This window comes from Microtus oregoni, unplaced genomic scaffold (assembly GCF_018167655.1).
Source record: "Microtus oregoni isolate MIOR12 unplaced genomic scaffold, Mior012 000002F_ref0000024, whole genome shotgun sequence".
Classification (NCBI taxonomy): domain Eukaryota; kingdom Metazoa; phylum Chordata; class Mammalia; order Rodentia; family Cricetidae; genus Microtus; species Microtus oregoni.
The window spans coordinates 10567628-10639716 of NW_024543061.1; the positions used below are offsets into that span (position 1 = coordinate 10567628).

General features: G+C 38.8%; 3 gene segments (V, D, J or C); all 3 read right to left on the reverse strand.

Moving 5' to 3' along the window:
- Positions 1-19679: 19679 nt before the first annotated feature.
- Positions 19680-20379, reverse strand: LOC121433262. The segment is given in 2 exon segments: positions 19680-20086; positions 20288-20379. Coding segments are annotated over 2 exon segments (456 nt in total).
- Positions 20380-36211: 15832 nt separating this feature from the next.
- Positions 36212-37421, reverse strand: LOC121443257. The segment is given in 3 exon segments: positions 36212-36242; positions 36841-37159; positions 37373-37421. Coding segments are annotated over 3 exon segments (399 nt in total).
- A 19572-nt stretch (positions 37422-56993) lies between these two features.
- On the reverse strand, positions 56994-58373 carry LOC121442869. The segment is given in 3 exon segments: positions 56994-57034; positions 57842-58135; positions 58322-58373. Coding segments are annotated over 3 exon segments (384 nt in total).
- Between the last annotated feature and the right edge of the window lie 13716 nt (positions 58374-72089).

The window sequence follows — 72089 nt, forward strand, 5'->3', positions numbered from 1 at the left end:
TGTGATCCTAGAGAAGCTAAGTAATAAGGTGAAGCCCACACAAACATATATAAATGCTCCTGGAAATTGGAAACAGACAAGATCACCAGGCAAAAGTTGGGAGCATGGGGGCTGAGGTAGGGATAGGGGGAGGGAGAGAGGGGGAGAGAGAGGAGAGAAGGGGAGGGTTGGACAGAGCTTGTGGGATTGGGATGGTTGAGATGCTGTAAGGATGGATATGGGAGCAGTGAAGGAGATACCTTAATTGAGGGAGCTATTTTGGGATTGGCAAGAGGCTTGGCTCTAGAGGGGTTCCCTGAAGTCCATGGTAATGACCCCAGCTAGGACTCTGGTAAGTGGAGGAGAGGGTACCTGAACTGGCCTTGCCTCGTAGTCAGACTCATGGCTATCTTGAATATCACCATAGAACCTCCATCTGGCAACAGATTGAGAAAGAGAAACAGATCCATATCGAAGCACTGGACTGAGCTCCCAAGGTCCATTTGAAAAGCAGAAGGAGGGAGAATATGAACAAGGAAGTCAGGACCATGAAGAGTTGGTTCACCCACTGAGACAGTGCGCCTTTGCTAATGGGAGCTTGCTAACTCCAGTTGGACTGGGAATGAATGAACATGGGATTAAACTGGACCCTCTGAATGTGGTTGACAATTGGGGCAGACTGAGGGGCCAATGATAATAGCACTGGGATTTGTCTCTACTGCATGTACTGGCATTTTGGGACTCTATTCTCTTTGGATGCATACATTTCTAAGCCTGGATGGTGGGCGGGGGAGCCTTGGACTTCCCACAGAGCAGTGTGACTTCCCCTCTCTTAGGATTGTAGGGGGTGGCAGGGAGGGTGTGTGAATCAGCAGGAGGTGAGAGGAGGGGAGAAAGTGGGAATTATGATTGGCATTATTTATAAAGTAATAAAAAAACAAAACAAACAATAAGACTGTATTTTATTTTTTGAAAAAAAAACATTTACTTCTTTTTGTAACTCTCTATACTCTTTTTCTTCGGTTTCCCAAGCCTATGTATAATTATCCAACCCTGTGACCAATTTAGAGATCTTTTATGCCTGAATCTGTCCTATTAAGAATCTGTAATTCTTTACTGTCCAGGAGTCCTTCTTAAAAAGCTAAGTGCTTCTTAAAAACTTAAGTGGCACCACTACTAAGGTATATATGGCCCTTACTGCTTGTTTGCCCAGTCTAAAACTTAAGCTGCACCATTAATATGATATATACAGAACTTCTTGCTTGCTCATCTAGTTCAGCATGGTGGAGCTGCTTGTGCCTCAGAGAGCTATTCACACATCCCCACTCTCAGGCACACAGCATGGTTATGTCACCATTAAGAAAGCTGCAGCAAAATTTAAGATGTTATTTTTATACTGCTGAGTAGTACTATAATTTGTATATGTGCCACACTCTCTTTCCTGAGTGAGATAACCCAGAACCCCAAAATATGAATATGGTATGTACTCACTCATTAGTGGAGTTTATCCATTAAAAAAAGGACATTGGATTCTAGAGAGTCTAAGTAATAAGGCCAACCCAAGAAAACATATATAGATACTCCTGAAAATTGGAAGTAGACAAGATCATCAGGCAAACCTTGGGAGCATGGGGACAAGGGAGTAGATGGAAGGGCAGAAGGGGAAAGAAAAGGGAGAAGAGGAGGCCTGGAGAGAACTTGTGGGAGTGGGATGGTTGAGATGGAGGAAGAATGGATATGGGAGCAGAAAAGGAGATATCTTAATTGAGGAAGACATTTTGGGGTTGGCAAAAGGTTTGGCTCTAGAGGGGTTCCCAGAAGTCCACAGGAATGACCCCAGCTAGAACCCTGGGCAGTGGAGGAGAGGGTGACTGAACTGGCCTTGCCCCGTAGTCAGACTCTTGACTATCTTGAATATCACCATAGAACCTTCATCCAGGGAAAGATGGAGACAGAAACAGAGACCCTTATCAGAGCACTAAACTGAGCTCTCAAGGTCCAGCTGAAGAGCAGAAGGAAGCAGAATATGAGCAAGGAAGTCATGACCATGAGACAGTACTTGACCTAATGGAAGCTCACTAACTCCAGCTGAACTGGGATTGAATGATTGAACGAGCATTGGATCAAACTGGATTCTCTGAATGTGGTTGACAATTGAGGCAGACTGAGGTGCCAATGATAATGGCACTGGGATTTGTCTCTACTGCATGTACTAGGTTTTTTGGGACCCTATTCTCTTTGGATGCAAACCTTCCTAAGCCAGGTTGTAGGGGGAAGGGCCTTAGGCTTCCCACAGGGCTGGGTGCCTTGCCCTTTCTTCGGACTGGAGGGTTGGGGGAAGGGTGTGTGGGTAGTGGTAGGGATGTGGGAGGAGAGGAGGAAGTGGGAATTTTGCTTGGTAATATTTATGAAGTAAATATATATATATATATATATATATATATATATATATATATATAGTCTGCTCACAAACCATGCTCAAATGCTCTGTAGCCAGACTTTCTGCCTGAAATAGTGAAAGTTTGTGCTAGCAATATGCTAGCTTTTTTTCCCGCTACAGCTGAATCAGAAAAACCTCTCTTAAAGGAACTGTGTGGCATTCCACCAGCAAACAGCAAGAAGCTGTGTTAAACTCTGCCTTTTTGTGTCTAGTATTAAGCTCTCTCAGGTTTTTATATGGATTTTAGTTAGCTACATCGGCACCAATTTGTTGGAAAAGAAAAGTTGTTGGTTCTTGGATGCCTGGCAAACTCAGACCCAAAATAATTACACAGATGTTGTATTAATTGAATCACTGCTTGGCCCATTAGCTCTAACTTCTTATTTGCTAACTCTGACATCTTAATTTAAACCATTTTAGCAACCTGTGTATCGCCATGAGGGTATGGCTTACCAGCAAAATTTCAGCATGTCTCACTCTGGCAGAAGCTCCATGGCTTCTCCGCCCTTCTTTCTCCCAGCTCATTCGTCCCTGCCTAGATCTGCTCTGCCCTGACCTGCTCTGCTGTAGGATAAAGCAGTTTTATATTCATCAACCAATAAAAACAACACATAGACAGATGAACATCCCACAACACAAAGTCCCTAGTCTGCTGACTGTAATAGCTTGCAGCAGCAGTAGCATCCAAAGGGAAGGATTGTGAGGTTGAAATCTGTTTCCGGCCCACTGCCACTGAACACGGTAAATACAACAAATTCAAGGTTGGATGCTAAAGAGATAAAGAGTTTGGGTGCTCTTCTTGTTTCTGCTGATACCACTGCACATAACTATAGCCAGATTAAGTGACACTCTTGATGATGCTGCAAGAGATGTTGTCCCTCTGCCCTAGAGACAATGGCAACAAAGCTGGAGAGTGGGTCAGCACAATGTCACCAGTGGAGTTTGAAATGATAAACACATCTTGCTGTCACAGATATACTGAAAACACGCAAGTGTGAAACCATCATGTATGTAGAATGGATAACAGCAGTCATGAACTATACTCTGAGAAGCCATAAAATATCTTGTAACCTTTTTTATTTTTTTTTTTTTTCGATACAGGGTTTCTCTGTGGTTTTGGAGCCTGTCCTGGAACTAGCTCGTGTAGACCAGGCTGGTCTCGAACTCACAGCGATCCTCCTGCCTCTGCCTCCCAAGTGCTGGGATTAAAGGCGTGAGCCACCACCGCCTGGCTAATAACTTGTAAACTTAACACTAATTAAATGCCATAATTTTGATGATCAGGACACTAAAACATGAAAAGTAACAGGGGCTATAAGAGATGTTTCCAACACTGTACCATCTCACTTGGAACCCAGAGCAGAAGTAGGAACAGGAGGAGAGTAGCTGAATCCATCTCTGAGACCTGAACTATAGCTTCCTTCTTGGGGACTAACAAGCTGCCTTGAAAGAATCTCTGAACTATCTGCACTGTGGCTAATGACTCAGTATGCAAATAAGCTCATAAAGGCTTGAGTTGGTGCTCAAAGGACACCTGCTCTTGTGTCATGCTATGACAGTTAGTATTAGCAAAGAATTCCTAAGAGTATTTTAGTGTATCCCAGGTGATTTGGTGGTTGGCCCTATGGAATCAACATGTACTTTTATTTTGAGATTCCCTCTGGGAAGTGAACTGTCATTACTCTGCTTGTTCTAAACAGCATGGGTTGTAGGAGCACTGTGATCCCTCACAATTAAACTTCTCAAAGGGAAGTTTTTATTTCTATTTTATGTGTATATGTCTTTTCTCTGCATGTATCTCTTTGAACCAAATATGTGCCTATTGCCCTTGGATTCCAGAAGATAAAATGGATCCCCTGGAACTAGTGTGCCAGTTAGGTATGAACTCTCATAAGAATGCTGGGAAGAAAGTAAACCTATATCCTCTGCAACACTAGGAAGGGCTCTAAACCACTGAGCCATCATTCAAGCTTCATTGTGATATGTCTCACCAATACAAAACAATCAGGCTTAAAAAGAACAAGGGGTCATGGTCAGATGAGAAGAGGATGTGGACTCCAATAGGAGGCTTTACTTTAACTGTCATCAGGAGCAAAAGAGGGAGTGGGCTGTGATCATGGGATGAAAAAGAGTGGAAACCTAAGCTTAAAGTGAACAGGCATCATTGAGGATAAGGCAGGTCTCTACATCTTCTCACTATGAAGCCGATGCTTATTCCACATAAAGTCTTCAAAAATAGAGGAACATTTTACCTTGTAAAAAGTAGCATTACCTCAGAATCTACAGTAGCTCTCAATCAGCATAAGACTTAGGGGACGCAGCTTGGTCTGTGGACAGAATGGCAGATATCCGTCTATGTCCCCATTCTGAAACAGAAGAGGGATAATGATGCACCATTTTGTGTCCCTCTGGACACTCACCATCAATTCCACAATGAACCATAGCCTTTAAGACAAACCCCAGGTTAACTAAATAGTGAGGATCTTTCATAAAGAGCATTTCTCTTCTCAGTGGCACCTGAAATGGTGACAATGAAAATGGAAGAATATTGTATCCAAAGAAAGAAAACAGTCAAAGAGTTTCAGCTTCCTGGTATTTACAATGAGAAACATCTAAGACATTGACATCCTCACATAGTATCACTTTATTCAAGGAACTACAAGCGCACTAGTGGTGCTGGAGAATTGACTGTATTCTGTCAATCATGTTTTAAATAAATGCTGACTGGCCAGGCAGGAAATATAGGCAGGAAAACCAGACAGGAAGTAAAAATGATGTAATGAGAACAGGAGAATTCTCGAAAGGAGGAAATTGATTCCTCCCACTCCTCTTCAGACCGCCAAAGCAGCAGGATGTGATCTGCCCCACTGAAAAAAGGTACTGAGCCACATGGCTAACATAGATCAGAAAAATGGGTTAATCAAGTTGTGAGAGTTAGCCAGTAAGAGGCTAGAGCTAATGGGCCAATCAGCTTATAATTTATGGAGACTTATGTGTGATTTTCTTTGGGGCTAAACAGTTGTGGGGAACCAGGCAGGACAGAAACACAAACAAGCAGGCCCCCTTCCATGTTACATAATTGTTCATCGATTCCTTTCATGACAGTAACATTTTTTTCCTGGCATTTCATTATTGAAACACTTTCTCCTTTTTCTATGTGTATAGTGATTTTATAGTATCTTCTACAGTTCAGTCTTCATGGTCATGAAATGCCTTATTGTATTCTTGTTTTATAGTGTCTTTTGAATAACTTTATGAGTGTTTACATGTGGCTCTGCAGTGGATCCTTATTTTTTAAAATCTGTGCCTACAGTGTGATCTTTCTGCTGAGAGTTGCTGGCCTCAGTGACTTTACTAGAGGCCACTGAAAATATATAGCAGATGATGCAGAACACGTCAAATATAAGGAAAATGAGTAAAATAAAACCAAAATAAGTCCAAATAGAGTATTCTAAGGCTTTTCTTTATTAGAAGGGAACTCATAGATTACAGCAAGTAAATAAGAATTGACTTCTGCACATACTCTTAGCCTCAAGATTCAGGCAACTAATTGTTTATTGTTCAAGTCGGGTATTTTAATGGCACATTCTGTCTGCAAACACTTCTCACTCAGAAGTATGTGCTTAATTTATTCACCATTCTTAGTCAGCACAAACTCCCTAGACTAAGAGAAACTGTATAAATGATATGGATCTGTTTCATATTGTTACTCAATAAGAGCTTTGTGACCCTGAAAATGTGATTCATAATTGTACAAAGGATTTGTTAGGGACAGAGAGAAATATAATATGTACAAATGATTTGTTGGGGACTGAGAGAAATATAATAGAAATGAGATGGGGGAGGGAGAGAGAGGAGAAGAGAGAGAGAATAAAAGCATCCGTACTGAAACAGAGATGTAGTTGTATGTACAGGGAGAGAGAGAGAGAGAGAGAGAGAGAGAGAGAGAGAGAGAGAGGTTTGAAGACATTTAGCTGAGTGGGTGGAGAGATATAGAGGATGTAGCTGTTTGGGAGAGAGATATGTGTAGGAGAGATGAATGTGAAAAAAAAATCATATGACTGTGTGAGAATGAAACTGTTTGGAAAGGGGTGTGGTTGAAGGTAAGTAGCTCCGAGGAGAATACAGGAGAATGTATTGAGGATGTAACTCTGAAAATAGATGTAACTAGAGGTGTATTCCTGTGTCTCAGAAAAATGCATGTAAGTAAAAAGAGATATGTATCTGTCTGTAAAGTACTGTAACCATGGAGAGACAGAGTGATTTTTAAAAAGAGATTTTTCAAGATGAAGGAAAAAAAAGCTATCACCATAAAACACTTATATTTGATTATATACTCTCAGAAATAAAAGTCTAGCCCTTAGATAGATAAGAACTTGTTCAAAGTCCCAGCTGTCTTGCAGGCAATCTTTTTGCTTATCCTGAGTACAGTCCTGGGAGCTGATATATCAGGTTACAGTACATTTTCATCTCCGTTTCAAAAAATTAATTAAGATCCAAGTTCCAACCAATATTCTTGTTGTATTTACTTCATCTGCAAGAGCAACTGGCACATCTACCCCTATTGGTGCAGTTCCCACAGAGTATCTACTATGGAGTATAATTCTATGCAGAACTTGTTCATCTCCCGATTCTTTAACTGAGGAACGTTGCTTCTATTTCTCAACTTCCTTGTTTTACTCAGTTTCTACTTTTGGTGTGTATGTTCTATGAGCTGCTGGAGTTTTTGCTCTCTCTGCATATATTGCATCTGCTTAATAATCCTTTCTAAGCACATGGAAAGATTTCATTCTGGTTTATGGTTTTCATGGACTTCTTTCAATTTTCCCAAGATTTTTATAATCTTTCTTGTAGGATTTCTTCTCCAATTTGAGAAATGCAAAAATTCTTGTTTACACAACAAATTAATTACTTGACCTTGGAAATGTTTTGTAAGTACTTCTTGAGTTCTGATTTGTGATTCAGATTGGCTACATCAGAAAAGGAATTTTCTAAGCCATTTTGGCAAAAGAGTTTCTCTATTTCTCTCTGATGAGATTCTTGAGTTCAATGTATGTGGCAATGTCATCTAATGTTTGATATATAAAAACTCAGAGACAGCAATTGTGCTTCAAACTGCAGAACCCAAAAGCAAAGCAGTAAGCCACTGTATCTTACTTCGAACTCAGTGTGAAAATGGCAATCCTGCCTCCAGGAATCTCAGAATGAAACTGTGTCTGAGAGATGTTTCTTTTTTTTTTTTTTTTTCGAAGCCCTCTCTTCCCTAAGTAGCTTTTGGTCATGGTGTTTAATCACAACGGTGGGAAAACTAACTAATAAGACAGTCTGAAACTATAACTCCATGAGACTAAAATCCAATTTTTTTTTTTTTTTAATTTATTTATTTATTAAGAATTTCTGCCTCGTCCCCACAACCGCTTCCCATTTCCCTCCCCCTCCCCCGATCAAGTCCCCCCCCCCCTCATCTGCTCGAAGAGCAATCAGAAAGCAGTGTTTCGGTTACTCTGAGAGATGTTTCTTGTGCTAGAACCCAGTTCACGGGCTTCGGGCAAGGGGTTGGAGGTTGAGAATACACATACAGAGACAGACCAACACAGGGTCCTCTCAAGATTGGTACCAAAAGCTCCCTTTAACAGCACCATTGAGGTTTAAATGCACTGCAGTCAATGGCCAACAGGTGAAATTCCCATCCTCTGATCCTCTAAGCTAGGCGCAGCTTCTAGTAACTTCAAGTAGAAGGCTCTAGACAGGGAAGAACAGCTGAAGGCCAGGACTTAATTGGTCCCAACAGGGATTAAAAGCAAGCACATCTGGGATTAAAGGCCTGTACCGCCTGGTTTCTATGGCAACTAACTTGTGTGGATACTGGGATTAAAGATGTGTGTTACCACTGCCTGGCTGTGAGACTGACCAGTGTGGCTGTTTCACTCTTCTGAACCCCAGGCAAGCTTTATTTATTAAACTACAATTGAAATGTCACAGTCTTCTGTGACTCTTTTCATGGAGTTTTTAAAATGCTTTTTTGAAGTTTCAGATTATATCTCAATTTATTTCTCTCAAATTAGTCTGTACAGCTCATTTCTCAATCTGCAGTTTTCTTATAGAGCCATTGAAATCCCAGAAACAGTAAAGAATTGTTGGTAGTATAGTTTGGCATTTAAGCATTCAGAGAAAGAGTTTGTATTTTTTCCTTTTTTATTGCAAAACGTTTTTGTAAGCCATTTCACAGAAGTTTCCTCTGTGTTCCTCTCTCGTTCTGAAGCCTCTCCAAGCCTCTCCAGTGCTTTCAAAAGGTCTTGTAATTCTTTCCTTTTTCTACCAATTCTTACAAAAGTGTTGCCAGCTTTGCTGTAGCAAGTGCCTACTCTACATTGACATCTACAGACTAGAGGTTCTGATCATCTTTGTCATTCTTTTATCTAACTTAGCATTTTGATGCTTAAGAATCTCTGTTTCAGATTTCATCTTCATTTTACATTTACATGATGAACTCCCTTTATGTCCTCATATTCTGTCTTAATTGCTTTTGATAAACATTGTATTTCCACTTCAATAGTGTTGCTTGTTTTGATTCTGTTGAAGTTCTTGATAGATTTTTGATTTAATTTTATCACAATTGTATGTAGAAGCATATCTATTTTTTGAGATATTCCTGTTTGGGTAGAAGTATAAGAATTCTAACTACATTGTAGTGATCATCTGAATTTCATTTGATTATGTTGCAAGCCTCACTCTTCAATCTCTGATTTTATTAAAGTAGATATCTTTCTTTTTCGCTGTTATTTTGCATGCTAATATTTATCTATTTATTCAAAGAAAAACTCTTTAAATAATTTTATGAATTACGATTTTAATCTCCATTTCATTAATTGCTACAGCAATATTTATCACCTTTTCTGATTTACCGCCTCTGAGATTGACTTGATCATTTCCTTATATTGTTATATCATTTCCTTATATATTATTAGGTGCTTATTTGAGATCTCTCTGAATTTGGTCATTTACTTGAGATCATTCTGTTTTTTTATTGTAGCCATTCAAAGCCATCAGCTTTCCTCTCAGTGTTACTTAGCTGTCTCTCAAAGATGCAGGGAAGCTATGCTAACACTTTAATTTGATTCTAAGTGTTGTTTGTTTTTCTCCCTAACTTCTCCAATAAATCAATGGTAATTCAAGTGGCTATAGGAAAGTTTCCAATTTATTATTTGGGCCCTGTAATTTTTCCTTGCAATAGCTCAGTTTTATTAAGATTTTCTTATTTTTTTTAAGACTTACATTGTGGCTTAAAATGATGTCTATATTTGGAAGGATGATGGGAAGCTTTGAATGACATATATTATATATGTATATATGATACATGGGATATATTTCATATGTCGTGGGGATCATTCATTTCGTGTGTAGTTTAATTCAAAAATTTCTCTGGTTGATTTAAGTTTGAATGGAAAAAACAAGCAGAGTGTTAAAATTATCCTCTACTATTGTAACAGGAAAATTCTTACTTTCTATATCCATTTTATATGTTGCTTGCCAGTTTCCTTGCTGTCCATTGGTCACAAGTCCATGAGGACAAAGGGGGCAGAAGCAGCAGCAAAGAGTGTGAATGGCCTGTGAACATGATGGAAACAGCTGTCTGGAAGAAAACTTCAGTGAGACGTGAGGAGAGATATAATGGATGTGGACAGTGGCAGGGCTATCACATAATTTTCAATAAACAAAATGATCCTATCATAAAGCTCCTAATACAAGTCTTAGTTTTCATGTGTGGAAACACAGCTTTATAATAAAGCACCTACCACAATATCTAAGAGGGAGAAGGTGAATGTAAACAGGGAACAGGAAAAGGAATATTTGTCCTTAAGGGTCACTGGACTGCATCTGTATAGCAGATGTAGCACATAGGAAACCGGCAGCTTATAAAGGTGGAAACCCAGTGTTAAGATGATTAGGTGTTTAATATTCCCTACTCCACAACTACATTTGAATTTCCTTTCTTAAAATGTTGGACATACTATATTCCTTACTTGATAGTCATTGTTCACCTATTCCTCTTATGACAGACACATTTTTCCAGTATTCTCATGACTGAAACTCTCTTTTTCTATGTGTATAGTATTTTATACTATCTTTTGTAGTGTTGTCTTCATGGTCATAAAATACCTTAGTTTTTTGATTTTCTTGTAATGTTCTAATTGCTCCTTCAATTGAAAATACAATTTTACTGGACATAGCTAATTTATTTAGCAGTTACATATCATCTGCTTCTGAAATATATTGTTAAAAGTTTTCTGGTCTTTAAAGTTTTGAATGAGAGCTCAGATATCATTCTGATGTGTTTGCCCTTGGAGTTGTAATAGTATTTTTCAATTGTATCTTTTGATACTGATTCTTTATTTTGTGTTATTTTTTTACATAGTAAGCACAATCTATGACATGAAAATGTTTATCTTTGGTGCTATATGTTTTGAAAAAGTAACTAAATGTCCTCTTATAATTGCCAATAATTTGTAAATTTTAATTTTTCTGTTCTTATTTCACTCAATATCTTTCCTAGATATTTATTTTTTATCAGATCTTCTATATGTTATGATTCTTTGTATTGTTCTCTTCATCATATGTTAGAATTCTTTGACATTGTAGTGATGACAAATTTATAACAAATGATGTTTCTTTGCTATAATTATTTATTATCAAACATGATTCAGCATATTCTTTCTTCTGCTTTATTTAGTCTTATGCTGATTTCTTTTTGTGTGTCAAAGAAAAAGTATAAGCTCAGAACTCTCAAGGCCAAGTTCTCAGCACAACGGAGATATCTTCAACCAAGAAGGACATAGATCAGGAAACAAGATAAAAGACAGGAGATAGAGGAAGGGGAGGAAGGGATATGGAACCAGGGAAAGGGGGATTAGTATTTGTACTAGAGAAAATAAAAGGACTTCATCTAGGTAGAGAGACAGACATAGAACATAGGAAACTGCAGATTATAAGAGTAGAAACCTGGTGGTAGGATGAGGGGGTTAATCTTAATTGGGCATGTTAATTAGGTGAGACAGTGGAAGGTGTTGATTGCTGGCTTTTGATACTCCTGTAGCTGTACCTTGGTAGTCAGTCTCAGTAGAAGGAATTGGGTAAATAAACAAATAGACCTTGGTGAATAGCTTCAGGAATGTAATCTAATGGTTTTCAGCAAGACAGAAAATTGGACACAGAAAACCATTCTCTAAATATAATACCAGTAGTACAGACACAGAGAGTAACAATTAATAAATGGTACTTCCTGAAATGGAAGCTTGTGTAATGAAAAGGACATGATCATTAAGAAAAAAAAAATCACAGTCAACAGAATGGGTTAAGATACTCACCAACCACACATCAGAAAGAGCACTGATCTCCAAAGTATAGCTCAAGAAATTAGACATCAAAATAGCAAAGAATCCAATTAGAAAATGGGGTAGATATCTAAATAGAAAATTTTCAGTAGAAGAATATCAAATGACAGAAAGACACTTAAGGAATTGCTCAATATTCTTAGCCATTAAAGAGTTGGAAATCAAAACAACTCTGAGATACCATCTTATACCAGTCAGAATAGCTAAGATCAAAAACACCAATGATCACTTATCGTGGAGAGGATTCAGAGGAAGGGGAACACTCCTCCATTGCAGGTTAAAGTAAAAACTTATGCAGCCCGTGGAAATCAGAATGGCTGTTTCTCAGATAATTGGGAACTGATCTACCTTAAGACCTAGCAATACCACTCTTAGGCATATTACCAAAGAAAGCACAATCATATCCCAAGGACATTTGCTCAACTGCTTTTATAGCCAGTGCCTGGAAACAACCTATATGATCCTCAACCAAAGATTGGACAAAGACAAACATGGTATGTACTCACTCATATGTGGACAATAGGTGTAAGGCAAAGGATAACCAGCCTATAGTCCATGAACACAGAGAAGCTAGGTAACAAGGAGAACTCTAAGAAAGAAATACATTGATCTGTCTGAAAAGGCAAAATAGAGAAGATCAGCTGCATAAATTGAGAGCATGGGGCATGGGTGAAGGGAGGTCTAAGGAGGAGGGGAGAAGAGAATGTAGGAGGAGAACATGTAGAATTGGTTGGTCAAGATGGGGAAAGGACAGAGAGGGAGAGCAAGGAAAAAGATATCTTGATTGTAGGAGCCATTAGGGGGCTAGCATGAAACCTGGCAGTAGGGAAATTCCCAGGAATCCACAAGAATAACTCCAGTTAAGACCCTAAGCAAGAGTTCAGAGATTGCCTAAACTGGTTTGCCCCTGCATCCAGATTAATGACTATTATCATTACCTTCACCTAGCAACTGAGAGAAGCAGATGCAGAGACACACAGCTAAGTACTGGACCAAGATTCCAGACACTTGTCAAAGAGAGAAAAATGATAATATCAGTAAAGGGGTCAAGAACATAATGGGGATACTAGCACAAATAACTGGCCTGAGCTAGTGGGAGCTCACTGACTCTGGACTGATAGAAGTGAAACCTGCATAGGACTGTTGTAGTAGGAGTGGCAAGGCTGCTTCCCCGGCACCCTGCTGCCTGCATGGCTAGCCTATGCCCCGAAACAATTACATGGAAACTGTATTCTTTTAAACATTGTCTGGCCCATTAGTTCCAGCCTCCTATTGGCTAGCTCTTACATATTGACCTAACCCATTTCTAATATCCCTGTAACACCACGAGGTGTCTTACCAGGGAAGATCTTAACCTGCATCTGTGTCCGGTAGGAGAATCATGGCAACTCCTCAATCTGCTTCTTTCTCCCAGAATTCTGTTCAGTCTACTCCGCCTACCTAATTTTCTGTCCTCTTAAAGGGCCAAGGGAGTCTCTTTATTTAACCAATGAAATCAACACAAAACAGCAGACTCCCACATCATTTCCCTTTTTTCTGTTTAAACAAAAAAAGGCTTTAAATTTAACATAGTAAGATTACATTTAACAAAACAGTTATCAAGCAAGAATTACAGTTACAATATTTATATCTACCTTATCTTTTATCATAACAATGGAAAATATAACTATAACTAACCATTCTTCAACTCCATCAAAGACTTCAGAAGGATATAACATTACCAAGCAAACACGAAGTCCAAAACTCTAGAAATGACAGAGACATCTCGCTGTCTGGACTGTCACCCAAAGTTCCTCTGTACCATTGGGGCATCCATCTTCGGCCTTCAGGCCCATGGTATCCAGCAGACACGTTGGGCGCCAGGTGAAGGCCTAAGTCGCAAACCATGCCACACCAGTTTGGAATTATGATTAATAGGGTGATATTTATTTAAAGGGGAAAAAACTTACAGATAAACATCCCAGACAACAGCCCTCTGTGCAATCAGGAAGGAGTCTAGTTGCCGGAAACGGAGCAGAAAGCGAAAAGGGGCAAGAAGAGAAGTAGCCGCTTTTTTAAAGGGAGAGAGACCACGCCCCAATGGGCTGGTATCTCAGCGACTATAGGCTGGAGGAGCGGAAGGACCTCCCGCAACATAGGACTAAGCTAGGCCCTCCAAATATTGGTGACCTTTGTGTGGCTTGGGCATTCTGTGAGGCCACTATCAGTGGAATGAGCGTTTAGCTCTATTATTTGAACTGACTTTTTAGAGCCCATTCTTTTTGGAGGGATCCTTTGCTCACTCTAAATATAGGGGGAGCCTTGGTTCTGTCACAAAATAATGTGTCAGAGTATGTTGACTCCCCATGGGAAGTCTTATCTTCTCTGAGAATTGGATGGAGGGGATTGAGGTGTGGGAGTTTCTGAGGAGCAGGAGGAGGGAGTCAGTGAGAACAAGGGTGGGTATGAAAAATGAGAAAAGATAGTTTTTTTTTAAAAAAAAGAAAATTGAGTACAATGAATTTACTTCAATTAAAGATTTTAAGCGGCAGAAAGGTGCTTCAGATGGCAAAGACAGTTGCAACCAATCCTAATGTCATACCTGACCTTGATTCCCAGACCCAAATGACAAAGAATCAATCATGTGCAAGTGTTCTCTGATGTCACAAATAAGCCATGTAAAATATGTAACTAGAAAAATGCTCACACATACACACAAACAAATGCACACTCACAAGGATATGGAAAAGATTACTAAATCAAGTAAAATGTAATAAAAAGAAAAATAATTTATAAAAAGCAAGAAAAAAACAGAAGCAATGGACATTGTTGTATGGAGACCACTTGTTTTTTCCTGCCTGCTCAGCTCTGAAATAACCCCACAGAAACTGTATTATTTAAAACACTGCTTGGCCAATTACTATAGCATATTCCTAGCAAGCACTTGCATATTAAATTAACACATTTCTATTATTTTATATTTTAGCATGAGGCTCATGGCAAGGTTCCAGCTGGCAGCTCACATTTTCTCTTCTGGGGGCTACATGGCATCTAACTGATTCCACGTTCTTACTTCTAGCATTCAGTTTAGAATTTTCTCACCTAGTCCTAGTCTCCTGAGCTACTAGCTGAAACAGCTTCTTTATTCATTAACTATTTAAAGCACCATCTATTTTTTTTTGTCTAAGTGAAAAGGAAGGTTTTAACTTTAACACAGTAAAATTACATATAACAAAACAGGTATCAAGCAAGAATTGCAGTTAAAATATTTATATCTACCTTATCTTCTATCATAACTAAGGAAAACTATGACTATATATATTCTTCAATTCCCTCAAAAACTCCAGAAGGATAGAATATTAGTTAAGTAAACAAGAAGTACATTGTAAACAACTTACAAAACTCTTCACAGACATCTTGCTGCCTGTACAATCACCCAAAGTTATTCTTTAATTTGGGGGCATCCATATTCAGCCTACAGGCCCATAGTATCCAGCATACTTTTCCATTAAACAGGAAATTTCAAAGATACTCCTGCTTGTCCTGGCAGTTTGTCAGTCACTTTCTTCTGTGTCCTGCAGAATCTCTGGCAGACCCTTTCATGAAGCAGGAATCCCAAAGGATTGCTTCACCTTTGGGCAAGTTCCACAGTCATTTCCTTGTGGTTATTGCATGTACAGTTCCTCAAGCAGTCCAGGCCAAAGCAGTTTCCTGACCAAATGGCTAAGCAACACCATAAAGAGCATCATTGGAGCCTATCATCCACTTGAAGTAGATCAGTGATGCATGCACCAGATGTGTCTCATTGTCATGAAAAGTCTTAAGGTATTAAAGCATTTTGAATGCCATATTCTCAAGTTCTCTGAAAGATTTGAAGAATACCTATCTAACTGATACACACACACACACACACACACAGACAAACACACACACATCCTAACTAAAAAGGCTACTCGCCTGACTATTATAGATGATTATCTATTAAACTATATTTCTTAATTATACATTGTATTTTTAAGTTATCTGTACAAACACAATACATTAATCAAGAGCAGAAATATACATATAACAAACTTGATCTTAAACTTGTATCAGTAAACCAAGATCCATACCAATGCAAATCTCTATGGCATATCCTTCTTTAAATATAAGCAAACTCATTTAGGGAATTTGGACATAGTTCTCTCCAAACTGCCTCATTCTTTACTTGGGCAAAATAATTTTGGGGTTATTTATGTCCACTTTTCATGGTCCATCAAACTACATTAGTCTGGAAGGATTCCACAGGTTCTCATACTCTGTGGAAACAAAAGAAGAACCTCTTTTCCAAAGCAATCTATTCTTTGATTCAAATTTTGAAAGCATGACACCTTCAAATATATAGTATTTGAAGAAAGAAATTTAAGCGGATACCAGAAAATGAAAGGATCTCCCTTGCCTTGGATTGGGAGGATCAACATAGTAAAATGGCAATTCTACCAAAAACAATCTATAGATTCAATGCAATCCCCATCAAAATCCCAATAAAATTCTTCACAGAACTTGATACAATAATAATCAACTTTATATGGAAAAACAAAAAACACAGGATAGCCAAAACAAACCTGTACAATAAAGGTACTTCCACTGGCATTACCATCCCTGACTTCAGACTCTATTACATAGCTACAGTAATGAAAACAGCTTGGTATTGGCAGAAAAACAGAGATGTTGACCAATGGAATCGAGTAGAAGACACAGATATTAACCCACAAACCTATGAACACCTCATTTTTGAAAAAGGAGCTAAAAGTATATAATGGAAGAAAGAAAGTATCTTCAACAAATGGTGCTAGCATAACTGGATGTCAAACTGTAGAAGAATAAAAATAGATCCATATCTATCACCATGCACAAAACTCAAGTCCGAATGGATTAAAGACCTCAATATCAATCTAAACACACTGAAACTGATAGAAGAGAAAGTTGGAAGTACTCTACAATACATGGGCACAGGAGACCACTTCCTACATATAACCCCAGTAGCACAGACAATAAGGACAACATTGAATAAATGGGACCTCCTGAGACTGAGAAGATTCTGTAAAGCAAAGGACACTGTCATTAGGACAAAAAGACAACCCACTGACTGGGAGATCTTCACCAACCCCACATCAGACAAAGGTCTGATTTCTAAAATATATAAAGACCTCAAGACACTAAACTTTAAAATGCTAATTAACCCAATTCTCCCTGAACAGAGAATTCTCAACAGAAGCTGTTTAAATGGGCAAAAGACACTTAAGGTCATGCTCAACCTCCTTAGCAATCAGGGAAATACAAATCAAAACAACTTTGAGATACCATTTTACACCTGTCAGAATGGCTAAAATCAAAAACATCAATGATAGCCTTTGCTGGAGAGGCTGTGGAGTAAGAGGAAAACTCATAATTGCTGGCAGGAATGCAAACTTGTACAACCACTTTGGAAATCAGTGTGGTAGTTTCTCAGGAAATTTGGGATCAACCTACTCCAGGATCCAGCAATACCACTCTTGGGAATGTACCCAAGAGATGATCTATCATACTACAAAAGCATTTGTTCAACTCCGTTCATAGCAGCATTATTTGTAATTGCCAGAACCTGGAAACAACCTAGTTGCTCCTCAATGGAAGAATGGATAAAGAAAGTGTGGAATATGTATGCATTAGAGTACTACTCAGTGGTAAAAAACATTGACATCTTGAATTTTGCATGCAAATGGATGGTAATAGAGCACACTATCCTGAGTGAGTTAACCCAGACCCAAAAAATGAATGTGGTATGTACTCACTGATAAGTGGATTCTAGCCATAAATAAAGGACATTGAGCCTATAATATGAGATCCTAGAGAAGCTAAATAAAGTGAACCCAAAGAAAAACATATAGTTATCCTCCTGATATTGGAAGGAGACAAGATTACCAGGCAAAAATTGGAAACTTGGTGGTGAGGATGGGATGGGGTTAAGGGGAAATGGGGAGAAAAGAGTGAGAAGGGGGATGGGGAGAACTTGGGGGAATGGGACTGTTGGAATGGAGGAAGGGTGGATATGGGAGTAGGGAAGTATATATCTTAATTAAGGGAGTCATTTTAGGGTCGGCGAGAGACATGACTCTAGAGGTGTTCCCAGATGTCCATGGAGATGTCCCCAGCTAGATCCTTGGGCAACTGAGTAGAGGGAGCCTGAAATGGCCCTATCCTATAGCGATACTGATGAATATCTTGCATTTCACCATAAAAACTTCATCTGACGATGGATAAAGCTAGAGACAGAGACCCACATTGGAATACTGGACTGAGTTCCTAAGGTCCAAATGAGGAGCAGAAGGAGGGAGAACATGAGCAAGGAAGTTAGGACCGCGAGGCTGCACCCACCCACTGAGACGGTGGGACTGATCTAATGGGAGTTCACCAAGGCCAGCTAGATGATGGAGCATATGATCAAACTGGACTCCCTGAACATGGCTGACAAGGAGGGCTAACTGAGAAGCCAAGGACAATGGCACTGGGTTTTGAACCTACTGCATGTAATGACTTTGTGGGAGCCTAGTCTGTTTGGATGCTCACCTTCCTAGTCCTGGATGGAAGGGGGAGGACCTTGTACTTCCCACAGGACAGGGAAACCTGACTTCTCTTTGGACTGGAGAGGAAAGGAATGGGGTTTTGGAGAGCAGGAGGGAAATGGGAGGAGGTGGAAATTTTTAATTAAATAATAAAATAAATAAAATATCTCTGCTGGTTTAGCTTAGAGCCCATACAATGAAATATCTTTCTGTACTTAGTCATTAACAGTCAAAACATTCAATGAAAACAAATAATAGACATAATCCGGACCCTCTGTAGGTATTACATCTATATGTGGCTTATTTTCTTAGTCTATTACTTTTTCTATGTGTTTAATATTTATTTTATTATCTTTACTCCTTTAATCTATGACTCTCTGTAATCTTTTATATTACATTTACTTTCTAGTTACTCGTTCTCCTTTTTCTTTCAAATCTACAAACAATTTTTAAACATACTGATACTTGTTTACAGATCTTCTATGTCTAAATCTGTCCTATTGTGTTTATGAAATTGTCTGTTCTAGAGAGCTTTTAAAATGCAAACCTGCAGCCTGACTATTACTACAGCTGCTTTGCCTTTTGGTTCTGCCCAGTGAGCATGACTGAGGCATGTTCATTGCCTCTGCAAGCCTTGTAACCTGCCCCAATTCCAAGTATGCAGTGGGTCTATGTCACACTATTATGCAGTTTGCAACATGTTGCTCATAAAGCCCATTTAAATGCTTGGTCTCCTGAAAGAACCAGAGTTATTAAATCACCCAGGAAGCTGCCCTTTTGGAGAACTGTGGTTGTTTGCTTTTATTATTGTTTTTTCTTCCACCTTCGAGCCAGAAAGAACTATCTTAATGGAGCTGCAACATGCTGCCAACAAGCAGAGCCCATTTGAAAAAAGAAATGTGACTAAACTATGTTTTCTAGTTTCTAGAAATACTTTCCAAGCCCTATCATGTTTTATGTACATTTAGCTAGGACATGCTGGAGTTCCAATTTGTAGTAAGGAAAAAGAAAGCATCACAGAATTCAGTAAAAGAGCAGTAACATTTTTCCTAGAGCTTCCAAACATTGCCATTACCTTTACTTCTGTGCATAGAGTCTTATGATGGACAATAAAATTCCAGAAGTATTAAAAAATTTCTTCATTTTTGTTAAAGTGTTACAGAAGGAATATAAAGATAATACTGAGTTCTTTTTTACATTTTCATTTAAAGGATTTTTTTCATAACTATAGACATAAGAGACATTGAACCCATTATTTTTTCTGGGATCCTCCAACTTTTGCACCACTGTTTGAACACACCAGCCTCAAGAAGCAGGGGGAAGTGTGCAGGTCCAGGGCTGTGTGGGGCAGACAGCTGCTGAGAATCTCAGAGAGGTTTTTGTTAGAGGCTGAAGCACTGTGGGAGGATCATCATAATGCTGCATACAGTAGTAATCTGCCAGGTCTTCAGCCTGGACACTGCTGATGGTGAGAGTGAAATCTGTCCCAGATCCACTGCCTGTGAAGCGATCAGGAACCCCAGTGTGCCGTGTGGATGCATAGTAGATCAGTAGTTTAGGAGCCTGCCCTGGTTTCTGCTGGTACCAAGCCAAGTAGTTAGTACTACCAGCTAAAAGACTCTGACTGGACTTGCAGCTGATGGTGACCTTCTCTCCTGCTGACACAGGCAGGAAGGATGGAGACTGGGTCATCACGATATCTGCACAGGCACCTGCAATCAGCAATAGAAAATGATGATGCATAATATAAAAAAAACAATATAGTAGCAGTAGAAATTTGTCATTTTATATCTTTGTAATATGGTATTGTCAGAGAAGCATTGAGTAAGACGTATTGTCTCATAGAACACATTATGAATGTCTTATATAGAAGAAGTGACTCTAATAGATGATAATACTTTAGAATTTCTCACCAGAAACCCAGAACAACAGGGCCATGAGAACCTGGGTTTGAGACACCATGTTGCTCCCTCTGCTTGTCTGATGTTCTCACTGAGAAGGTTTGGTTGATAAATTTTAGGTGGTTGGTCTGAGTTGATGGGGCCCATGCAAAGCAGTTAACAAATTCATAAGGAAATGAATGTGCAGTGTGTGTTTGTACTGGGTGTCCATCAATGGGTAAATATAACATCATTGAAAATGTGAGCAATCACTGAATGCTATCATCTTACAGTGCTCAAACAGAAATCAATTAGACACTCTAGTATCAGCTTTGTGTCAAAATCCACAACATTTTAAAATCAGTTGTAGAAACGTTAGGAAAGCTGTCTAAAATTAACATTACAGTTGAAATGTTAAAATATGTTCCAAATATAGCAAAATACACTTATAGTAAAAATTCAATAAAACAGAGAATTGGTGGAGAGAGGAAAATAAAAAAGATAGATAGACAATTGAGGTTTATTTTGTTCATTTCTTTCTATATAACCACACTTATATAGCGAACAATGAAGAATGCCACCGACATTGTAGTCTAATTTCTTTACAAAAAAAAAAACAGACCAAGTTTCACTCTGTGTAAATCCTGAAGGACATTAAGATTGAGGTCCCCAGTTAGTTCCTTGGGCAGTTGAGAATAGGGAACCTGAAATGACCCTATCCTTGAGCAATACTGACGAATATCTTGCATATCATCATAGAACCTTCATCTGGTGATGGATGGAGCTAGAGACAGAGACCCACACTGGAGCACTGGACTGAGCTCCCAAAGTCCCAATGAGGAGCAGAAGGAGGGAGAACATGAGCAAAGAAGTCGGGACCACGAGGGATGCACCCACCCACTGAGACAGTGGAGCTGATCTATTGAGAGCTCACCAAGACCGGCTGGACTGTGACTGAAAAAGCATGGGATAAAACTGGACTCTCTGAACATGGCGAACAATGAGGGCTGATGAGACGCAAAGGACAATGGCACGGGGGTTTGATCCTACGTAATGTGATGGCTTTGTGGGAGCCCAGCCAGTTTGGATGTTCACCTTCCTAGATATGGACGGAGGTGGGAGGTCCTAGGTCTTACCACAGGGCAGAAAACCCTGACTGCTCTTTGGACTGGAGAGGGAGGGGGAAAGGAGTCGGGGGAGGGGGAGAAGGGTGGGAGGAGGGGGCGTAGGGGGGGAGGAGGGGGAGGGAAATGGTAGGCTGGGAGGAGGTGGAAACTTGTTTTTTTTCTCCTTTTCTCAATAAAAAAAGAAAAAAAAAGATTGAGGTGAAAGAATATTAAATCTCAAGGCAAGGGTGCAACCTGCAGAAACAAACAAGTGTCATCTGCACATTTAAGGGAACTGAAACAAGACGATAAATTGTGGTAAATAAAGAGGAAGAAAACACACTTAATATTTTTTCAAAAAAAGTCATTTATGTAGACCAATACTTACCAAGAGTGTTTTTTCTATAATGCATTTTATAAGATAATTTACAAATTAGAGTATTGAAAGTGGCTGAAAATGTTCTTGCTGAAATAGTGAACACTAAAAAATTACCGCAGAAGGGAACACTGTCATTATAAATCAAGCAATAATTTTATAAAGATCTATAGACCACAGTACCAGAGATCAATGATATACAAAAAGTATGTTTGAGTATGAATGAAAATCAGAAGCAATTAATAGAAATCACAGAACATATGAGGACTTTCAGTTAGTGAACTCTGAAATAATATATAAGAAGTAAATTATAAACCTAGTATCATGTGAAAAATACAAGAAATAGAAAAAATGAATAAATAAAGCATCATGGCAAGAAGTTTAGATTCACATCTTTAATCTCAGAACTGGAGAGACATACACAGGGGATTATATATTTGATGGTAGCCTGTGGTACAAGTTCTAGGCCACTCTAATCTGTGCATGGAGACAACCTATCAAAATATGTGTTAATAATCATGTGTTTACAAGGCAGTTCAGGCATTTACTTTCTAAACCAAGTAGATATCTGACATTAATATTTTGTCAATAAGCCAACAGTATTATTTACAATTAAATATACATTTAAGTAACATGCATTTCTCATTTACTTGCATTTAGTATATAATTTTATACATCTAATTTTAATATACAAAATATTAAACCATTTCTGATAACCATATTCAGATCTCTTTGTCAACTTGTAACACCATGATAAAACAGAGATAAGCAGCATGTGAATTAATGAAATTACTGATCTCAACACAAAAAATCATGAGAGATGAATAACTCTGCTCCAGTCAGTGTCAGTGTCTAAGAATATGACAAATGAGTAACTGTCCAAATCAATATTTAACAAATTGTGCTGTGCTCTGGATTTTTGCAGAACACTGTACATTGCTTTTTGACAACTGCAATCAGATCATATTGTGGATTCATATCATTTACTGCTGATAATTCAAATAGAACACACGGAGACAGGGCCATACATATACTAAGGCTATTGGAATTAAACATGTATTTTCACAGTATGTAAGGGGAGATCATGGAGAGCAAAAGGACAAAAGTTTCATGTTCTTTTAAGCATAGTAGAAAAATCCAGAAAATCTTTAGTTACTGCTTTTCCCACAAATCCAGTTTCCACTCTTGTGCATTGGATTCCTTAGGCTGTGTTTAAAAGTGAACTAACTACAAATATACTGGCTGACAACAACAAAGATTATTTTGCTCCCAGCTTTGGAGCCAGAAAGTTTGATATTGATGACCTTGACCTCATGAGACACAGAAAACTCTTCCATGGACCCTACGAAGTATGAAGGCCTAGGGAAATCATATTTCACTCTCCAAAATCGTCATATTGGGGTCTGAGGATGTTGTTATTTATTATGTTGTAAAAGTCATGTAATATTGACAAAGAGTGCTATAGCCTAAAATGAAAACCTCCCTACTTAGATGGTCTAAATGTTATCACATGTAACTCATGTTCAGATATCACAGATAATTGCCTGAAATTGTGTGAAAAGAAGAACAATAAAACAACAAGTTACAGCTGAGTTCTGTGCCTCTTGGGAAACACAGCTTCACCCAGGTAAAGACTCAATGGTACTATCAGCTACAACTTCCTCAGCACGGCAGTATGGAGGAAAAGAATAAGCTATAATGAAAATAAAAATCATGTTAATGTGCTAATTTTTTCTCTGTGGCTCAATATATAAATTTGTTTCAGAAAAGACTTACTGTGTTTTTGAATACAATACTTGTTTTTCTGTGTTTGGGAATAGAGTTCAACCAACTTCTTGTGGTCCAGGCTGAATAGCAGTAATCTTGAGATCATATGTACCCTTGAGGATTTCCTTACTGCATGTCCATCAGTAAATGTGACAGTCATCGGACAAGGTGGATCACGCTTCTGATCTTGACACATGAATAATTGAGTCAAGACATTTGCAAAGTCATTGTAATCATGCAAACATTTGAGATAATTTTTTTTAAAAAATGGTTGTACCAACAACTTTGCTGGTCATACAGTGAGATGTTTTTGCGTATCCAGAACAGAATGCAGACTTGCCAACATCCTGAATAACCTGTGAGGGACTGAGAGGAATAACCAGACACACCGTGGTCAGATTTTAGGTGTTGAGCTCATATGTGACTTTGTGACTACTTCTTGCGCAACACAAGGAAAGTCATAAAATGCAGTTTCACTATCCTCAGCTAGGACTGTCATCTTGGAAAAACTCAAAGATGTTCATCAGAAGATGTTACTAAGGATCATTTTGTTGAGCTTTCTCACTACACATGGAAAGGATATAAAAGTCCAAAGAAGGTTCATGAGTAGGTAGAAGTTTCTTTGAAGTAAAGTCTCCACTATAGAAGCTTGCACTCCTGGATCTTTAGAGTTTCTGTACCTGTAATGGGAGAATAACTAGAATATAAAATAGATCCTAGGTGTGGTGTCATGTAATTTGTCAGTCATGGTGAAGAGCCTGATGGGTTACAACTTCGGTGTGATGATACACGAAGTAGTATCCAGTTCAGCTAGGATATATACTAAGACATTATATTACTCCCCCAAAGAAGATAGTAAAAATTGAAGAAGGTAAAAAGAAAATGTGACCACATTGTAGAAGATATTAAAAAGAAAGGTGTGAGGAATGGATAAGAGTAAAGAAGAGCTAAGTAGTCTAATCCTGTAGCTAAGCATCTGTGATGGACACAGAAATACTGATCAGAAGCTAAGCAGTAAATCAGCTGCAGGAGGTTTGCTTGTGTGATCTGTTGAAGAGGTACATTTGAAATCTAAAGCAAATAGAAGTGGAAATTTGACATTAGGATGGAGATGTCAACTTGTGTCTGCAAGACAACTAACAGTCTTCAATATTCAATATCTTATTTTGAGTTACCTAGGAATATTTCCTGTACATTTTAAATGATTAGTCAATCTATTGAACCTAAAAATTGTGCTTTAGAAATAGTAGCAGTGGGATCTTTATTAAGAAAGAAGATTGAGCCGGGCGGTGGTGGCGCACGCCTTTAATCCCAGCACTCTGGAGGCAGAGGCAGGCGGGTCTCTGTGAGTTTGAGGCCAGCCTGGTCTAGAAGAGCTAGAACCAGGACAGGAACCAAAAAGCTACAGAAAAACCCTGTCTCAAAAAATCAAAAGAAAGAAAGATGAGGGTTCCCCTTCCTCCACAGCCTCTCCAGCAAAGGCTATCATTGGAGTTTTTTATTTTAGCCATTCTGACAGGTGTAAGACGATATCTCAGAGTTGTTTTGATTTGCATTTCCCTGATTGCTAATGAGGTTGAGCATGACCTTAAGTGTCTTTTGGCCATTTGAACTTCCTCTGCTGAGAATTCTCTGTTCAGTTCAGTGCCCCATTTTTTAATTGGGTTAATTAGCATTTTAAAGTCTAGTTTCCTGAGTTCTCTATATATTTTGGAGATCAGACCTTTGTCTGTTGCGGGGGATGTACTCACTCATAATTGGTTTCTAGCCATAAACAAGGGTCACGGAGTCTACAATTGGTGATCCCAAAGAAGCTAAGTAAGAAGGTGAACCAAAGGAAAAGCATATAGTTGTCCTCGTGGCTAAGGGAAGTAGACCAAATTGCCGGGGAGAAAATTGAGATCTTGGGGGTGGGGTGGGATGGGGGTAAGGCGAGATGGGGAGAGAGGGGGGCTAGGGGGAGAATGGGGGGAGCTTGGGGAAGGGGGAGGATTGGGATGAAGGAAGGTTGGATGGGGGAGCACGGAAGCACAGTTCTTAGTTAAGGGAGCCACCTTAGGGTTGGCAAGAGACTTGAACCTAGAGTGGCTCGCAGATGCCCAAGCCGAGGTCCCCAGTTAGTTCCTTGGGCAGCTGAGGATGGGGAACCTGAAATGACCCTATCCTATAGCAATACTGACGAATATCTTGCATATCATCATAGAACCTTCATCTGGTGATGGATGGAGACAGAGACAGAGACCCACACTGGAGTACTGGACTGAGCTCCCAAGGTCCCAATGAGGAGCCAGAAGGAGGGAGAACATGAGCAAAGAAGTCGGGACCACGAGGGGAGCACCCACCCACTGAGACAGTGGAGCTGATCTATTGAGAGCTCACCAAGGCCAGCTGAACTGTGACTGAAAAAGCATGGGATAAAACTGGACTCTCTGAGCATGGCTAACAATGAGGGCTGATGAGAACCCAAGGACAATGGCACGGGGTTTTGAACCTATGTAATGTGCTGGCTTTGTGGGAGCCTAGCCAGTTTGGATGTTCACCTTCCTAGAAATGGACGGAGGGGGGAGGACCTAGGACTTACCACAGGGCAGGGAAATCTGACTGCTCATTGGGCTGGAGAGGGAGGGGGAGAGAAGTGGGGGGAGGGGGAGAAGGGTGGGAGGAGGGGGAGAAGGGTGGGAGGAGGGGGAGTGAAATGGGAGGCTGGGAGGAGGAGGAAATTTGTTTTTTTTTTTCTTTTCTCAATAAAAACAAAAGAAAGGAAAGAAAGAAAGAAAGAAAGAAAGAAGATTGAAAAAAATTGAAAAGGACCCATGGTCAGACAAACACACATATTACTTTAAGAAATCTGTTTCACATCTTTACGCTTTTTATGAATAATCTTTCTAAAATCACAGAGTGGGGATGTGTGGGTACAGTCCCAGCTCAGAGACTGCACTTCAGTGAGCAGCAACCTAAGGAGGTTTTTGTTTAGCCCTGGAGCACTGTGGGAGGGGTTTTATAACTCTGCTTACAATAATGGGCTGCATCAGCAGCAGTCTCTACAGCAAGAATGTATAGGGTGAGGTCTGTCCCAGAACCACTTCCACTGAACCTGGCCAGGAACCCCAGATTCTAGGTTAGATGCACCATACATGAGGAGTTTGGGGGGTTGACCTGGTTTCTGTTGGGACCAGTGCATGTAACTAATGCCATATTCAGTGACACTCTTGCTGGTCCTGGAGGAGATAGTAGCCCTTTGTCTTAGAGACACAGACATCAAAGCTGAGGACCAGGTAAGCATAATGTCAATAGTGGAGGCTGGAATGAAAACACACCATGCTGGCACAGTAATAGTGAAAGCATTCTGCTGTAAATGCATCATCGATGTAGAAACATTAACAACAGTCATAAGTTGCAACTGAGAAGCCATAAAATAAAATGGAAACTTAGCACTACTTAGATACCATAATTTCAATGACTAGGACATCAAGGTATGAAAAGCAACAAGGTCTACGATAGTTTTCCCCAATAATGTACCCTCTCACCTGGAACCCAAAACCTACAACAGGAGAGAAGTTGACCCCATCCTTGAGATCTGGAATATAGGCTGCTTCCTGGGCAATGGAAAACTTCTTTTAAAGGTGCTTTGAGTGATTTTCACTGCACCTAAAGTATCAATGTGCAAATAAGCTCAGAAAATTTGACCTGGTGCTCAAAGGACACCTGCTCTTGTGTCACCCTATGGCAGTCAGGATTAGCAAAGAATTCCCTAGAGTATTCTAAGTGGTGTATCCCAGCTAGTTTCTTTTACTGGCCTTTTGTAATTATTAGATTCTGTTATTCTGAGGTTCTGTTTGCACTGTTACTGCACTGATGTAAAGAATGTGGGTTACAGAAGCACTGTGATCACTAAGAATTAAACTTTTCTATTTATTTTAAAGAGAAAACAAACTTTTTTTTTCATTTTACATACCGGTTCCAGTTCCCACTCCATCCCTTTCTCCCCATCCCTCCACCTAATACCCCCAACCCAGCATCCATCCACTACTCAGAAATAGTAAGGCACATTGATTTGGATAAGGTTCAAGGTTCTCTCTACCATATCTAGCCTGGTGAGGTATTCATTTAATAATAAAAGGTTCCAAACAAAACGAGTACAAGCTGTAGAAGTAAATTCTGGTGACAGTGGCCCCACAGCATGCCACAGCCATACAACTGTCACCCACATCCAGAGGGACCAGTTTGGACCTTTGCTGTTTCCTTCCCCATCCAGTTGGAGTTAGTGAGCTCCCATTAGTTCAGGAAAACTGTTTCAGTGAGTGTATTCATCATGGCTTTGACATCTTTGCTCATATACTCACTCCTCCCTTTCTTCAACAGGACTTTGGGAGCTCAGTCCAGTGCTCTGATGCAGGTCTCTGCCTCTGTTTCCATCAATTACTGGATGAAGATTATATGATGATATTTAAGATATTGATTTGTTCTTGGATTCGGTTTGCCAGTATTTTATTGAGAATTTTTGAATCAATGTTCATGAGTGAGATTGATCTGTAATTCTTTATCTTGGTTGAGTTTTTGTGTGGTTTTGATATCACGGTAACTGTAGATTCATAAAAAGATTTTGGCAGTGACTCTTCTGTTTCTATTATATGAAACACTGTAAGGAGTATAGGTATCAGCTCTTCTTGTAAGTTCTGGAAAAATTCTGAATTAAAACCATCTGGTCCTGGTTATTTATTTATTTATTTATTTTGGTTGGGAGGTTTTTTATGACAGCTTCTATACCCTCATGACTTATAGTTCTATTTCAATTGTTCACCTGGTCTTGATTTAATTTTGGTGTATGGTATTTATCTAAAAATAAGTCCATTTCTTTTACATTTTCCAACTTTGTGGCATATAGGCCTTTGTAGTAAGATCTAATGATTCTCTGAATTTTCTCAGTGTCTGTTATTATGTCCCCCTTTTCATTTTTTCTGATCTTATTAATTTGCAAGTTCTCTCTCTTCCTTTTGATTAGTTTGGATAGGGGCTTGTCAATCTTGTCGATTTTCTCAAAGAACAAGGAGGGAGGGGTAGGGAGGAAGGTGAGTGGGGGAGCAGGAGGGGAATGAGAGGAGGGGAGGAAATATAAATTTTTGAGTGGAAAAAAACAATCAATTATGTCAGAAATACTTTATAGAAGAAGAAGAAGAAGAAGAAGAAGAAGAAGAAGAAGAAGAAGAAGAAGAAGAGGAAGAAGAAAGATATTGATTAGTCTGACTTCATGACAACAGAGCAAGGCCAGTTCAGGCACCATCTCCTCTATTGCTTAGTGTTTTAGCTGGGGTCATCCTTGTGAATTCTTGGGAATTTCTACCACCAGTTTTCTTGCTAACCCCATAATGGCTCCCTCAATCAAAATATCTGTTTACTTGTTCTCATCTCTGTCCTTCCTCCACCTTGAATATCCCATTACCTCAAGGTCTCCTCCTACCTCCCCTTCTCCCATTATCTTCCCCTTCTGTCCCCCATGCTAACCCCAGCCCCATGTTCCAGTTTTGTCAGTCGAACTTGTCTAATTCCCCTTTCCTGGTGGATTTATGTATGTTTTTCTTAGGGTTCACCTTGTTACTTATCTTCTCTGGGATCATGAACTGTAGCCTCAATATCCTTTGCTTTACGGCTATTATCCACTTATGAGTGAGTACATACCATGTTCATCTTTCTACATCTGGGTTACCAGTCTCAATTTTTTTTGTATTTCCATCCATTTGCTTGCAAATTTCAAGATGTCTTTTTTTAATCTCTGAGAAAAATCCTAAAGTGTAAATGTGCAACATTTTCTTTATCCCATCTTTGGATGAGGGGAATGAGAGTTGTTTGCAGGTTTATCCTACTTAAATAAGAATATGAGTGATCTTTTCATTTTCTAGTGTCTTCTTCAATTTCTTTCTTCAAAGATTAAAGCATCTGTTAAACAGTTCTTTAACTTCTTTGGTTAAAGTTGCCTCAAGATATTTTATGTGATATGGCTGTTGTGAATGGTGATGTTTCTCTGATTTATTTCTCAGTTTCCTTATCAATTTTATTTGGGATTGCTACTGATTTTTTAATTGATCTTGTATCCTACCATATCACTGAAGTGATTTATCATTGTCGAAGTTTCCTTGTTGAGTTTTTGGCATCACTTATATATACTGCCATTTAAACTGCAAATAACAAAAGTTTAACTTCATCCCAGAAATGCAGGGATGGTTTAACATATTAAAATCTGTCTATGCCAGTCACCATATAAATAAACTGAAAGAAAAAATATAATCATCTAACTAGATGTCAAAAAAGCATTTGACAAAATCCAACACCCCTTTAAGATAAAGTTCATGGAGAGATCAGGAATACAAGGAACATTTCTAAACAAAATAAAAGCAATATAAAGCAAGCTTACAGCCAACATCCAATTAAATGGAGAACTTAAAGCAATCCCACTAAAATGTGGAACAAGACAAGCCTGTCCACTCTCTCCATATTTATTTAACATAGTTCTTTTTTTTTTTTTTTGGTTTTTCGAGACAGGGTTTCTCTGTGGCTTTGGAGCCTGTCCTGGAACTATCTCTGTAGACCAGGCTAGTCTCGAACTCACAGAGATCCGCCTGCATCTGCCTCCCGAGTGCTGGGATTAAAGGCGTGCACCACCACTGCCCGGCTTTAACATAGTTCTTAAATTCTGGCTAGAGCAATAATACAACAAAAGAAGATCAAGGGGATTTTATTGGAAAAGAATTAAACTTTCTTAACTCTTGGACTCTCTAATGATTATTCTGAAACATGGATACAAAAAACATGATCATAAGTTAAAAGAGCTGTTTTAATGAAGAGATACAAAATTTACACCAAGAACAATCCTTATTTCATGTCATACAAATATTTCCTCTAGCCCTTAAACCTTGACACTATACATCAGGTAATCAAAAGAATTAAACTTTTTAAAAAGATATATTTGTATTTATTCTATGTATATATGTGTTTTGTCTGCATGTATGCCTGTGTATCACATTGGTGACTGTTGAACTAGGTTTCCAGAAAAGGGCATTGGGTCACCTGCAAATATTGTGACAAATGGCTGTGACCTGCTGTATGGACGTGGAGAATTGAACCTATGTCCTCTGTAAGACAAGCAAGGGCTCTTATCCACTGATCCATCTCTCTAGCCTATATTAGGTTTTTTTGTATCTCATAGCAACAACAACAACAACAAAACATCTTTTGCTTTGTGAGACTTCTCAACAATAGAAAACAATTTGATTTAATATTATTGGGAAAAAAGAATGCCATGGTTCCAATGAGAGGGGATGTTGGCTCCATTAAGAAGCTTTAAACTAAACGTCATCAGGCGCAGAAGAAGCAGTGAGATGTTATCATGAAATGAAGAAAAATAGAAACCTAAATTTAGAATAAACAGGCATCATGAGAACAAGCCAGGTCTTCCTCTTCTTCACTCCAAAGCAAATGCTGAATCCACATGAAGCATTCACAAGCAGGGGAACATTTTACCCTGTAAGCAGTAACCCATCCTCAGAATCCACAGTTCCTGTCCATCAGCATCCAGTTTAGGACTCCCAGCTTGGTCTTTGGACCTTGACAAATACTCTAATTCCCCTACTGTGAAACACAAAGCTGATGATGCTGCTAGGCTTGTGTCCCTTTGGATATTCAGTATACTCAGAATTCCACCTAGGACTATAGCATTTAAGTAAAACTTCGTGTCAGCTAGGAAGTGAGGCTTTTACATAACCAACATTTCCCTTCTCTATGGCACCTGAACTGCACGTACTGACAATGTGAGGAGAAGGCAAACATTTCTGTTTCCAGGTATTTGACAGTCTGAAATGTCTCAGACCCTCTATCCTTGGATATTTTTCTTATACTTGAAGGGACTGAGTGAAGCTCAGTATTCTCCAATCAAGGACAGAAGTACACTGCAGCTTGACTGTACCCATAGGCCCATTTGGTAAAGTCTTAGTCTCCAGGATGTTGTTTTTATTTTTGGTGGTGAAATATTTGTAACTACAGGTCCGCTAGGAAAGTTTGAGGTCCCTAACTCTGTGTTCTTGGGAGAACTGTGTGACTGTGATCTCCCCCTCTTTCCTGTCCACAAAGATCATAGATTTGCTTCAAATACTCGTGTCCCAATGCCTCAAAACAACTGCACACAGAGCCTTACTCCCATTGAGCAGAACATCCTAATGAGCAAAATTAAACTCATTATCTAGTGATTGAAACAGGGAGGCACACCAGGCTTCACACTTTCAATGTCATCCAAAGCAAGAGATGCTTAAGTCATTGCGCAGCAGAGCACTGTAACACTCACTTCCACGGATGGTAATGCAATGATTTTCACCATTGTTTTTATCCAGTGTCCCTGGGATAATGATGTGGATTGAATTCTTGTGTCACACTGTTATCACATCCTACAGGAATTCTCTATTTGTGAATGTTAAAGATTTTTCCATCCTCTGTCTTCCATAACTTCATTATTTAACATCCCAATGATTTCATGAATGGATCTTTAACTTGTTTTTTTTTTTTTTAATTGGTTCCTAGCCATTTTGTTTTGAAGTTGTGAATGGAATTCACTCCTTACTTCTTTCTTAGGAAGTTTGTTACTTTTACTGTTGACTTTATATAGTGCTTTTGGTTTATATCCTGTCCTTTAGTGATAGAATTTTCAGGACTAACAATTCTGATTGAATTCCGAGAGTCTTTAAGATTAAGAATGAATTGTGCTCATTTGACTTTTTTCATTTTTTCTCAGTCAGATTTGTGCATTTCTCTGAATAAGAGTGAGGTTGGACATGTGCACTTCTCTCATTTCAGAATTGTGAAGAAGTGCTCTGTTTTTTTCCTACTTAGTATAATTATAAGAATGTTTCTCTCATTTATAATTTTTGTTTTTGCTTTAAATTATTTTGCAGTGTTATTAAAAATTTCTTTCAGAAACCCTTCTTTGTTTCATTGTTGTTTTTTTTAATCTCATTTAACTGTCTTGTCAATCAATTACAACACTGTCCAAGAGACAAACAATAAAAATAGCTTGTCTGAGAATTGTCCAGATATATCATTCTCTCATTCTCCCCAACCTTTGTTGCTAAAAGGCCCCTGGACTTTTGATCAATAATGAAGTTCCATGGATAGGGACCTAGATCTTTGGTTCTGAGCTGACACCCACATAGCTTCCATAGCTCTCTGGAAATGCTTCAGGGACATGAAGTTGTGCAAGCCTCTCTTGTGTACTCTCTCATTTCGAATTGAAGTCAGAAGACCTTTCTGAAATTAGCCACCCAGGACCTTTGCCTGTGTATAGGCTGGCCATTAATCCAAGGTTTATTCAACTCCTTCACAGCCTTCTTAACATCCTCATCCGTCATCAAGGAGAAAGTCGACATAATCCAACGCACCAAGTGAACTCTCAGGTTGTTGAAGACATTCATCTCAGCCAGTACTTGAGTTTCACATCCGTGAAGACTTCCTCAAAGAACCCATCACATTGCTTCTGTGCCTCCATGTCTTTCCAGAACAGTGTGAGCCATCAGCTGTCTGTGCACTGTTTGGAGATTTATTTGATGTTTTCAATCAAGATGGTCTTGCTAAGGGTCAGCATACTGTGTCATCAAAAAACATCTGTCTCCTTGATGGCAAGCTTCAATTTTGAAAGAAAATGAATAGTTGACATTGTCTCTTTGGGTGCTGACAACAGAAACCAAGTACTCTTCCTTTTTCCAGCAGAAGCTGCATACAGGGCTGCACATGCCAGTTAATGTGTCCTACATTTGTAACTATATTCAGAAAACATCCTTCTACTGCTGGCTCATTCTGGGATTTATCCTGAGTTTAAATGAGTGTTTTATACGTACCAAGATGATGACAGGATTTCTGCTTCTGAAGCACTTTGTGCTGAGTTGGAGTTAATATTTTTGGGTTTGAGCCATGCTTTCATTCCTGCATAGGAAAACAATTTGGTTACAGTTTACACTCCTCTTATTGTATTCTTAGATTTCATTTGCAAGAATTAGGAGGTCCTTGTGTTAATAAAGAAAATTCACCTCTTATCTCTGTATTTTTTTCCTTTTGAATCTTGATTTTGATATCTGGATAATCCTGTCTCCCTACATGAAGTCTGGTTGTATTCCTTTCTTTTCTTTCGCACGGAACAGTTCCAGGGGTGTTAATGTTATTTCTTCTTTAAAGGGTCACCATAATTCTGCCAAATACCTTGTGCTTCACTTTTTAAATAAATATTTGTATTATAATTTTGAAATGTTGTCCAATAAAAAACTGAAAATATTTTTTTTACTCCCATCCCAGAAAGAAAATTAAGATTAATGAAGGCATTAGGGCCTAGAGACAGTTTCCAAATAAAGGGGCTGGGGGGATCTGGATGTAAGCTGGATGGGATAGGAAGAGAGAGGAGGTATGGGGCAGTATAGCCCCTGTAGGATGGCCAGGAAGTGTGGGCGGGCTGAGGTATGTTCCCAGCTGCCACAGCACTCACTCACCATAATGATGTTTCACTAAGTGCCCAGATCTAAACTCCACACTGCTTGGTTAGCTCGCGAACAAAGGGCCCACCCTGCTTGCTGCGGGCAGGCTATGGGAACAAAGGAGCTACCGCCCACCCCTTTGTCCTCCAGGTTCGGGTTTGGTCCCAGCGCCCGAGCAGGCTGAGCAGGGAGGCGCTATGCCGCCAAAAAAGCTACTATTATTTTTCTAAATATGATTTTTTCCTATGCTTTCTTTATTCAATATACTCTATGTCTTTAGTTTTTTCAGCTCTTCTATATCTTATGCTTCTTAGTATTTGTGTCTTCATCATATGCAAGAATTCTTTGACATGATAATCATCATGTATTTTTTAACCAACACTGTTTCAAAGCTATGTTTTTTTTCAATTTCAGTCTTCATACAGGATATACTTTCCTCCATTTTATTGAGTCTTATGGAGACTTTTTTTGTTCTGTGTGAAAGGAAAAGTATAGGCTCAGGACCCATAAGATTAGTTCTCAGTACAAAGCATATGTTTGTTTTTCCCCGGATGAGCAGAAAGCAAGGAATAAGAGAAAAGGCAGAATATAGAGGAAGAGTGAGAATGGGATTGTAACCCTGGAAAGGGTGTTGGGGTATTTTTCATGGATTAAAAAGGACTGCATGTTAATAAAGAGAGACAGATAAAGCACATAGGAAAATGGTAGTTTTATGAAGGCAGAAATCCAGTGATAGGATGAGATGTTTAATTTTAGTGGATATGTTAATTAGGTGAGCCAATGAGGACTTTGATTGCTGGATTTAGGTTCTTTAAGAGTTGGACCTTGATAGCCTCTGATTGAAGGATTGTCCATATAAGCAAATTGATCCTGTGTCTTGCTTCAGGAATGTAATCTAATAGTTTTAGCAGAGGTAGAGGCAAATGGGGAGAAAGGGCAAGGCCTACCAGAGCCACATGCTTGCACTTATAGGTGTCCCTTCGCTGTGTGCTGTATTTGATACACTGAAATTTTACTAACATTTTAATTCTGATTTTCCCTTGTTCACATATTCTGCCATGTTGCTGATTATTTTATCCATCTTGTTTGTGTTTTCCTATATTTTACTAGCCTTTCTCAGTACATCCTTGGCTGAATAAATATTTTGTTTGTATCTGTTGTGGTAATTAACTACTTTATGAATATGTTTTTAAATCATCACTCAATATAATACCCATTTCTGATATCTGAGTTGAATCTTTGAGTGAATTAACATCCTTTGGTGTATAATTTTGGTTTGATTTTTCATGATCTTATGTTTGTGTATTATCATTCTTATCTGTGGATTTAAGTACCTCTTTTCATTTATTTGAGGCTTTTCTAAATGTAGCAAACTATATTCAAAATCTCACTGACCAGAATCAGTCTGCTTTAAGGTGTTTGGAAATCTCCATTTATTTTATGCAATTTGTAACAAACTTGTTCCATGACATATCTTCAAAATAGGATAAGTTTCTTAATTAGGATGTGGACATAGTTAGAATATTATATACATGGGATAACAATATATACCCCTTAAAACTGAGCCTTATTAATTGATATGACATATAAATACTTGAAGACAGGATTTATTGATACAATATTATATCAACATTAGAGTGCAGGAAGGTGCCTTTGTCTCCACAATTGGGAGTCAGATACAGAGTCTTAAAGAGGAGATGTGATCCCCAAAACAAAGACAAAAAAAATTCCACAATTTCCTTCCTTTACAAACTTAGAATCCACATATTTAGAATCTTCAAAGGCTACGTGTGTGTGTGTGTGTGTGTGTGTGTGTGTGTGTATGCATGAGGATATATGTGTATCTCTGTCTATAAGTGTACATACGTGTGTATGTGGGTGTGCATGTGTGGGCATGTGTGTATGAACATGGATGTGTTGGCATGGGAGTGCATATAATATGACAGACAGGGTGAAAATTAGAAGATACTCTGTAAGAAAAGATTGCAGGAAAGGGAAGGAGAAATGGGGAAGGTTAAGCACATATGTTCAAAATATGTGACATACTGGAAAAATCTTGCATTTAAGAAAATTATGTAACAAACTATAGAAATGATCCCTGAAAGAAAAAAAAAGAAATTATGTAAAGTAAATTTAAATCAATAAAAGATTTTAAGGAGCAACAAGGTGACTCACATGCCGAAGACACTTGACAGCAAGCCTGATATCAAACCTCAATTTGAGTCCCAGAACCCAAATGACAAAGATAAGATCAAGTCCAGGCTGTCCTCTAACCTCCGTATCTATACCATGTCAGATGTACACCTAGAAATATACATACACATACAGACAGACACACAAATGTACACTCTCATGGTCACAGAGAAAGGTACTTAACTGACTAGAACACAATAAAAAGTTAAAGAAAAAAAAACAGAAGAACTGGACGCCAGTAAGGAAGTAAGAAGCCTTCTAAAATCTATAAATGCAGGGAACACTTTTCCCTAGAGCTTCCAAAATGAAATACAGCTTGTAGTCATCATCACTTCAGCCCATAGAGTCTACTGATTGACACTGGAGCCCCAGAAGTATAAAAAGCTAAAGACCTCATATATTCAAGAAACAGAGCTTGTGGTAACTTAGTTCTCCTTTGCAGTTTTGTATAAAACTTTCATACCAAAAACAAAAGAGACATTGAACGCATTACAGTTCGCTGAGCTCTGCGAACTTTTTCATCAGAGTTTCAGAAACACTGACTCTAAGGAAGAAGGGGGAAGTGTAAAGGACCAGGGCTGTGCAGGATGAAGGCAGATGGTGAGACTCTCAGAAGAGGTTTTTGTTGGAGGCTGAAGTACTGTGGGAGGAGTGCTATACCACTGCTGGCAGTAATAAACTGCCAAGTCATCAGCCTGGACACTGTTGATGGTGAGAGTGAAATCTGTCTCAGATCCACTGCCTGTGAAGCGATCAGGAACCCCAGTTTTCCGAGTGGATGCCCAGTAGATTAGTGTTTTAGGAGACTGCCCTGGTTTCTGCTGGTACCAGTTCAAGTAGTTCTTCTTGCTGTTACTGTTGTAAAGACTCTGACTGGCCCTGCAGCTGATAGTGATCTTCTCTCCTACTGACACAGCCAAGGAAGATGGAGACTGGGTCATTGTGATATCTGCACAGGCACCTGCAATCAGGAAAACAAATGATCATAAGTAATAAAAAAAAACACAGAATTTAATACAGACAAAATTTGTCATTTTATAGCCTCATAATATCATATTGTCAGAGTGTATATCTTTTACAGTAGTGTAAGAAATAGTGTCCTAGTGCTAATTGTAAATTTCTTTTATACAAAGAAGTGACTCCAAAAAGATTATAATACATTTATATTTCTCACCAGACACCCAGAGCAGTCGGGACATGAGTATTTGTGTCTGTGACTCCATATTGTTCCCTCTGCCTTCCTGATGTAACTCAGTTCTTTCCAAAAAGGCCTGCTTTATACATTCTGAGCAGCTGGGCTGGGCTGGAGTTTCTCATGCAAAGCAGTAATCAAATACATAAAGAAATGTCTGGACAGTGTATGTGAGTGACTGGTGTCAATCAGCAGGCAAAAATACAGTCATGGGTAGTGTGAGCAATCCCTGAAAGAGATCAACATACTGCTCTCACAGACAGAAATCAATGAGGTGTTCTAACATCAACTTTCGGCTAAAATGCCTTACATATTTAAGTCAGTTTACTTTTACAGCAATGTTTGGAAATTTACCTCATATTAACAGTACTAGGTATATAGTATCTCTCTTTCTTCTTGCTTCTCTCTTCTTGTTCTGTTGGCTAGACTCAGTTTCCTGTTTGCAACTAGAGAACTGTTGTTTGGAAAGGTGATCTGTAAGTTTTTCCCCTTAAATAAATAAACCCTTTTATTGTTCATTATTCTTAACTGGTGTGGGATTATTTTGTGGCTTCAGGAGGGAATATTCCATACATGTCTGTTAAGTCCCTTTGATTCATAATATCTGTTAGTTCCCTTATTTCTCTCTTTATTTTTTTTTGTCTGACTGACCTGTCCAGTATTGAGAATGGAGTATTGAAGTCTCCTACTCTTAGTGTTGGGGGTTTAATGTATGATTTAAGCTTTAGAAGTGCTTCTTTTACATATGAGGGTTCCTTTGTATTTGGGACATAGATGTTCAGTATTGAGATTTCCTCTTGATGGATTTTTCCTGTGACTATTATGAAATATCCTTGTTTTTCTCTTTTGATTGATTTTAGTTTGAAGATTATTTTGTTAGATATTAGGATAACTACATCCACTTGTGTCTTAGGTCCATTCCATTGGAATATTTTTCCCAACCCTTAACTCTGAGACAATGTCTATCTTTGAGGTTGAGATGTGTTTTTGTATGCAGAAGAAGGATGGCCTCTGCTTTTGTATCCAATCTGTTAGCCTGTGTTTTTTATAGGTGAGTTGAGTCTATTTATACTAGGGATATGAATAATCAGTGAATGCTATCTCCTGTTAATTTAGTTTTCATTGTTGGTGATGTTAATTTGTGTGTTTTTCCTTCTATGGCATTTGCTGTTATAAAATCATCAATTGTCTGTGTTTTTGTTGATGTAGCCAACTTCCTTTGTTAGGCGTTTTCTTCTAGTATTTTGTGTGGGGCTGGGTTTATGGCTAGATATTGATTAAATTTGGTTTTGTCATGGAATATCTTGTTTTGTCCTTCTATTGTGATTGAAAGTTTTGCTGGGTATAGTAATCTCGGCTGGCATCCATCTTCTCTTAATGCCTGCATAACACCTGACCATGACCTGGCTTTAATTTTCTCCAGTGAAAATTCAGGTATAATTCTTTTTTTTTTTTTTACGTTGGTCCTGTTGTAGATCTGCCTTTATATGTTACTTGTGTTTTTCCTTCACAGCTCTTAATAATCTTTCTTTATACTGTATATTTAGTATTTTGATTATTATGTTAATAGGGGACTTTTTGATGCAGTCTCTTTGGTGTTCTGTAAGCTTCTTGTATCTTCATAGGCATATCTTTCTTTTTTTTTTTTTAAATGGCATAGTAGTTCAGAGGATTCTTTTTTTTTTCTTTAGAAAAGGAGGAAAAAAAACAAGTTTCCACCTCCTCCCAGCCTACCATTTCCCTCCCCCTCCTCCTACCCTACGCCCCATCCTCCCACCCTTCTCCCCCTCCCCCGACTCCTTTCCCCCCTCCCTCTCCAGTCCAAAGAGCAGTCAGGGTTTTCTGCCCTATGGTAAGACCTAGGACCTCCCCCCTCCGTCCATATCTAGGAAGGTGAACATCCAAACTGGCTAGGCTCCCATAAAGCCATCACATTACATAGGATCAAACCCCCGTGACATTGTCCTTGGCTTCTCATCAGTCCTCATTGTTCGCCATGTTCAGAGAGTCCAGTTTTATCCCATGCTTTTTCAGTCAGAGTCCAGCTGGTCTTGGTGAGCTCCCAATAGATCAGCTCCAATGTCTCAGTGGGTGGATGCACCCCTTGTGGTCCCAACTTCTTTGCTCATGTTCTCCCTCCTTCTGCTCCTCATTGGGACCTTGGGAGCTCAGTCCAGTGCTCCAGTGTGGGTCTCTGTCTCTATCTCCATCCATCAACAGATGAAGGTTCTATGATGATATACAAGATATTCGTCAGTATTGCTATAGGATAGGGTCATTTCAGGTTACCTATCCTCAACTGCCCAAGGAACTAACTGGGGACCTCGGTTTGGGACCCTGGGAGCCACTCTAGGGTCAGGTCTCTTGCCAACCCTAAAGTGGCTCCCTTAACTAAGAATTGTGGTTCCGTGCTCCTCTGTCCAACCTTTTTTTTATCCCAATCCTCCTGTTTTCCCAAGGCCCGACCTCCTTCCCTTCTAACTTTTCTCTCCCCATCTCCCCTTACCCCCATCCCACCCCACCCCCAAGATCCCAATTTTCTCCCGGCAATTTTGTCTACTTCCCTTAGCTAAGAGGATAACTATATGTTTTTCCTTGGGTTCCCATACTTACTTAGCTTCTTTAGATTCACCTATTGTAGACTCCGTGACCCTTATTTATGGCTAGAAACCAATTATGAGTGAGTACATCCCATGTTCATCTTTTTGGGTCTGGGACACCTCACTCAGGATAGTGTTTTCTATTTCCATCCATTTGCATGCAAAATTCGAGAAGTCATTGTTTTTTACCGCAGCGTAGTACACTAATGTGTAGATATTCCATACTTTCTTCATCCATTCTTCCATTGAAGGGCATCTAGGTTGTTTCCAGGTTCTGGCTATTACAAATAATACTGCTATGAACATAGTTGAACAAATGCTTTTGTCATATGATAGGGCATCCCTTGGGTATATTCCCAAGAGTGGTATTGCTGGGTCCAGGGGTAGGTTGATCCCGAATTTCCTGAGAAACCGAAACACTGGCTTCCATAGTGGTTGCACAAGATTGCATTCCCACCAGCAATGGATGAGGGTACCCCTTCCTCCACAGCCTCTCCAGCAAAGGTTATCGTTGGTGTTTTTGACTTTAGCCATTCTGACAGGTGTAAGATGATATCTCAAAGTTGTTTTGATTTGCATTTCCCTGATTGCTAAGGAAGTTGAGCACGACCTTAAGTGTCTTTTGGCCATTTGAACTTCTTCTGATGAGAAATCTCTGTTCAGTTCAGTGCCCCATTTTTTAATTGGGTTAATTAACATTTTAAAGTCTAGTTTCCTGTGTTCTCTATATATTTTGGAGATCAGACCTTTGTCTGTTGCGGGGTTGGTGCAGATCTTCTCCCAGTCAGTAGGTTGCCTTTGCGTCTTAGTGACAGTGTCCTTTGCTTTACAGAAGCTTCTCAGTTTTAGTATGTCCCATTTATTCAATGTTGCCCTTAATGTCTGTGCTTCTGGGGTTATACATAGGAAGCGATCTCCTATGCCCATCTGTTGTAGGGTATTTCCCACTTTCTCTTCTATCTTTTTCAGTGTGTTCAGGCTGATATTAAGGTCTTTAATCCATTTGGACTTGAGTTTTGTGCACGGTGATAGATCTGGGTCTATTTTCATTCTTCTACAGGTTGACATCCAGTTGTGCCAGCACCATTTGTTGAAGATGCTTTCTTTCTTCCATTGTATACTTTTAGCTCCTTTATCAAAAATGAGGTGCTCATAGGGTTGTGGGTTAAAATCCGGGTCTTCTATTCGATTCCATTGGTCGACTTCTCTGTTTTTATGCCAGTACCACACTGTTTTCATTACTGTAGCTCTGTAATAGAGTTTGAAGTCAGGGATGGTAATGCCTCCAGAAGATCCTTTATTGTATAGGATTGTTTTGGCTATCCTGGGTTTTTTGTTTTTCCATATAAAGTTGATTATTGTCCTCTCCAGATCTGTGAAGAATTTTGATGGGATCTTGATGGGGATTGCAATGAATCTATAAATTGCCTTAGGTACAATTGCCATTTTTACTATGTTGATCCTCCCAATCCAAGAGCAAGGGAGATCCATCCATTTTTTGGTATCCTCTTCAATTTCTTTCTTCAATGCCTTAAAGTTCTTGTCAAATAGATCTTTCACTTCCTTGGTTAGATTTACCCCCAGATATTTTATGCTGTTTGTGGTTATCGTGAATGGTGAAGCTTCTCTGATTTCCCTCTCTGCTTCCATATCCTTTGTGTATAAGAGGGCGACTGATTTTTTGGAGTTGATCTTGTATCCTGACACATTACTAAAGGTGTTTATCAGCTGTAAAAGTTCTTTGGTGGAGTTTTGGGGGTCGCTTAAGTACACTATCATATCATCTGTGAATAACGAAAGTTTAACTTCTTCCTTTCCAATTCGAATCCCCTTGATCCCATTATGTTGTCTTATTGCTATTGCTAGAACTTCAATCACTATATTGAAGAGGTATGGCGAGAGTGGACAGCCTTGTCGTGTTCCTGAGTTTAGTGGGATGACTTTGAGTTTATCTTCATTTCATTTGATGTTAGCTGTCGGCTTGCTGTATATAGCTTTTATTATATTTAGGTATGACCCTTTTATCCCAAATCTCTCCAAGACTTTTAACATAAATGGATGTTGAATTTTGTCGAATGCTTTTTCACCATCTAATGAGATGATCATATGGTTATTTTCTTTCAGTTAATTTATATGCTGGATTACATTGATAGATTTTCGTATGTTGAACCAGCCCTGCATCTCATGAATGAAGCCTACTTGATCATAATGGATAATATTTCGGATTTGTTCTTGGATTCGGTTTGCCAGTATTTTGTTGAGGATTTTTGCGTCGATGTTCATGAGTGAGATTGGCCTGTAATTCTCTTTCCTGGTTGATTCTTTGTGTGGTTTTGGTATCAGAGTAACTGTAGCTTCATAAAAGGAATTAGGTAATGACCCTTCTGTTTCTATATTGTGGAATACATTAAGGAGTATAGGTATTAGCTCTTCTTGGAAGTTCTGGTAGAATTCTGCATCAAAACCATCTGGTCCTGGGCTTTTTTTGGTGGGGAGGTTTTTGATAACCTCTTCTAATTCTTTGCGACCAACAGGTCTGTTTAGATTGTTCACCTGGTCCTGGTTTATTTTTGGTAAATGGTATTTATCTAAAAAAGTGTCCAATTCTTTTACATTTTCCAGTTTTGTGTTATACAGGCTTTTGTAATAAGATCTGATGATTCTCTGAATTTCCTCTGTTTCTGTGGTTATGTCCCCCTTTTCATTTCTGATCTTATTAATTTGCGTATTCTCTCTCTGCCGTTTGATTAGTTTGGATAGGGGTTTATCAATCTTGTTGATTTTCTCCAGGAACCAGCTTTTTGTTTCATTGTTTCTATGGATTGTTTTCTGTGTTTCTATTTTGTTGATTTCAGCCCTCAATTTGATTATTTCCAGTCTTCTACTCCTCCTAGGTGAGTCTGCTTCTTTTTTTTCTAGAGCTTTCAGGTGGGCTGTTAAGTCTCCAATGTGTGCTTTCTCTGTTTTCTTTAAGTGGGCACTTAGTGCTATGAACTTTCCTCTCAGGACTGCTTTCATAGTGTCCCATAAGTTCGAGTATGTTGTTTCTTTATTTTCATTGAATTCAAGGAAGACTTTAATTTCTTTCTTTATTTCTTCCTTAATCCAGGTATGGTTCAGTAGTTGACTGTTCAGTTTCCATGAGTTTGTAGGCTTTCTGGGGGTAGCATTGTTGTTGAATTCTAACTTTAATCCATGGTGATCTGATAAGACGCAGGTGGTTACTAATATTTTTTTGTAACTGTGTAATTTAGCTTTGCTACCAAGTATGTGGTCAATTTTCAAGAAGGTTCCATGAGCTGCAGAGAAGAAGGTATATTCTTTCCTCTTTGGGTGGAATAATCTATAGATGTCTGTTAAGTCCATTTGCTTCATTACCTCCATTAATTCTCTTATTTCTCTGTTAGGTTTCTGTTTGATTGACCTGTCCATTGGTGAGAGAGGAGTGTTGAAGTCTCCTACTATTAGTGTGTGTGGTTTGACGGCTGCCTTGAGTTTTAGTAATGTTTCTTTTACATTCGTGGGCGCTTTTATATTAGAGGCATAGATATTCAGGATTGAGACTTCATCCTGATGAATTGTTCCTGTTATGAGTATAAAATGCCCCTCTCCATCTCCTCTGATTGATTTAAGTTTGAAGTCAACTTTGTTAGAAATTAGTATGGCCACACCTGCTTGTTTCTTAGGTCCATTTGCTTGATAAGCCTTTTCCCAGCCCTTTACTCTGAGTAGGTGCCTGTCTTTGTGGTTGAGGTGTGTTTCTTGTAGACAGCAGAATGTTGGATCCTGTTTTCGTATCCAATCTCTTAGCCTGTCCCTTTTTATAGGTGAGTTGAGACCACTGACATTAAGTGATATTAATGACCAGTGGTTGTTAACTCCGGTCACTTTTTTAGTAGTAGGGTTTGTGTGTTTCCTTTCTTTGAGTTGCGCTGGTGAAAGGTCTCTAGATGACTGAGTTATTGTGGGCATTGTTGGACTCCTTGGTTAGTGATTTTCCTTCTATAATTTTCTGTAAGGCTGGATTTGTGGCTACGTATTGTTTAAATTTGTTTTTATCCTGGAAAATTTTGTTTTCTCCATTTATAGTGAACGAAAGCTTGGCTGGATATAGTAGTCTGGGCTTGCATCCACGATCTCTTAGTTTTTGCAGTACATCTATCCAGGACCTTCTGGCTTTCATGGTTTCCATAGAGAAGTCAGGTGTAAGTCTGATAGGTTTACCTTTATAAGTAACTTGGCCTTTTTCCTTTGCGGCTCTTAATATTCTTTCTTTATTCTGTATATTTTGGTTTTGATTATTATATGGCGAGGGGATTTTTTTTTTGATCCAGCCTATTTGGTGTTCTGTATGCTTCTTGAACCTTCATAGGTACCTCTTTCTCCAGGTTGGGAAAGTTTTCTTCTATAATTTTATTAAGTATATTTTCTGTACCGTTGAGCTGCACTTCTTCTCCTTCTTCTACTCCAATTATTCTTAGGTTTGGTCTTTTTATTGTGTCCCAAATTTCCTGAATGTTTTGTGATGAGAATTTGTTGGTTTTGCTGTTTTCTTTGATCAGTGTGTTTATTTTCTCTATGGTATCTTCAGTGTCTGATATTCTCTCTTCTATCTCTTGTAATCTGTTGTTAGTACTTGTCTCTGTCATTCCTGTTCGTTTACTCAGATTTTCCATCTCCATTCTTCCCTCGGTTTGTGCTTTCTTCATTGCTTCCATTTCATTCTTCATGTCTTGAACCGCTTCCCTAACCTGTTTGATTGCTTTTTCTTGTTTCTCTTGGTTTTCTTGCGTGTCTTTGAGCGATTTATTCATTTCCTCTACCTTTTTGTTTGTAATCTCTAATTGTTTATGGCAGTTTTTCACCTCCTGTTTAAGGTTCTCTATTATTTTCATATAGTTCACTTTTGAGTCCATTTCTTCTATTTCTTCAGGAGTAGGGTGTACAATTCTTCTTATTTTGGGATCCCTGGGTTCTGGTGGTGTCATGTTGCCTTTCAGGTTGTTGGAGGAATTCTTGCATTGGCGCCTTCCCATCTCTTCCTTCAAATGGAGCCAGGAGAGGCCTGGTCTCTTGGTCCAGTCTTTGTTGTGATTTACTCTCTGGGTATATCTCTTCAGTGTAGAAGCAGGAACCGTTCCAGTCCTAATGGGATTCCTCAGCAACTAAACAGGGCCGCTGGTAGCCCAATGATCCAGGGCCAACAGGATGAATGGAGCGGGGGGTGGGGGGGGGTGGTGGTGGTATCCAGGAGCGCGCAGGAAGCCTGGCGCCAGAGCTGAAGGTGCCCGGCTCCCTTACAGGGGACCCTGAGGCCTGCCAGGTAGGCAGGCACTCACCGCCCTGGGTGGGTCGCCTTAGTTTAGGAGCTTGAAACTGTATTTGAGCACTGGTCCTAGCATACAGCAGGGGCGGGTTGGGGAGGGGTGCTGGGGGTGCTGGGTCGTGCGAAAGAAAGACAGCCCTGCAGAAGGAGCTGGGGGAGGGGGTTTGTGCTCTCTTCCGGGACAGTCCGCCCCTGGATAGCACACACTCACCAGTCCTGATGGGATTCCTCAGCAACTAAACAGGGCTGCCAGTAGCCCAATGATCCAGGGCCAACCAGGCATATCTTTCTTTAGGTTGGGAATGTTTTCTTCTTTAATTTTGTTAAATATGTTTTGTTTGCTTTTGAGTTGAACTTTTCTCCTTCTTCTATACCTATTTTTCTTATGTTCATGGTGTCCCATATTTCTTGGATATTTTGGGTGAATCTTTCATTAGATTTAATATTTTCTTTGACTGATGAGTCTATTTCCTCTATCCTGTCTTCCTTGCTTGAGATTCGTTCTTCCATATCTTGTATTCTGCTGTTCATGCTTGTGTTTGTGGTTCTTGATAATTTTCTCATGATTTCTGTTTCTATACTTTCCTTGAATGGGGTTTTCTTTATTGTCTTTCAGTTTTCAAGTTTTGAATAGTTTCTGTGAATTGTTTGATCATTTTTTTCTTTGTTTTCTTTAAGGGATCTGCTGATTTCCATTTTTTTTTTTGGTTCAACTTTTCTTCAATTACTTTGAGGGAATTTCTCATTTCCTCTTTAAGACTTTCAAACATTCTCCATAAGTTATTTTTTAGGCAACTTTTTTCTGCTTCATCTATATTTTGTTACTCAAGTCTTGATGTTTTAGGGTCTTCATTTTATTGGTGTCATGTTGCTCTTTGTGGTTAGGCACGTGTTCCTACTTTTTCTACTCATCTTTTCTCTATAGGAGCGTTTGGCATTGTCTGTTCTTCTGTTGATTGAATTTCTGAGTGCCAGTGAACCCAAGGCTCAGATGGTTCTTCCCCATAGTATGCCATGGTTCCAGTTACCTCTTTGGTCACTTTGTGTACTGGAGATTGCTCAGGAGTCCTACGCTTTGATCTACTTCCTTAGGGTTTGCTGTCTCAGGTTTCCTCTAGCCTAGGTTGTTGGATCAGACCTGATTCTGTAAATGTCCCTGCTCTGGATTTGTTTCTGCAGAGGTCCCTGGCTTGGGGTTGGATCTATAAAGATCTCTGTTTCTGGTCTACTCCCTTGGATTTCTCAGGTTCTGGTGCACCCAGACCCGCACAGGTCATGGCTCAAGCTTACTCCCTCATAGGTGGCAACCTCATGCTCAGACCTGCAGAGGTTTCTGGTTCCTGACTATTCCCTTTGATGTTCCAGATCAATGCCCAGACCCATAGAGTTCCTGGCTCAGGCCTACTCCCTCTGATGTCCAAGAATACACTTGGATACACAGAGATCTCTGGTTCTTATCTACTCTTTCAGAGGTCCCAGATTCATGCCCAGATTCACAGCAGTCCTGGCTCAAGCATAGTTCCTTGAAAGTCCAAGACTCACGGTCCTGGCTTAGTTCTACTAGCTTGAGAGTCCCAGAATCATGTCTGGACCCTCAGCAGTCTCTGGCTCTGATTATTCATTCAGTGTTGCTCCCCTGTACCTGTTCCTATGTAGTTCTCTCTCTCAGGCTTGCTCTGGCCCAGGTTGCTAGCTCAGTCTTGGTCTGCCAAAAGTCCATGGAGCAGATGTGCTCCACTCCCATGGAGATTGCTTTCTCAGGCAACAAATGATATTTCAATTCTATGTTTCTTCAGGTTTTTTTTCCTTCTTTCCTTCTTCTTCTTCTTCTTCTTCTTCTTCTTCTTCTTCTTCTTCTTCTTCTTCTTTTGGTTTTTTTGAGACAAGGTCTCTCTGTAGTTTTGGTGCCTGTCCTAGAACTAGCTCTTGTAGACCAGGCTGGCCTCAAACTCACAAGATCTGCCTGCCTCTGCCTCCTGAGTGCTGGGATTAAAGGCATGTGCCACCACTGCCTGCCTGTTTCTTAATTTTCAAACTTGATGCAGGATATTCTTATTTCTGTTTTTTTTTTTTTTTTTTTTTGGTTTTTTAGAGACAGGGTTTCTCTGTGGTTTTGGAGACTGTCCTGGAACTAGCTCTTGTAGACCAGGCTGGTCTCGAACTCACAGAGATCCGCCTGCCTCTGCCTCCCAAGTGCTGGGATTAAAGGCGTTCGCCACCACTGCCCAGCTTTACTTCTGTTTTATTGAGTCTTATTGTGATGCCTTCTTTCTTTGTGAAAGAAAAAGTATGAGTTTAGGACTCACAAGACCAAGTTCTCAGCAAAATTCTCAACAAAGGAGAAGTGTTTACTTCAGAGAGAGAGAGGTCAGGGAACAAGCGAAAATACAAAAGACAGAGGAGGGGAAGAAGGTGTATGGAAACAATGAAAGGGGGCATAGTATTTGTCTTAGAGTGAAAAAGGACTGCAGCTCATTAGAGAGACATGACATAGAGCATAGTAAAATTGTACTTTATAAAGTAGAAAACTGGTGTTAGGATGAGGTGCTTAATCTTATTTGGAAATGTTAATTAGGAAAATCAATGGGGGCTTTTGATTGCTGGCTTTTGATATTCTGATAGCTGTACTTTAGAAGTCAGTCTCAGGAGAAGGAATTAGGCACATAAGTAAATAGATTTTGGTGAAGAATTTCAGGAATGTAACTAATGGTTGTTAGCAATACAGAAAATTGGGGAGAATGGGAAGGCTTACCTGAGTCATGCTCTAGTAGGCTAGTGTGTCTTCACTGAGTGTTCTATTATTTTAATTTAACATTTCAATTGTTATATTTCCCTTGCTCAGTTATTTAGCCGAGTTGCTGATGGTTTTTTCCATCTTGCTTAAGTTTGCCTACATGTCACCAGCCTTTCTCCCTACATCCTTGTTTGAATGAATTCTTTTGTTTTTATCTTTTGTTGTAATTGATCATTTTATTAGTACATTTTTAAAATCTTCACACAATCTTTTATCTTTTTTAGATCTTTGATTGGAATCCTTCAGTGAATGATTATCCTTTGGGACATCAATTTTACTTGATTGTTGATAATTTCTGTGTGTGATTCATACCTGTTGGTTTAAGTACCTTTTAGATTGATGTGAAGCTTTAGTAAACTTTGCATTCTACACTCAAGGGATCACTACCCAGAAATATTCAGAGAACTATGGAGCCCGAAGGAATGTGAAGATCTCCAAAAACTTTTTGTAGTCTGTAGCATTTGTTCCCTGCCAGATCCCCAAAATGCATATTCAATGTTTCTTAATGAAAATATGGACATGCTTAGTTATTTATATGGTTAACAGGAACAAAATATACCCCCTTAAAAACCCACTAAATTCTATTTACTGATATGAGACTTAAAGGGAACATCTGTTGACACAAAGTTATATCAACCATTAGGGTGAATAGAATGATATCAGTCTCCACAGTCAAAAATTAGATAGAGTATAGCTATGTTTTTCTTTGGGTTCACCTTCTTATTTAGCTTCTTTAGGATATCAAATTATAGACTCACTGACCTTTATTTCTGGCTAGAAACCAATTATGAGTGAGTACATCCCATGTTCATCTTTTTGGGTCTGGGTTACCTCACTCAAGATAGTATTTTCTATTTCCATCCATTTGTGGACTGTGACTGAAAAAGCAGGGGATAAAACCGGACTCTCTGAATATGGCGGACAATGAGGGCTGCTGAGAAGCCAAGGACAATGGCACTGGGTTTTGATCCTACTACATGTTCTGGCTTTGTGGGAGCCTAGCCAGTTTGGATGTTCACCTTCCTAGACCAGGACGGAGGGGGGAGGACTTTGGACTTTCCACAGGGCAGGGAACCCTGACTGCTCTTCAGACTTGAGAGGGAGGGGGAGAGGAGTGGGGGTAGGGGGAGAGAAGTGGGGGGACAAAGAGAGGAGCGGGGGGAGGGGGGAGGAGTGGGAGGCTGGGAGGAGGCAGAAATTTTTTTTTCTCAATAAAAAAAATAAAAGAAAAAAAATTAGATAGAGAAATTTCTGAAGGAGTTGTGGCCCCAGAATCAAAGACAATATATATCATAATTTCCCTCCTTTTCAGATTCTAAATGTGTCTGTATGAATGCATGAGTGTCTTATGCTAATATGTGTAAATATACTCTGTATACATGTCTATCTATATGTATACATGTTTGTGGGTGTATGTAGGTATGAGTGACAGGAGGTAAAGGCATGTGTGAATGTATATGTATGAGAGACTGAGTGATAAATATAGAAGAGGAACTAAGGGAAGAAGAGATAACAGGAGAGGGAAGAAGAAATGAGGAAGATTTGTGGGTAGAGTAAATGCATATGATTTACTGGGAACAAAACTGCTTATAAGAAAATGTATGATAAAGGAACTTCTAGAGGCAACACATTTTTCATTCCAAGAGTTATTATAGGGCCATAGTAATGAAAACACCTTGGTACTCTCATAAAAACAAATGGGTTGACTAATAGAATCAAATTGAAGTCTGTGATATTAAACCAAGTATCTCTGAACACCTGATTCTTAACAAAGAAGCTAAAATTAGTCAATGGAAAAAGGAAGCATCTTCAACAAATGGTGCCGACATAACTGGATGTCAGCATGCAGAAGAATGCAAGTAGACCCATATCTATCTGCATGCACAAAATCAAGTCCAAATAGATCAAAGACTTCAACTGAACTGCATAAAAAAGGAAGTGGGAAGTAGCCTTGACTTCATAGGTACCAGAGACCACTTCCTAAATATAACACCAGTAGCACAGACACTGAGAAAAACAATTAATGAATGGGAACTTCTGTATATGATGAGATTCTATAAAGAAACAGAAAAAGTCATTAAGACAAAACAACAGCTAATCCCACATCAGACTGAGCATTAATCTCCAAAATACAGATCTCAAGAAACCAAACATAAAAATACCAAATAATCCAATTAGCAAATGGGATAAACATCTAAACAGAGAATTCTCAACAGAGTAATAGCAAATGGCTGAAAGACACTTAAGGAATTGCTCAATATCATTAGTCATCAGGGAAATGAAAATCAAAATGACTCTGAGATACCATCTTACACCTGTCAGAATGGCTAAGCTCAAAAACACCAATGATAGCTAATGTTGTAGAGAATATGGAGTATGAGTAACACTCCCCCATTGCAATGCAGATATGAATGCAAATTTTTACAGCCTCTTTGGAAATTAGTACAATTTGAGTACAATAAATTTATTTCAATTAAAGATTTTAAGGGACAGAAAGATCCATCAGAAGGCAAAGATACCTGCCAACAAGCCTGATGTCATAGCTGACCTGATCCCCAGACCCAAATGACAAGCAATCAATATAGTTCAAGAGTTCTCTGGTGTCCACACTTTGCCATGTCAAAAGTGTACCTAGAAATATGCCCACACATAAACAAAAACAAATGTACACTCACAGGCACACAGAAAGACTACTTAATTAACTAAAATGTAATAAAAAGTAAATAATTTATAGAGGGAAAGAAAAAAAGAACACCAAAAAGGAAATAAGAGAGCACCACAGAATTCAGCAAAAGAACAATAATCATTTTTTTTATTGCGAAAAGAAGAAAAAAAACATAAACAAAAAACAAGTTTCCACCTCCTCCCAGCCTCCCATTTCCCTTCCCCTCCTCCCACCCTTCTCCCCCTCCTCCCACCCTTCTCCCCCTCCTCCCACCCTTCTCCCCCTCCCCCCACTCTTCTCCCCCTCCCTCTCCAGTCCACAGAGCAGTCCGGGTTCCCTGCCCTGTGTTAAGTCCTAGGTCCTCTCCGTCCATATCTAGGAAGGTGAACATCCAAACTGGCTAGGCTCCCACAAAGCCAGCACATTAAGTAGGATCAAAACCCCCTGCCATTGTCCTTGGTGTCTCATCAGCCGTCATTATTCGCCATGTTCAGAGAGTCCGGTTTTATCCCATGCTTTTTCGGTCACAGTCCAGCTGGCCTTGGTGAGCTCCCCGTAGATCAGCTCCTCTGTCTCAGTGGGTGGATGCACGCCTCGTGGTCCCGAATTCTTTGCTCATGTTCTCCCTCCTTCTGCTCCTCCTTGGGACCTTGGGAGCTCAGTCCAGTGCTCCTGTGTGGGTCTCTGTCTCGATCTCTATCCATCACCAGATGAAGATTCTATGATGATATGCAAGATATTCGTCAGTATTGCTCTAGGATAGGGTCATTTCAGGTTCCCAATCCTCAGCTGCCCAAGGAACTAACTGGGAACCTCATCTTGTGCACTAGGGAGCCCCTCTAGGGTCAAGTCGCTTGCCCACCCTAAAGTGGCTCCCTTAACTAAGAATTGTGGTTCCGTGCTCCCCTATCCACCTTTCCTTTATCCCAATTCTCCCGTTTCCCAGGTCCCCCCTCCTTCCCTTCTACCTTTTCTCTCCCCATCTCCCCTTACCCCCATCCCACCCCCCCCCAAGATCCCATTTTCTCCCCGGAAATTTGGTCTACTTCCCTTAGCGAAGAGGACAACTATATGTTTTTCCTTCGGTTCACCTTCTTCCTTAGCTTCTTTAGGTTCACCTATTGTAGCCTCCGTGGTCCTTATTTATGGCTAGAAACCAATTATGAGTGAGTACATCCCATATTCATCTTTTTGGGTCTGGGACACCTCACTCAGGATAGTGTTTTCTATTTCCATCCATTTGCATGCAAAATTCGAGAAGTCATTGTTTTTTACCGCTGAGTAGTACTCTAGTGTGTATATATTCCATACTTTCTTCATCCATTCTTCCATTGAAGGGCATCTAGGTTGTTTCCAGGTTCTGGCTATTACAAATAATACTGCTATGAACATAGTTGAACAAATGCTTTAGTCATTTGATAGAGCATCTCTTGGGTATATTCCCAAGAGTGGTATTGCTGGGTCCAGGGGTAGGTTGATCCCGAATTTCCTGAGAAACCGAAACACTGACTTCCACTGTCGTTGCACAAGATTGCATTCCCACCAGCAATGGATGAGGGTACCCGTTCTTCCACAGCCTCTCCAGCAAAGGTTATCCTTGGTGTTTTTGACTTTAGCCATTCTGACAGGTGTAAGATGATATCTCAAAGTTGTTTTGATTTGCATTTCCCTGATTGCTAAGGAAGTTGAGCACGACCTTAAGTGTCTTTTGGCCATTTGAACTTCTTCTGTTGAGAATTCTCTGTTCAGTTCAGTGCCCCATTTTTTAATTGGGTTAATTAACATTTTAAAGTCTAGTTTCTTGAGTTCTCTATATATTTTGGAGATCAGACCTTTGTCTGTTGCGGGGTTGGTGAAGATCTTCTCCCAGTCAGTAGGTTGCCTTTGTGTCTTAGTGACAGTGTCCTTTGCTTTACAGAAGCTTCTCAGTTTAAGTAGGTCCCATTTATTCAATGTTGCCCTTAATGTCTGTGCTTCTGGGGTTATACATAGGAAGCGATCTCCTATGCCCATCTGTTGTAGGGTATTTCCCACTTTCTCTTCTATCAGGTTCAGTGTGTTCGGACTGATATTGAGGTCTTTAATCCATTTGGACTTGAGTTTTGTGCACGGTGAGAGATATGGGTCTATTTTCATATTTCTGCAGGTTGACATCCAGTTGTGCCAGCACCATTTGTTGAAGATGCTTTCTTTCTTCCATTGCATACTTTTAGCTCCTTTATCAAAAATCAGGTGTTCATAGGTTTGTGGGATAAAATCCCGGTCTTCTATACGATTCCATTGGTCGACTTCTCTGTTTTTATGCCAGTACCACACTGTTTTCATTACTGTAGCTCTGTAATAGAGTTTGAAGTCAGGGATGGTAATGCCTCCAGAAGATCCTTTATTGTATAGGATTGTTTTGGCTATCCTGGGTTTTTTGTTTTTCCATATAAAGTTGATTATTGTCTTCTCCAGATCTGTGAAGAATTTTGATGGGATCTTGATGGGGATTGCATTGAATCAATAAATTTCCTTAGGTAGAATTGCCATTTTTACTATGTTGATCCTCCCAATCCAAGAGCAAGGGAGGTCCATCCATTTTTTGGTATCCTCTTCAATTTCTTTCTTCAATGCCTTAAAGTTCTTGTCAAATAGATCTTTCACTTCCTTGGTTAGATTTACCCCCAGATATTTTATGCTGTTTGTGGCTATCGTGAATGGTGAGGCTTCTCTGATTTCCCTCTCTGCTTCCATATCCTTTGTGTATAAGAGGGCAACTGATTTTTTGGAGTTGATCTTGTATCCTGCCACATTACTAAAGCTGTTTATCAGCTGTATAAGTTCTTTGGTGGAGTTTTGGGGGTCGCTTATCTACACTATCATATCATCTGCAAATAACGAAAGTTTAACTTCTTCCTTTCCAATTCGAATCCCCTTGATCCCATTATGTTGTCTTATTGCTATTGCTAGAACTTCAAGCACTATATTGAAGAGGTATGGTGAGAGTGGACAGCCTTGCCGTGTTCCTGAGTTAAGCGGGATGGCTTTGAGTTTCTCTCCGTTTAATTTGATGTTAGCTGTCGGCTTGCTGTATATAGCTTTTATTATATTTAGGTATGACCCTTGTATCCCTAATCTCTCCAAGACTTTTAACATAAATGGATGTTGAATTTTGTCAAATGCTTTTTCAGCATCTAATGAAATGATCATATGGTTTTTTTCTTTCAGTTTATTTATATGCTGGATTACATTGATAGATTTTCGTATGTTGAACCAGCCCTGCATCTGAGGAATGAAGCCTACTTGATCATAATGGATAATTTTTCGGATGGTTTCTTGGATTCGATTTGCCAGTATTTTGTTGAGGATTTTTGGGTCGATATTCATGAGTGAGATTGGCCTGTAGTTCTCTTTTCTGGTTGAGTCTTTGAGTGGTTTTGGTATCAGAGTAATTGTGGCTTCATAAAAGGAATTTGGTAATTACCCTTCTGATTCTATATTGTGGAATACATTAAGGAGTATAGGTATTAGGTCTTCTTGGAAGTTCTGGTAGAATTCTGCATTGAAACCATCTGGTCCTGGGCTTTTTTGGTAGGGAGGTTTTTGATAACAGCTTCTAATTCTTCGCGACTTACAGGTCTGTTTAGATTGTTCACCTGGTCCTGGTTTAGTTTTGGTAAATGGTATTTATCTAAAAAAGCGTCCATTTCTTTTACATTTTCCAGTTTTGTGGCATATAGGCTTTTGTAGTAAGATCTAATGACTCTCTGAATTTCCTCTGTGTCTGTGGTTATGTCCCCCTTTTCATTTCTGATCTTATTAATTTGCGTGTTCTCTCTCTTTCGTTTGATTAGTTTGGATAGGGGTTTATCTATCTTGTTGATTTTCTCCAGGAACCAGCTTTTTGTTTCATTGATTCTTTGGATTGTTTTCTGTGTTTCTATTTTGTTGATTTCAGCCCTCAATTTGATTATTTCCAGTCTTCTACTCCTTCTAGGTGAGTCTGCTTCTCTTTTTTCTAGAGCTTTCAAGTGGGCTGTTAAGTCTCCAATGTGTGCTTTCTCTGTTTTCTTTAGGTGGGCACTTAGTGCTATGAACTTTCCTCTCAGGACTGCTTTCATAGTGTCCCATAAGTTCGAGTATGTTGTTTCTTTATTTTCATTGAATTCAAGGAAGACTTTAATTTCTTTTTTTATTTCTTCCTTAATCCAGGTATGGTTCAGTAGATGACTGTTCAGTTTCCATGAGTTTGTAGGCTTTCTGGGGGTAGCATTGTTGTTGAATTCTAACTTTAATCCATGGTGATCTGATAAGACACAGGTGGTTACTAATATTTTTTTGTAACTGTGTAAGTTCGCTTTGTTACCAAGTATGTGGTCAATTTTCGAGAAGGTTCCATGAGCTGCAGAGAAGAACGTATATTCTTTCCTCTTTGGGTGGAATAATCTATAGATGTCTGTTAAGTCCATTTGCTTCATTACCTCCATTAATTCTCTTATTTCTCTGTTAGGTTTCTGTCTGATTGACCTGTCCATTGGTGAGAGAGGAGTGTTGAAGTCTCCTACTATTAGTGTGTGCGGTTTGATGGCTGCCTTGAGTTTTAGTAATGTTTCTTTTACGTACGTGGGTGCTTTTATATTAGGGGCATAGATATTCAGGATTGAGACTTCTTCCTGATGATTTGTTCCTGTTATGAGTATAAAATGTCCCTCTCCATCTCTTCTGATTGACTTAAGTTTGAAGTCAACTTTGTTAGAAATTAGTATGGCCACACCTCCTTGTTTCTTAGGTCCATTTGCTTGATAAGCCTTTTCCCAGCCCTTTACTCTGAGTAGGTGCCTGTCTTTGTGGTTGAGGTGTGTTTCTTGTAGACAGCAGAATGTTGGATCCTGTTTTCTTATCCAATCTCTTAGACTGTGCCTTTTTATAGGTGAGTTGAGCCCATTGATATTAAGTGATATTAATGACCAGTGGTTGTTAACTCCAGTCACTTTTTAAGTAGTAGGGTTTGTGTGTTTTCCTTCTTTGATTTGCGCTGGTGAAGAGTCTCTAGATGTCTGAGTTATTGTGGTCATTGTTGGACTCCTTGGTTAGTGATTTTCCTTCTATTATTTTCTGTAAGGCTGGATTTGTGGCTACGTATTGTTTAAATTTGTTTTTATCCTGGAAAATTTTGTTTTCTCCATTTAGTGAATGAAAGTTTGGCTGGATATAGTAGTCTGGGCTTGCATCCTTGGTCTCTTAGTTTTTGGAGAACATCTATCCAGGACCTTCTGGCTTTCATGGTTTCCATAGAGAAGTCAGGTGTAAGTCTGATAGGTTTACCTTTATAAGTAACTTGGCCTTTTTCCTTTGCAGCTCTTAATATTCTTTCTTTATTCTGTATATTTTGTGTTTTGATTATTATATGGCGAGGGGATGTTTTCTTTTGATCCAGCCTATTTGGTGTTCTGTATGCTTCTTGAACCTTCATAGGTACATCTGTCTTCAGGTTGGGAAAGTTTTCTTCTATAATTTTATTAAGTATATTTTCTGTACCGTTGAGCTGCACTTCTTCTCCTTCTTCTACTCCAATTATTCTTAGGTTTGGTCTTTTTATTGTGTCCCATATTTCCTGAATGTTTTGTGATGAGAGTTTGTTGGACTTGCTGTTTTCTTTGATCAGAGTGTTTATTTTCTCTATGTTATCCTCAGAATCTGAGATTCTTTCTTCTATCTCTTGTATTCTGCTGGTTATACTTGATTCTGTAGTCTCTATTCGTTTACCTAGATTTTTCCATGTCCAGACGCCCTCTGTTTGTGTTTTCTTCTTTGCCTCCATTTCAGTTTTCAAGTCATGAACTGTTTCCTTTATCTGCTTGATTGTTTTTCCTTGGTTTCCTAGGGTATCATTCACTGATTTACTCAATTCCTCGAACTTTCTATTATACTTCTCATCCATTTCTATAAGGGCGTTTTTTATATGCTGTTTAAGGGTGTCAATCACTTTCATGAAGTCAGTTTTTTCTACTTCTTCTTGATTAAGGTGTTCATGTCCTCCTGTTGTGGGGTCACTGGCTTCTGGTGGTTTCGTGTTGTTTTTCAGATTGTTGGGAGAATTCCTGCATTGGCGTCTGCCCATCTCTTCCTCCCAATACTCCCCTTTGTATCTTCTTTTATAGGATCAGGTCTTCTTGCCCACTGATGTACCTTCCCAGTGATGTCACTCCCCAAAGATGTTTCTCCACAATGATGTTTCACTGGGTGCCCAGAACGAAACTCCACGCTGCTTGGTTAGCTCGCGAACAAAGGGCCCACCCTGCTCGCTGCGGGCAGGCTATGGGAACAAAGGAGCTACCGGCCACCCCTATGTCCTCCCGGTTCAGATTCGGTCCCAGCACCCTAGCAGGCTGGGCAGGGAGGCGCTATGCCCCAAAGGAGGGAGGGAGACAGGGGGTGTGGGGATCTGGATGTAAGCTGAGTGGGATAGGAAGAGAGAGGGGGTTTGGGCAGTATAGCCCCTGTAGGATGGCCAGGAAGTGTGGGCGGGCTGAGGTATGATCCAAGCTGCCGCAGCACTCACTCACCACAATGATGTTTCACTCGGTGCCCAGATCGAAACTCTGCGCTGCTTGGTTAGCTCGCGAACAAAGGGCCCACCCCGCTCGCTGAGGGCAGGCTATGGGAACAAAGGAGCTACCGGCCACCCCTATGTCCTCCCGGTTCAGATTCGGTCCCAGCGCCCTAGCAGGCTGGGCAGGGAGGCGCTATGCCCCAAAGGAGGGAGGGAGACAGGGGGTGTCCAATAATCATTTTTTTTTCTAGTTTCCAAACTGCTACAAACATCATTACTACTGTCCATAGCGTCTTATGTTGGACACTGAATTTCCAGAACTATAAAAATAAACTCCTTATATTCAAGCAGCAGAGCTTGTGGTAATGTGTAAAGATAACACTGAATTCTTTTCCACCACTGTTTGAACACATCTGTCTCAGTCAGCAGGGGTACATATGCAGGTCCAGGGCTGTGTGGTGCAGCCAGCTGGTGAAAATGTCAGAGAGGTTTTTGTTGGAGGCTGAAGCACTGTGGGAGGATTACTGCGACCTTGCTGACAGTAATAATCTGCCACGTCTTCAGCCTGAACACTGCTGATGGTGAGAGTGAAATCTGTCCCAGATCCACTGCCTGTGAAGCGATCAGGGACCCCAGTTTGCCGAGTGGATGCATAGTAGATCAGTAGTTTAGGAGCCTGTCCTGGTTTCTGCTGGTACCAAGCCAAGGAGTTAGTACCAAAAAATAAAAGACTCTGACTGGACTTGCAGCTGATGGTGACCTTCTCTCCTGCTGACAGAGCCAAGGAGGATGGAGACTGGGTCATCACAATATCTGCACAGGCACCTGCAATCAGCAATAAAAATGATGATGTGTAATATGAAAAAATTGAATTTAATATCTTTGTAATATCATATCACATATTGTCAGAATATTATTGTGTAAGACAAATTCTATCATGACACATATTGTAAATATCTTATATACAAAGAAATGACTCTAAAAAGATTATAAAACTTTTGAATTCCTCACCAGACACCCAGAGCAGCAGGGACAGGATAACCTGGGTTTGTGACACCATGTTTATCCCCCTGCCTGTCAGTTCTCACTGAAATGGCTTGGTTTATAAATTCAAGGTGGTTGGACTGAGTTGGAGAAGCCTATGCAAATCAGTTAGCAAATATCTTAGAAAATGCATGGGCAGTGTGTGTGACTAGCTGGTGTCAATCAACAGGCAAAAATAACAACATGGGGAGTGTGAGCAATCACTGAATGATATTATCTTACAGTACTCAAACAGATATCTCTTAGGCACTCTAATGACAACTTTGGTTAAAAATTCACAATATTTTAAATTCAGTTTGCTTTGCAGAATGTTAGGAAAGCTGTCTAAGATTAACAATACTATGGAAGTGATAAATTATGTTCCAAAAAAATCACAACCAAAGGAACTTAGAGTTCCTTTGAAATTTGAAATTCAATAAAAGAAAGAAAAGATGGAGAAAGGAAAGAAGAATGACAGAGAGAGAAAATGGAGGTTAAATTTGTTCATGTTATCCTATTTTTAAAACTAAACTTAATAGAGGACAATGAACAGTGCCACCAACATTGTACTCCAGGTTCTAGACTTAAAAAAGTGCCTCCTAGAATTCTCTCAATGCAAATCCTGATGAGCTTTAAGATTAAGATGAATCTTAAACCCCAAGCAATGGTATATCCTGCCGAAACAAACAAGTGTCCTCTGCACAAATTAGGGAACTGAAACAAGATGATAAATTGTAGGAAATAGAAGAGGAAGAAAACAAACTTGATTTCTTTTAAAAATTCATTGTTTTAGACCAATACTTACCAAGAGTGTTTATTCCATAATGCATTTTATAAGATTACTTATGAATTAACAGTATTGTAAGTGGGTGAAAATAGTCTTTCTGACATAGTGGAACACTAAAAATCCTCTCCAGAAGGGAACACTGTTATCTTAAATCAAGCAGTAATTTTACAGAGATTAATTGAACAAGGTACCAGATATTGAAGCTATACAAAGAAAAAAAATATTTGGGTATGAATAAAAATTAGAAGCAATAACTTATTTCACAGAACATATCTGGACTTCAGGTTGGTGAACTCTTAAAGGACATATACGAAGTAAAGACAGTATTTTGTGTAAAGTACAAGACACAAAAATAAAGAAATAAAACGTCATGTCAAGATGTTGGGAAATATATCTTTAATCTTAGACCTGGAGAGACATAATAAGGAGAATTATATATTTGAGATCAGCCTGGGGCACAAGTTCTAGGCCAATCTAACCTGTGCATGGAGATGATCTTTCAAAATGTGTGTTATTAATCAAGTGCTTACAAGACACTTTAGGCATTTGATATCTAAATCAAAGTAGTTTTCTAATATTAACATTTTAGCATTAAGCCAAGATTATTATTGAAAATTAAATATACATTTAAGTATCATGTATTTTTCATTTATTTTCATTTATTATCTAATTTTATAAACCTACTTTTCATATATAAAATGTTAAATTATTTCTGATAAGCATATTCAGATTTCTTTGTCAATTTGTAACACCATCGTAAGAGAGAGATAAGCAACCTGTCAATTAATGAAATTCCCAAACTCAAGGTAAAAATAAGACAGTTTAGTAACTCTGCTTCAGGCGGTGTCTAAAAATATGACAGATGAATAAATGCTCCTTTCAGTGTCTAACAAGTTGTTCTATGCTCTCAATCTTTGCAGAACTTTGTGCTTTGTAACAGCTGCAATGAGATCAGACTGTGGTTTCATGCCATTTACCATTTATCATGCAAATAAAACACACGGAGACTGGGTCTTACAAATCCAAATGCTCCTGCAATTAAACATGTATTTTCACATTATATAAGGAGGGATCACAGAAAATAAAAGGACACAATATTCATGATTGTTTATGTATAGGAGAAAAACCAAAGAATGTTTAATTACTACTGTTTCCAAAAATCTAGTTTCCAACCTTGTGCATTAGAATCCTTAGGCTGTGATTAAATGTGAACTTACTACAAACCTACTGGTTGAAAACAACAGAGATTAATTTGTTCACAGCTGTGGAGCCAGGAAGACAGATGTCGATTATCTTGATCTCATGGAACACGGGACTATCTTCCATAGGCTCTACACTAAATAAATACCTAGGGAAGTCATATTTCATCCTCAAAATGAGCATAATGGCAGCTGAGGATCTTGCCATTTAATAAGGTGTAAAAGTCAGGCAATCTAAACAAAGAGTGATAAAGACTAAAGTGTAGCCCTCCCTACTTAGCTGATCCTCCTTCTACCACATCTTATTTATCCTTGGAATATCAGAAAATTTCCTAAAATTGTGTGAGAAGAAGAACATTAGAAAAACAAGTACAGGTTAGTTCGGTGCCCCATGGGAAACACAGCTTCATCCAGGCAAAACCTTAATGGGGCTTTCAGCTCCACCATCTTCAGCATGGCAATATGGAGGAAAAGAATAAACTTTTCCAATCTCTTCTAAATAAATAGTAAGGATGGAGGTAAAGAAAGCTGCTGAACATCAATAATTTGTGCTCTTCTGAAGTTAGTGACTTCTAGATGATCTTCTGTGGCTTTTAGTATCTCCCAACTTGTCACTGGGATAGAAACAAAACAAAATCATAAAAATCATTCATTTCAATGATGAATTAAAAGCAAATCATAAAACTGACTATAAATTGTGGTAAAACAGGACAGGAAGAACAAGCAGTATATGCTGCTGGAGGAACTGTAAACTGATATACAGTCACTGTGAACTTCAGTGTGGAGATACCTCAAGGAAACACGAAATTACAATATGATTTATTTACTCCTGCATTATGTATTTTCCAGAAGAAATGTAAATCAGCTTAAAAGAGATATGCTTCCACACCCATGTCTATTGCCGCACTATTCACAACAGTAAGAATTTAAATCAACCCAGTTGTTTATCAACAGAGGAATGGATTGTAAAAAGGTACAAATGTGAAAGAAAATTTATTCATCTATAATAAAAAAGAATCACATCAATTTGTTATTTTTTCTCTTTGGTTCAATATATACATTTGTTTGAGAAAAGACTCTTTGTTTATGTTGACATAATACTTATTTTTCTGTGTTTGGGAATAGAGTTCAACCAACATCTTGTGGTTCAGGCTGAATAGCAGTAATCTTGAGATCTTCTATACCCTTGATGATTTCCTTACTGCGTATTCACTAGTAATTCTGACCGTAATGGGACAAAGTAGATCAGTATTCTAATCCTGACACAAGTAAGAAAGTAATCATTCAAAACTTTGTGACGTGAAATTTCAAAAAAAAAAATTGTATCAACAAATTCACTGGTCAAGGGCTGGAGAGATGGCTCAGTGGTTAAGAGCATTGCCTGCTCTTCCAAAGGTCCTGAGTTCAATTCCGGGCAACCACATGGTGGCTCACAACCATCTGTAAAGAGGTCTGGTGCCCTCTTCCGGCCTGCAGACATACACACAGACAGAATATTTGTATACATAATAAATAAATAAAATAAATATTTAAAAAAAAACAAAAAAAAATTACTATATATTACTTACAAATTCACTGGTCATACAGTGAGATATTTTTAAGTATCCAAAACAGAATGCAGACTTGACAACACCTTGACTTACCTGTGAGAGCCTGAGAAGAAGACCCAGACACATTGTGCTCAGTTTGTAGGTACTGAGATTGTAAGGCACTGAGTTCATGATAACTGTTTGTGTAGCACTAGGAAAGTCATACAATACAGTTTCCCTCTCCAGAGCTAGGACTGTAATCTTGAAAAATTCAAAGATGTCCGGCAGAAGTTATTGCTAAGGATCATTTCTTTGAACTTTTTTACTTCACATGGGAAGGTCGCAAAAGCCAAAAGGAGGTTCATGAAGAGGTGCAGAGTTTCTTTGAACTAAAGTTTCCATCTTGCACTCCTGGATCTCTAGAGTCCTGTACCTGTAATGGGAGAGCAAGTAAAACCCAAAAAGGATCATAGGTATGGTGCCATGTAATTTATCAGTCAGGGTGAAGAGGCTGATGGGTTGCACACTGAGGTAGCAGTTTCAGTGTGACTGTCTGCTAAGTAGTAAATTCCAGGTCAGCTCAGGATATGTAGTAAGGAATTATATCCCTCCACCTAAGAAGACAGTAAAAACTGAAGGAAGGGAAAAGAAAATGTGGAAGTTATTAAGAAGAAAGATGTGAATATAGGATAAGAGTAAAGAAGAGCTCAGTAGTCTAAGCCTATAGATAAGCATCTGTGTGGACACAGAAATACTGATCAGGAGCTAAGCAGTAAATCAGCTGCAGGAGGGTGGCTTGTATGATCTGTTGAAGAGGGACTTTTGAAATCTTAGTAAAATAGATGTGGAAATGTGACATTAGGCTGAGGATGCCAACTTGTGTCTGCAAGACAACTAACAGTCTTCAATATTCAAAGCTCTTATATTGAGTGACTGAATAACATTTGCAATAAATTTTAAATGATATTTTAGACAATCTATTGAACTTAAAAACTGTGCTTTGAAATAGTAGCAGGTGGACATTTATTAAGGAGGAAAATTGATTTTTTTTTAAATATCCATGGTCTGACAAACACACTTGTTGGTTTAAGGAATCTCTCTTTCACAGCTTCACCCTTTTTATGAATAATCTTTCTAATATAAATCACATAGTGGAGATGTGTGGGGAAAGACCCAGGCAAGAGACAGAGCTTCAACAATACTGAGTCTTCTCACCTGAATCCTAGAACAGCAGTATCCAGTATGATGTCTTTGTATCCCGCTCTTTGCTGAAAGTATTTTCAGGTCTAAGAGTTTTCTGGTGAAGTTTGAGAATCTTTTAAATATAAGAACATATTATGTATAAAATTTGCTATTTAATTTCTTTGTTTACTACTTATATCTCATTTTTGATTATTGGCTTTTTTTCTGTGACTGAGATTTGAGCACTATATTGAATAAGAGTGAGAGAATCAGCACATTCCCTTTTCTCATTTGAGGTTTGTGAAGCAGGTTTCTTGTTTATACTAAATTGTGCATTTACTATAATTACAGTGTGTAGAGCTGTGGGCTTCATTTCTGCCACCCAGCTCCTGGCCACCTGGCTAACTTATGCTCCAAAATAACAACACACTAATTATATTCTTTTAAGCACTGCCTGGCCCATTATATGTACCCTCTTCTTGACTAACTGTCACATCTTGACTAACACATTTCTAATTATCTGTGTAGCACCAAGAGGTGATGGCTTACCAAAAAGATTCAGCATGTCTGATCTGGTGGCTGGCTCCATGGTGGCTGACCTCACTTCTTTCTTCTTCCCAGCATTCTGTTCTGTCTACTCTGCTTACCTAATTTTCTGTCCTAGGAAAGGTCCAAGGCAGTCTCTTTATTAACCAATGAATGTATCACTTAGAGAGAAGACCCACCTACATCATTTCCCCTTTTTCTGTTTAAACAAAAAGAAGGCTTTAATTTTAACATAGCAAAATTACATATAACAAAGCAGTTAACAAGTAAGAATTACAGTTACAATATTTATATCTATTTTATCTTTTATCATAACAATGGAAAATAATAATTATCTATCTCTTCTTCAACTCCATCAAAGACTCCAGAAAGATATAATATTACCTAAGCAAACAAGAAATAAGCAATTTCCAAACTATAGAAATGAGAGAGACATTTCACTGCCTGGATAGTTACCCAAAGTTCCTCTGTACTGTTGGGGCATCCATCTTCAGCCTACAGGCCCATAGTATCCAGCAGACTTTTCCATGAAACAGGAAATTCCAGAGACAGTCCAATCACTTTCTTTGTGTCCTGTAGAATGTCTCGCAGACTCTTTCATGAGTCAGGAATCCCAAATATTCATCCCACCCATAGGCTAGTTCAGCAGTCCTCTCACTGCAGGTTCTCTGTGTCCAGTTTGTGCATTAGTCCAGGCAAGAGCAGTTTCTTGCCCAAATGGCTATCAAATTCCATAAGGAGCCTCTTCGATCCCTTTTCTCTTGAAGTAGATTGGTGCTGTCAGGAGCAGATGTGTCTCACTGTCATGAATAATCCTGAGTTATTAAGACATTTAAAATGCCATATTCTGTAGCTTTTGAAAGATATAAAGAATGTCTAGTGTATTGAAATATATCTCTATATATCTAGAAAATCTAACTCACGTGACTACAAGCTTTACTATCATCAATGATTATCCATTAACAACCTATATTTCCTAATTATACAATACATTTTAAAAATGAACTACACAATCACAATACCTTAGTCAAGATCAGAAATACATATCATATAACAAAATTGACCTTAAATTTATATCAATACAGCAAAAATTTATACCCATGTAAATTATTCATAGCTATATCATATCACACTTTAAATGTCAAAGAACATTCATAAACAATATTTGGGAATATGGGCACAGTTATTTCTCTCCAAACTGCTTTGTGCTGAATGGGGGCACTGTTATTCATGTCTTTCATGGTATAACCTGTGTGCTAGATTCATCTCAGTTGGCAGTTGAGTGAAGTAAATTTTTTAGGGTGGTCACAGCAACCTTTCAGGAGGGCGTGGTCTATCATACCATATTGGGATAGAAGCAATCCACAGGATCTCATCCTCTGTGAAAACAAAAGAAGGACTTTTCCAAAGCATCGTAACTTTAGATCCAAATTTTAAAGTCAAGGTATTTTCAACATATCTATGTTGGATTAGTTCAGCAGCATTTATAAATAAATATCTTTTAGCAGCTGCTGCTCCTTCTTCAGCATTCAACCAATTCAAAAGTGCATAATAGCATACAGTATCAAGAATCTCTGTGTATTTTCCATCTTGCTCCAGGTAGGGAACTGATTTAATTGCTTTTAATTTGTCAAGCAAATCATATTTCTCAGTATTTAACCAGTAACAAGGCAGGAAACTATGGCAGCACAGAACTATTTCTGTAGCCTCCAAAACTATGCAATCATGACATCTGCTGGACAATAAAGATTATTAAACCTAAAACAATTTACCAGATAACATAATAGGTAATTAATAAATCAATATGGCAGACTACATTAATATTGAAACTTTTAGTAACTTTGTTGCTAATAGTATGGATTGCATTCTGGGAAAATTATATGGTTATGGTGATACATCAGTTTATTGGATTTTGGGACCCAGTTTTATTCTTCATATTCTATAATTAAAAAAGTATGTGATGTTTAGTCTGTTTAACTTGGCTTTATATTTAAAAACCACTAAATTTTCTCCCCGACAATTTTGTCTACTTCCCATAGCCAAGAGGACAACTATATGCTTTTCCTTTGGTTCACCTTCTTACTTAGCTTCTTTGGGATCACTAACTGTAGACTCTGTGACCCTTGTTTATGGCTAGAAACCAATTATGAGTGAGTACATCCCATATTCATCTTTTTGGGTCTGGGTTACCTCACTCAGGATAGTGTTTTCTATTTCCATCCATTTGCATGCAAAATTTGAGAAGTCATTGTTTTATACCGCAGCATAGTACTCTAATGTGTAGATATTCCACACTTTCCTCATCCATTCTTCCATTGAAGGGCATCTAGGTTGTTTCCAGGTTCTGACTATTACAAATAATACTGCTATGAACTTAGTTGAACAAATGCTCTTGTCATATGATAGGGCATCTCTTGGGTATATTCCCAGGAGTGGTATTGCTGGGTCCAGGGGTAGGTTGATCCTGAATTTCTTGAGAAATTGAAACACTGATTTCCAAAGTGGTTGCACAAGATTGCATTCCCACCAGCAATGGATGAGGGTTCCCCTATTGGGAGCTCACCAAGGCCAGCTAGACTGTGACTGAAAAAGCATGGGATAAAACTGGACTCTCTGAGCATGGCGAACAATGAGGGCTGATGAGAATCCAAGGACAATGACACGGGGTTTTGAACCTACGTAATGTGCTGGCTTTGTGGGAGCCTAGCCAGTTTGGATGTTCACCTTCCTAGAAATGGACGGAGGGGGGAGAACCTAGGACTTACCACATGGCAGGGAACCCTGACTGCTCTTTGGGCTGGAGAGGGAGGGGGAGAGGAGTGTGAGGAGGGGGAGAAGTGTGGGAGGAGGGAGGAGAAGGGTGGGAGGAGGGGGAGGGAAATGGGAGGCTGGGAGGAGGAGGAAATTTGTTTTTTTTTCCTTTTCTCAATAAAAAAAGTTAAAAAATAAATAAATATAAAATAAAAACCACTAAATTGTAAGTACATATGATAATTGTCTTTCTGTTTCTGGGTTACCTAAGTCAAAATGATGTTTTCTAGCTCCATCAATTTTCCTGAAATATTCACAATAAATTGGGGGCATGGGAACATTGGAAGAGGGTTGAAGGGGAGGGGAGAGAGAGGGAGGGGGCATAGAAAATATAGAGTTCAATAAAAAAATCCAAAAAAGTAAGAATGTGGCACTTTTAGGAATGATACAATTTTTTTATTTTTATTTTATTTATTTATTTATTTATTTATTTATTAAAGATTTCTGCCTCCTCCACACCACTGCCTCCCATTTTCCTACCCCTCTCCCAACCAAAACCCCTTACCTCATCAGCCCGAAGAGCAATCAGGGTTCCCTGCCCTGTGGGAAGTCAAAGGAACACCCACCTCCATCCAGGTCTAGTAAGGTGAGCATCCAAACTGCCTAGGCTCCCACAAAGCCAATACGTGCAGTAGGGTCAAAACCCAGTGTCATTGTTCTTGAGTTCTCAGTAGTCCTCATTATCTGCTATGTTCAGTGAGTCCGGTTTTATCCCATGCTTTTTCAGACCCAGGCTAGCTGGCCTTGGGGAGTTCCCGATAGAACATCCCCATTCTTTCAGTGTGTGGGTACACCCCTCGCGGTCCTGAATTCCTTGCTCAAGCTCTGTCTCCTTCTGCTCCTGATTTGGATCTTGAGATTTCTGTCTGGTGCTCCAATGTGGGTCTCTGTCTGTGTCTCCTTTCATCACCTGATGAAGGTTATTATTCAGGAGGATGCCTATATCCACTCTTGGGAATATGCTCTATCATACAACAAAGGTATATGCTCAACTATGTTCATATCAGCATTGTTTGTAATAGCCAGAACCTGGAAACAACCTAGATGCCCTTCAATGGAAGAATGGATGAAGAAAGAATGGAATATATACATATTAGAGTACTACTCAGCAGTAAAAAAACAATGACTTCTTGAATTTTGCATGCAAAAGGAATGATAAAATTTTTATAGAGTAATAATAAACAGCTAGTTCACAGGATTAATACCATCAAAAATTAAAAATTACCTGAAAAAGTTAATACTATTTAAAAGAATAACATTAATTTGACACACAAAATTAAATCCATATCTAAAAATACTGAGAAATTATCTGAAAGAATTCATACTGTTGAATTTGGCAATCAAAATTTATTAAAAAGTTATAATATATTAGCAGATAGAGTATCTCTCCAGTATGGCAATCTGCATGCCATCAAAGTAATGTCCAAGGATGAGGTGTTATCTTTAAAAGAGAAACTTCAGACTTTAGAATCACATATGCAAAATGAGGACCAGAGGCTAGGTGCCTCAATGAAATCACTAGAAATATATACCGGCCAAGAGATTCAGGCTTTACAAAAGACAATAGTAAAAAGTTTTGAAATGATTGAGGAAATTATTGGAGCTGATGAACAGGGAAAGAAGGCACACGGAGAGGATTCAGCATCACTAGTAGCTGTCAGAGATGAATTACCCAGGGTTTAGGCATCCGACCTTGTAATCTACTCTGACAAAGCATCAAGTTATAAAGGCCAAAAAGGATCCAAAGAAGCTAGATGCGTACCTAAAGGAATGATCAATCTAAAAGAAATTAAGCAAGCTGTTGTAACTTATGGTTTTGCATTCCACATTTGTTAGGGAGATGATAAAGATTTGGGCTTCTAGCTTCAAGGCAATACCACATGATTGGATTCAGTTAGTTTCAGCAGTCCTGGATGTTGGGCCCCAGTTGATATTTAAATGTTGTTTCAGGCAAGAGGCAAAAGTTTTAGAATGACAGTGAAAAGCAAAAGGTCTTGAGACTTACCAAGATCAAATTTTTGGTGAGGGCACTTATGCTGACCCACAGGTTCAAGTTCTTTATATGAACACATCTTATCCCTATGCAAAAAAAAAGAAGCCATAAATTCTTGGGGCAGAATTCAAGAACTTGGAAAGCTAATTGAATTATATACCATAGTCAAAAAGGGCCAGAGAGAACCCTTTAGTGACTTTTTACAAGGATTAACAAAGGCTGTATATATAGGAATAACCAACCCAGATGATAGATGAGTTCTTACTGAATCGCTGGCTTTTGAAAATGCCAATGTAGAATGCTGAAAGATACTTGGGCCTTTAATGGTTATGTTAGCACCTATGGATGAATGGATACTGCATACAATGAACATTGATACATTGTATTATAATATTGAATCTTGGGTAGGCAAAGCAATTTCCAAAGGAATAGGAGACATCAAAATGCCAAATGTTTTAATTGTGGTAAAATAGAACATCTGACAAGGGATTGAAGACAAGGAATTTCTAGAAATAATATCTCCTCTGGTAATCATAAGACTGGGAGGATTCAGCCTTCAGGTGTATGTAGAAAGTGTGGCAAAGACAAACATTGGACCAATAAATGCAGATCAACAAAAAAACAGACAAGGTGACCTGATACCATCAGGAAACTCCTTGAGGGGTCTCTTGCAGGCCCAAAGGCAAAAGTGGCCCAATCATTCCCAGTCACTGTTGAGTACATATCTCCCCATGAACTCTGACTGGACCTGCATCTGATGCTGGCTTTCTTCCCTGCTAACACAGCCAGAAGGGATGGGGACTGGGTCAGTACAAAATCTGCACAGACACTAGTAATCAGGAATTCCAATGGTCATGTATAATAATAAAAGCACAGAATTCAAAACTTATGAATTTGCCATTTAATGTCCTTTTAATTCAATATTGACATAGCATTATTGTAGAGAAAAATATTGCACCCTGGCACACATTGCAAACTTTTATATATAAAGAAGGAACTGTAAGAAGATTATAATTTGAAATATCCAACCAGACACCCAGAGCAGCAAGGACGTAAAGACCTGGGTCTGCAACTTGGTCCTGTTCTTTTGACTGTATGATACTGCTCTATTCTCACTGCAAAATTCTGGTTTATAAATTCTGAGTAGTTTGGCTAGGCTGGAGGGGCCTATGCAAATCAGTCAGCGAATACAAAAGCAGATTCCTGGGCAGTTGTGGGAGAGTGGTTGGTGTCAATCAATAAGCAGATATACCGTCAAATAGAGAATGAGGAATCACCGAGAAAGGCTAGCAGCCCTCCAACCAAAATCTCCTAGATACTCTAATAGCTACTTTGGTTAAGATTCAAGACATATTCAAATCAGGTGGCTTTTTCAGAAATCTTAGGAGAAATATTTTGGGGAAAAGATAAAATATAATCAGAAAATCACAACAATGGAAGTAAGAAAACATGCAATAAAAGAAAACAAGGTTGGAGGGGAAAAGAGGAAAGACAGAGAGAAGAGATAGCTGGGTAAATATTGGTTCATTATCTCCCTTCTTCAAAGCCACTCTTTCACTGAGGAAAGTGAAGAGTTCCACAGATATTTGGGTTCCTATATTCAAGATAAAAGTTAGGCATAAATATGAAGAGAAGTTGAGAATTCTCTCTGTGGAATTCCTGGGGAACATTAATTTTATCCTGGGACAACAGAAACTTTAATTTCAAAGCAAAGGTAAACTCCACTGAAAGAAAGAAGTATCTCACTGCAACATTAGGGAACTGAAACAGGACTCAACATTTTGGGAAACAGAATGGGAAAAAAAAACTGGATTTACACAAGAAGTCATGGCTGTGGTCCAACACTGACAACAATATCTATTCCAGAAATGCATACCTAGGGTAATTTACAAATGTATGGAAACTGGGTAAAGATAGTCTTGCTGAAAGAGTGGAGAGGTAGAAATCTCTCCAGAGAGGAGTACAGTCTTCTTAAATCAAACTATTTTATAAACACCAACACACAACATTGGACATGGTTAACTTTCAAAGGGAAAAGGATGTTTAAATAAAATGAAAATCAATAGCAATAACAGTAATCATATATCATGCCTGGACTTTAGTGAACTCTGAAAGTGTACTAAAGAACTTAATTATAAACCCAGTATCATGTGTAAACTACAAGAAACAGAAAAACAAAAAAATAAAACATCATGAGAAGAAGTAGAGGATCACATCTTTATTCTGAGAACTGGAGAGAAAGAAGCAGAAGGATTATTCATTTGAGTCAGGCTAGGGTGTAAATTCTTCAGCAGTCATAATTATGCACAGACACAATCTTTCAAAAGATATGTTATTAATCAAGAGGTTACAAAGCATCTCATGTCATATGATATTCAAGATGAAGTAGTTGTCTGATGTTAGCATTTTAATTTTAAATCAAAATGTCATTGAAAAATTAAATATCCATTTGTGTAACAGGCATTTTCCCTTTATTTTACATTAATTCTATAATTTTATACCTCCAATATTCATGTACAAAATGTTAAGTCATTTCTGATAAGCATATTCATATCTCCCTTGCCAACAGCTAGCAAACCATCAAAATTGAGAGGAAAATGGCACTTGGATTTAAAAAGTTCTAAATTTCAAGTTAAAGAATGTGACAGATGAGCAACTTCTTCAGTCAGTGTCTGAAAAGTCGTCATATGTTCTCCGTCTTCGCTAAACCTTGATCTTTGCATTGTGACAGCTGCAGTGAGCACAGATTGTGCTTTCATATCATTTACTGCTGCTCATTAGGATTGGACACATGGAGACTGAAACTTACAAACCCAAAGGTTCCCATGGTTAATTATGCATTTTTACAATATGAAAGAGGTAAGCATGGAGTCTAAAAGAACAAAATTCCCATGTTCTTTTTTGTGTGATAGAAAAAGTCTGACAGTCCTTTGTTACTACTTTTTCCACAAATTTAGTTCCCACCCTGGTGCATTAGATTCTTTGAGCTGTGATAAAAGTGACCTAATTCCAAACCTACTGACTGAAAACAACACAGATCAGTTGGTTTGAAGCTTTGGAGCCAAAAATTCTAATGCTGATGATGTTGTACTCATGGGACACAGCACCCTCTTCCATGGACACCACTGTTAATGAAGGCCCAGTGAAGACATATTTTATCATAAAAATAGCATAATGAGAACTAAAGATGTTGTCATTTATTATGATGTAAAATTCATGCAATCTCTACCTATAGTACAATAGCCTAAAGTGCAAACCTCCCTACCTAGTAACTACTATTAAATGTTACTTTATTTTGAAACATCATAGAAAAATGGGCTGAAATTTTATGAGAGAAAAAAATAAACCAACATATTACAATTGAATTTTATATACCATGAGAAGAAAAGCTTCACCCAGGCAAAACCTCAATTGTGCTTTCATTCCACCATCCTCAGTAAAGAAATATGGGGCACTCCATTGTACCATATTTTCTTTATAACACAATGGAGTACTACACAGCAGAAAAAAAAATGAAATCTTGAAATTTTCAGGCAAATGGATGGATTTAGAAAACATTATATTGAGTGAGGTAACTCAGACACAGAAAGACAAATATCATATATATTCACCCATAAGTGGTTTTTAAACATAAAAAAGAAACCAGCCTACAAATAACAATCCCAGAGAATGTAGACAACAATGAGGACCCTAAGAGAGACATCCATCC